Raw genomic sequence first — 72,089 nt, forward strand, 5'->3', positions numbered from 1 at the left:
GGGTTGAATTCCAAGCCCACCTATTTCATATCCTGTTAATTATTTCCAAATAATTTAGTGGCTTGTGTGAATATGATCATTATCTAAAAAAAATAACTACTGTACTCAAAAGTTGCCTAAATCACACTGTATTCATTCGTTTATAAATTATGCAATATGCTAAAATTTTCTGTTTCCATTTCAGGATCTGTATCAACAGCTTCAATCCCTTCATCATCGGCTCCACTTGAATTTTCTGCAAACCTGACTCCACCATTAAAAAGGTCACTATCAGACTCCTCCACAGGCGCCACTTCTGCTAAATCATTTTCATCTAAAAGAAAGTCATCAACATCTCTGGACAGATTTACTATAAAAACTTCAGCCTCTCAAAAGGAAAATCTCGATAAAGAAGTTGCAAGAATTATATTTGCTACAAATTCACCATTTCGTCTTGTTCGGCATCCTCAGTTTCTCAAGATGGTTCAGAACCTGAGGCCAGTTATATTCCTCCATCCAGGAAAGATATTGCTGATAACTACTTGGATCTTGTGTACGAAAAGGAATATAAAAAGTGTGCAGATGATCTGAATAATGAAACTGTGTCTTTCAATTGATGGGTGGTCTAACATCCATAATGAGCCCATAATATGTGTTACTCTAACAACATCCACTGGTCAGATTTATTTAGTTGACACAATAGACACACCAAGGAAACCTCACACTGCTGAATATCTTCTACAACTTGTACAAAATTCGATCAAGAAGGCTGAACAAGATTTTGGTTGTCACATTGGAAGTGTTGTGACAGACAATGCAGCAAATGTCACCAAGATGAGAAAAGTCTTGGAGGAATCGAGTGAACCTGAGCATACCGTCCTCATATACGGCTTATACTATTCCTTGTATACTTGTGACAAGTCTATATAACACTGCTCCTTATACTGATATGTTAAAAATGTCCTTTAGCAATCAGATCGCATATCAACTAGTCAAAGAATAAACTCTTGTTCTACTTGTGTGTTTCCCTCTACACCTCTTACAACCTGTCAGGATGTCTTTACATTCGTCCCCGTTGATATATATATATATATATATATATATATATATATATATATATAAATATGTATATATCAACGGGGACGAATGTTTATATATATATACATATATATATATATATACACACACACACACACACACATATATATATATATATATATATATATATATATATGTATATATATATTATTTATCTTCCTAATATTTTCAATTCTCCTCACTACAGTTCTGACTTTGGGAGGGTGATCGTAAACGAGCTGTCCAAAGTTATCCATTTTAATAACACAATTTGACGTTTCGACTTCAAGGATTCAAAAGTGTGTTATTAAAATGGATAACTTTGGACAGCTCGTTTACGATCACCCTACCAAAGTCAGAACTGTAGTGAGGAAATTTGAAAATATTAGGAAAAGGATAAATAATTGTGACAATGCTGTGGTGTTTATATATGTATATATATATATATATATATATATATATATACATATATATTAATATATATAGATATATATATTTTTATAGATATATATATATTTGTATATATATATTTATATATATGTATATATATATTTATATATATGTATATATATATATGTAAATATACATACATGTGTATATATATATGTATATATATACATTCGTATATATATATGTGTATATATGTATATATATATATATATATATATATATATATATATACTGTTAAAAACGACAGCAAAAGAATTATTAATTAACTTTTTCCGTGAGCTCTCAAGCTTGCGAAAAGTAGATTTCTGGTAGGGGGAAAGGGAGTAAATCAAATTTCCAAAACTCATAGGAAACAAAAGTTATAATGAACACAAAAAATACAGCACACAGTAAACTAAATACAAGAAAAGACAAAGAATACAGCAAAAATACAAATTTCAAAACGTTTCGCAGATCTTTCTGCATCCTCAGTTGATGTGAATAAGAATGGAAAAGGGAGCATGTTTTAAATGAAGAGAAAAGCACGGGGAGAAGACACCGTGTAGAAACTGGGGGAGGTCACCCGTATGAGCACGAACACTAGGAGAGATCACAGGTTAACGGAAACCGTACTCGGAGAGGTCACTCCCGGGTTCGGCGCCAATCTGCTTCTCAGTCTTTGTCAAAGTCAAAGTGAAGAACATCCTGCCATTCGTCGTTCCCAAAGAATGAGAAGCAGATTGGCGCCGAACCCGGGAGTTACCTCTCCGAGTACTGTTTCCGCAACCTGGGATCTCTCCTAGTGTTCGTGCTCATACGGGTGTCTTCTCCCCGTGCTTTTCTCTTCATTTAAAACATGCTCCCTTTTCCATTCTTATATATGGCACAGGTTTTCACGTAGACAATTTTGATTGAAGTCAACTGCGCTAATAGCTTTGGCTATCTTAAGATTCAAATTCTTCAGTTGGAAGAATAATTTTTTGTCGTCATAGCTCAAAGTATGAACATAATCAGTCATGATTTCAAAATCATGGAGAAGAGGGTGCAGTAAAAGGCGCTGCTGAATGCCAATGGTTATAATGACACAATGTAACAGTACACAAGCTGTTGACACTAACACCGAAAACTTAAGTCTTTTCGCCTCTCACGGAGGCTTCTTCAGGGTGAGAAGAACTATAAATTCCAAGGCTAACTAGGTCTGCTATCGACGAAGATGTAGCAAATTATAATGGTCACTGTCTAACTGTCAGTTCTTAAAAAGCAGGGTGGTAATGGTTGTGGGAGAGGTCATCGCAATTGTTTTGGGAGAGGTCACTTTAGGAAGCAGAGGAGGTTAAAAGAAGTTTCTGGGTGAGGTCACTAGTGGTAGGCGAGGACGACGGGAGTGTCTGGGGGAGGTCACTTGGAGAAGTGGGCGAAGTCGAAAGGGGGCCCTGGGTGAGGTCACTAGGAGGGGCAGGGAAGGTCATCAGTCTTATTCCGGGGCTTGTGGAGGAAAGTTTCGTTCGACTTTTGGTTTTGGGTCCTGTGGGCTGGGAATTTTGATCTTGCTGAGGGTTTTGGTATTAGTAATAATAATAATAATGATAATAATAATAATGATAATAATAATAATAATAATACATACATATACCAAGTCTTTTTCCCCCTTTCAAGGGAGGTAGCCAAAAAGGGAAAGGCATAAAAACACTCCCACCCATTACATCCCTAAATACACTCCACACCCCACCCACCCTCCCTCTCATCTGAGCACCTCCTGGATGACGGGTCATCCCTGCACCTTGCCCACCGCCCTGGGTCAGAAGCAGTGTCGCAAGACACAGCACATCCACAGCAAGGCCGCTTCATTTAATCGGCGACCCCCCCTCTCCGTCCCCCCTTGCTTATAAGGAGAGGACGGGGAGAAATCCCTTCGGGCTGCGTCAAAATTTACTCACACATACTACCCCACCCCCACCCCCCCCGCCCATTCCTCCTCATGCAATCACACATCATCCATATACAACCATTCTCCACTCACCTCTGTCTTCCGTCCTCTCCCTTCCTTCCTCAATAGACATTCCCCTCTTCCCCAAAGCCCCCTTCACTCCATCCATCCACCTTATCCTAGGACGTCCCCTCATGTTCACTCCCTCCACATCTGCCTTCCATACCTCTTTTACTAGTCTTTCTTCACTCATTCTTTCCATGTGTCCAAACCATCCTAATATTCTTTCATCAACCCTATCTCCCAGCTCCTTTTTCACCCCTGTTCTTCTCCTCACCTCCTCATTTCTCACTCTATCCAGCCTAGTAACCCCCACCATACTTCTCAGACACCTCATCTCAAACACATTCAAACTCCTTCTCTCTTCTTCTCTTATGTTCCACGTTTCTGCCCCATACAGTGCTGTTGGCACAATCACTCCTTCATACAGTCTCCTCTTCGCATCCATTCCTAAATGTCTATTCCTCATTACACTCTTTAATCCACCAAGGCATTTACTTGCTTCTCTCAATCTACATTCTACCTCCACCTTCACTCCACCTTTTCCTGCTACACTTGCACCCAAGTATCTAAAACTATCCACTTCCTCCAGTCGCTCTCCCTTAATGTTCACTTCCAGTCTACTGCCACTTTCACCCCTTGTACATCTCATCACCTTACTTTTACCCACATTTATCTTTAGCTTTCTTCTATCACATACTCTCCCAAACTCTGCCACCAGCTTCCTCAATCCCTCCTCCGACCCTGCCACAAGCGCAGTGTCGTCAGCAAACAACAGCTGGCTCACCTCCCACTTTTCTCCATTTTCTTTAACCATCTCCAATCCCTGACCAACTACCCTAGCATTCACCTCTCGCACCACCCCATCCATGTATAAGTTGAACAGCCAGGGCGACATAACGCATCCTTGACGAAGTCCCACCTTTACTTCAAACCACTCACTCTCTCCATTTCTAATCCTGACAGAAGCTCTACTACTCTCATAAAAACTCTTGACAGCTCCCAAAAGCTTTCCTCCTATCCCATAAATCTGCATAACCTCCCACAGTGCCTTTCTGTCTACCCTATCATAAGCCTTTTCCAGATCCATAAAAGCCCAAAAAACATCCTTCCCCTTTCCTATAGCTTTCTCACATATCTGTCTTACCACAAAGATCTGATCTCCACAACCTCTACCTGTCCTAAATCCACACTGTTCCTCACCAATTACTCCTTCTGTTCCTCTCCTAATCCTCTCAATCAAGATCCTCCCATAAGCCTTCCCTACTACACTTAACAGGCTAATCCCTCTGAAACTACTACATTCACACTTGTCCCCTTTTCCCTTGTAAAGAGGAACTATACAGGCACTTCTCCAGTCCTCCGGTACTCTACCCTCTCTCCAGCAAACATTAAATAACCTCACCAACCAGTCCACCATCACTGAACCTCCCTTTTTCAGACATTCTGCATGGCATCCATCCAGACCAGGTGCCTTACCTGCTTTCATCATCTTAGCAGCTGCCTTCACCTCATCCTTCCTTATTTCTCCTCCATTCTCCTCACTCATCACTCTCATTTTCTTCGCATTTCCCACTGCAGCTATCTTTCCTTCCCTATCCTCCTTCACATTCAGCAACTCCCTAAAATATTCTGCCCATCTTCCCCTTACTGCCTTCTCTTCCATTATCATCTCTCCATCTGCACCTTTTACCTTTTCTTCCCTACTTGATTCGCCTCCTCTTCCTCTCTTAATTTCTTTCCAAAACATATTTTTATTACTTTCAAAATTTTCTGTCATACTCTTACCCCATTTCACATCTGCTCTCCTCTTTGCCTCCTTTACCTTTTGCTTTACTTCTCTTTTCTTTTCTTTGTACGTCTCATATGACTCCCCCGTCCTCTTTTGTAACCAATCTGTGAATGCTCGCTTCTTCTCTTCTACAACCTTCTTTGTTTCCTCATCCCACCATTCACTACCCTTTCTCCTATTTCCCCCTGTCCTTCTTGTTCCACACACCATCCTTGCACACTTTATGACTCCCTCCTTGAACCATCCCCATTCCTCCTCCACACCCATCTCTGCTCCATCCTTTACTTCCTCCCACTCTTCCTTCAGCTTCTTTTCGTACTCCTTCTCCTTTTCCTTTTCATTCAAGGAGTTCACTCTAAGAACCTCCCTACCTTTTGTCCCTTTCCTCTTTCTCCATCTATCCTCCACTCTCAGCTTACCTTCCACCAAAAAATGATCTGATATTCCCCCACCCTCTCCCCTTAGCACATGTACATCCTTAACTCTTCCTATCATAATCCTATTTACCACTACATAATCCATTAGCGCTCTATCTACCACCCTTCCCTCCACCACCCTCTCCCATGTGTACTTATGCTTGACTTTCTTCCGAAACACTGTATTTGCTATCATCAACTCTCTTTCTAGACACATTTCCACCATCAACTCTCCACTACGAGATAATAATAATAATAATAATAATAATAACAATAATAATAATAATAATAATAATAATAATAATAATAATAATAATAATAATAATAATAATAATAATAATAATAATAATAATAATAATAATAATAATAATAATAATAATAATAATAATAATAATAATAAATATATATACATATATATATATATTATATATATATATATATATATATATATATATATATATATACACATACATACATATACCAAGGCTTTTTCCCCCTTTCAAGGGAGGTAGCCAAAAAGGGAAAGGCATAAAAACACTCCCACCCATTTCATCCCTAAATACACTCCACACCCCTCCCACCCTCCCTCTCATCTGAGCACCTCCTGGATGACGGGTCATCCCTGCACCTTGCCCACCGCCCTGGGTGGGCAAGGTTTAGGAGCAGGTTTTCTTGAAGACATTTTCTGTTGAATAACATAGCCTACTTGGCGGTAGTAATCTTTTTGATACTTTCAATCCTTCTCGCTATCTTTCTTTCTGTAGGAGGAAGGGAGAACAGTACATTACCAAATGAATCCATGGTCTACATGGAAATAAAAACAAATACATAACTCACAACGTTTCGCCTATACTTTAGGTATCTTCTGGTAATGGCCACACCACCCAAACTTGATCACAAAGACTCACATACGATAGGCAAAACGGGGCTATAAAATACCACACCACAAAAGTACATAAAACTAGCATTTCGCGGGAGGACCTGAATGAAAACACAATAATACTGGCAAAAGACAACAATAAAAGAAAACAAAAATATATGGAAGCAGTATTGATAAGATATATTCAACCAGAAATAAATAGACAACAAAATATGTGTGGAACCTTGGAGCAATGTGGAGCACCCCACGGCGCGCCAAGGAGAAACTAAGAGTACCTCTCCCTGTTCATGTAGTGTCATATATAATCACAGTTTGTAAATTCTGACAATAAATTACCAGAATATGCCTAAAGTATAGGCGAAACGTTGTAATTTTTTTCCATATATAATATACTATGGATTCATTTGGTAATGTAGTGTTCTCCCTTCCCCCTACAGAAAGAAAGATGGCGAGAAGGATTCAAATTATTATAAAGAAGATTAATAACGCCGAGTATGGTGTATTATTCAACAGAAATGAGACCGAGCGCTTTCGTCAATTCATACATTTTCAAGGTACAAGCAATATACATAAAGGGTAGATCTCTTCCAGTGACCTGTGGACTCAGATTCCCGCGAGTTTGGGCTGTAATTTTCTTAATAACAAAATTATCGAATTTGTACAATCCATGACTTTAATTTAAATTGTCATAGTTTGTACAACTTGGACAATTTTATTATAAGAAAATTGTAGCCTAAACCCTCGCGAATCTGAGTCCATAAGTCAATGGGAGAGATCTACCCTTTGGGTATTCTTGTTTCTCTGATATATATATATATATATATATATATATATATATATATATATATATACATATATATATATATATATATATATATATATATATATATATATATATATATGTATATATATATATTGCAGAAAAACCACTGGTAAATAAAAAACGTAGTCCAAACGTTTTCGTCTATTTAAGACATCATCAAGGGAATACAGCAAGGGAGATACAGACAGTATATACAGTATAATACAGTATAATAAATATTGTATTAAGGAACATGGAAAGATGAATCACACAAGCCTGGGTAATTTTCTCAGGCTTGTGTTTGAAACATGGCATCGTTGCAATTAATCTCGTTTTGTAGTATATATACTGTCTCTGTACCTCCCTTACTGCATTCCCTTGATGTCTTAAATAGACGAAGACGAGATAAGACGGGCTAAGTTTTTTTTATTTACCAGTGTTTTTTCTGCAAATTATATTCACGTGTCATTTGTGAAATACTTCAATAAATATATATATATATATATATATATATATATATATATATATATATATATATGCATATATATATATATATATATATATATATATATGTATATATATATATATATATATATATATATATATAGAGTGTGTGTGTGTGTATGTGCAACGTTTTCAGAGAAACACGAATCTTGTAGATAAGCGAATTATGGCCGCATGGCTGTATACTATGTCACATTTTGGTGTAATAGAATAATAAAATGTTCTCTTATTAATTTATCAATCGGTTAGTGTTGCGATTTTGTGAATGTGCTAGAATTATTCTTTGTCAAGTTTTGAAAAAAAAACTTCCTTTGATGTAATACAATCTACTCATCAATTTAACATTAAAAGATATCCTTGTTAATTAAGATGAGTGGGTAAGAGAAGCACTGAAAGTACGAATTTATGTAAAATCTATTAATGGTTTGTCGGGAATCATGAACATAAAAAATTCCTATCTAATTGATCCCTAGACTAAAACTACACATTCCTTTAGTAAAATAACAATGGAAGAATAATTTATTTACTTTATGTGTAATATGATAGATTGACAATTAAACTTATCTCATGCTATATTGTTTGAATTCTAGTTTACTAGTAAGCTAATGTATCCCTATTTATACTGTGTCATTGTGGAATCGTAGGAATAACAATATTTGTTCTTTTGTTAGTACACTTAATTATTATTTAATAACAATAATCAAATTATTATTTCAATTTGAGTAGATGTCACTGAAATATAACACCTACAAGTAATCACTTCACCATAATACCTTGTATTTGAAACATGGCAACGTTGCAATTAATCTCGTTCAAAGCTTTTGTAATATTCCATTGTTTTCGCAATAAATAAAATCACAAAATATATAATTTATCATGTATGAGTAAATATTCTGAATTAATACTAGTATTTACACCTAATATTTTCAAAAACTGTTGAATTGATAAAAACCGTTTTGCTCTCTCCTACAGTTGATCATTTTGATGTTCAGTGCGGGAAAATAAAACTGTCGAAGGGAGAAATGGAATTGTGGCGATTTAAGTTACGGATTTTAGGACTCTAGTGTGAGAATATAATGTATACGTCCGTTCAGAGTGTTTTCCTAATAGACGTGAATAGTTGCAGTGATGTTTGTTATACGAAGGAAGACTTAGAACGTCATGTGAGAAAGATAAAGTTATGTTGTCTAAGATTGTTGACAGAGTTTGGCGCGCAAACTGAGAAGGGAAGGGAGGCAGTGAGATGGGCCTGTAAATATTATGATTCACGTTGTTTTAAACCTGCAACAGCTAATAAAAATTTTGCCGATTTTAAGAGATGTGCCTTTGAGTCTTTCGAAAATGAGGTTACTGACAGATACGAAAGAGCATTTGAAACTCGAAACGAAGGCCCGGAAGATGAAAGTTCGAAGAATTTAAACTTTAAACCCCACTGTTACATCCTCAACAAAGCCTTACAAGAAGTCCTCCTTGACTATAACTGGGATAGACCTGACATTAGCTCACCGGTGAAACCGGTTCGAAGGAAGTCATTAGTGAGTAGGAAAACTGTAGTAGAAAATGAAGGGGCATACAATGCAGTGGTTGTATTTACCAGAGTGCCCTCAAGTCTTCAGCAAGTTTGGGAATTCTGTGGAGCCACTCCAGCTGATGGCTTGTCGGCAGAGGACTGGCTCCTGAACGTACTCGATCCTGCAAGCTTTAAAGGTTTCCAAGAAGATAAACAGCTCAGATTGTACTTTGTTGATGTATCTGATGAGAGTATTTGCTCTAAATATGCCACACCACTATTTACAACTTTACAAGGAGGCCTAAGGCAGCTTCAGGGAGGACTGTTTTCCATTGGTCAAATAATTCAGAGCTCGGTCCAGAAAGTTGGCAGGCCTGATCATGATGCGGATTTCGATGGGAGTGATGAACAACTCTTCCGAGCTCCGGATGAACTGGTGGGGCATCCAGTGTTCCCAATCAGTGTCACCTGGTGGCAGGGGCACAAGGCAAGAGGAAAAGGGCGGCGAAGTAGGAGGCCGCAGCCAGGCCCAAAGTTGGTCTGGGAAGACAACACTGGCTGTTCCTTTCTGCAGGTGCCACTCGAGGTTTTGGCAGTCCACGGAAGGTGAGCGCATTTGATTGTCAATGTTACAGTTTTATTTGCATCTTAATATTACAGGACATGTAAAATCTGAATTATACATTGCATCTGGGGATACTGACTATTAAGTTTTATCTTGTGTCTGTATCCCATTGGTAGTATCATTATACCCATATGGTTCTGAATTGCACAACATTCTTTGTTAGATTGGAGACGAGTCTGTATATATTAAAGACTATTTATTGTCTTAACCTCTACTCTTCCTTTCCACTGCCTTATTTTAACTTTTATTTTATTTTCTTATCCAACAGCTCTTTAGTTTCCATTAGTGCTTTATGACCTTTGAAATCTGGTGCTGGAATTTGATTATTTAATTATTCAATTCTTATCAGTATATAAATTTTAATCATAAATTTGTGATTTTGATCAAATCAGCCAGAGCCCTGGTTCTCTCATGCAGGAACCCCAAGAAAACTAGTCAAAGGCACATGTTAATAGGTTGTTCAGTGAAGAAATTTTGAGGAGCTCTCCGAATTGGTGCATCCAGCAGATGGCAGTGAATGAGACCCTGCCTGGGTGATTTCTGGTACCTAGTGGAGTCCCACAGGAATCCATCTCAGGACCCTTCATGTTCCTTGCTCATCAGTGACATAGAGATAGATGTCAAACACTCTATCACTGATGACACTGGAACACTTAAGAAAATTTAAGCAATAAAAGAATGCCTAACTGCTCTAAGAAGATCTCAAAAGAATATACGTGTGAGCTGCCAAGAACATGGTTTACAGTGGCACCAAGTTTGGGATTTCTACAATATGTGTGATACCATCAAAGAACATGCAAGTTACACCACCTCCCAAGGTGCTATATAACTATCAAAATCAGCCTCCATGATCAGGGGGTGACTGTCAGCATCAATGGCAGGTTTAATGTACGCATACACAATATTGGATCTGCAAGAAGGCTATTTGGCTGGATTCTAAGGACTGTACCAGGGTTGTGGAATGCATCACCACTGGAAGAGCTTGGTGTTGTTAAATTTTGAAAACTACCAGTTGTGGAACCCAGCAGTGCATCACCACTGGAAGAGCTTGGTGTTGTTAAACTTTGAAAACTACCAGTTTTGGAACCCAGCAACTGTTTTACGAAACGATTAGACAACTTTATGGATGGGGATGACAGGTGGTGATGGATACGGAGCTGCCTAGCGTAGGCCTTATGGTCTCTTGCAGCCTCCTTCATTCCTATGTTCTTATGTTAACTGTTGTTGAAATTGAAAAACTTGAATTAGTGCAGAGAAGTTACACCAGTAACATCACATCACTGTCTGAGACCAGTGATGGGTACCTGCAGGTAGTGGTCCTGCAAGATGGACAGCAAAGTTGTCCATTTTCAAAACTTGTCAACCCCCTCGCTTCCAACAGGAGATGTAGCTGCACAGGGCTGACACTGTCATGGATAAATTTCAACAGCGTTTCTTACACTTTTTCACACATAGCTGACAACTAGTGACTGTTTCCCTTCTCTTACCACTTTCAGCCAGTGATTAGAAATGATCCCATACTAATACAACATAGACAGCAGTCAGAAATTTCTTTCCAGAGAGATCTATGGGAAGGCATGAGGAATGTTGTTCACCATTATGGGACTACAGGTTTTCCCCTTAGTGAAACTCAAGGCAACACTTAGTTTATTAATTGCTGTCTGATAAAAGCAAGTGGGGAATACTTGAATCACTTAAGAAAAGAAAGACACCAACTCATATACTGTACACTTACAAACTCTCCTTATGCCTAATGTCATCATCAAGCAGAGTTCCAACAGGACTAAAGGAAGATGCTGTTACATTGAAGGCTGGAAAGCAAACTGCCAAACCTTAAAAACACCCAGAGCTTACAATTTCAGCATGACAATGCTAGAACTTGTCAAGAGCTTTCTTCAATGCATAAGGTATGACAATCTGTAATGTAGAAGATTTCAAATCCCATCTAGGTAACTCCGTACAGAAGATGAGCAGCGTACCTCCCATGCTGTCATAGCATAATTGGACCATATCCTTATGTATCTAAAGCAGAACAAAGGATATAAGAACATAAGAATGAAGGAGACTATATTAGGCAGTACCATGTTCCTTTACCACCTGTCATCCTGATCTATAAAGTTAATCTTCTTAAAACAACCATTTGTTTCGGTGCTCACTACTTGGTTGGCAAATCAGTTCTATTCATTAACCACTCAAAAACATGACTCCTCCACCCTGTTTTTCCTTTCTATTTTTAATCCAGAGGTTATATAAACATTATCCAACACTATTTGATGGTAGTGGACCTTTTGATTTTCTCCATTTAGTGGTGTGTGTATACTGGTGCTGTATGGTTATATTTTCATAAGTATCAGTGACCCCTCCTATGCCCTGAGCAAAATCTTAGTTCCTTACTATTTTCTACTTTTATAGGGATTGACAATGGGTACCTGCATGTGGTGGTTCTGTGAAAAGGACATCAGATAGGGTCATTTCCTTGCCGTTCATCTTCAAACTCCATCAACATTGTCCTTTCCTCTCAAAGTGGACACTTGATCTTTGGACTGGTCCCATGATCTTTTTTATCAGTTTTGTCTACATTACCTTCATCTTTAAACACAAGGAAAGCTGACTGACTAATCACCTACTTTTAGCTAAAGACATAGAAACTGCTCCATGCTAATACAACACATACCAGTCCAGGGTCTCTGTCTTGATATATTGTGGGAGGGCCCAAGGATCATTGTCAGCTGCTGTAGGGCTGATGGTTTCCAGACCGCAATGTTTTGGGCAACAATTTATTAACTATACGTTAACAGGAAACCTGAATAAGGATTGAAGGATTTTTTCATATTGTGTTTCCAATGGTTTTAGGAATCTAGGTATTGCATGTGGAATTTAAAGATCAGTAGGGATTCCGTGATCAGGTGGCAAGAATTGACAACCCTACACTGGTCCAGAGGTCTTCCCACAGATTTTGTTTAGGAAGAAATTTTGGACATTTCTGTGTTGTATCTGTATGGGGCTGTTTCAATGTCACTGGCTGAAAGGAGTAAGGTGAATGGAGTAGCAACTGGATGTCAACTTTCCATGTGTGAAAAAGGTGCTAGAAATACAGATGATATTAGGCTTTATTTGGAGACTGAGTGCCAGCCCCTCAGGGCTGCACCTCCTGATGGAGGTGAGGAGATAGATGGGCAGCTTCACTCACATCTTGCAAGACCACCATATACAGGTACTCATTATTTGTCCTGGTTGCATCCTTCTCCTATAGTAGTGAGATCAGCTGTAAAAAGAAAAAAAAAAAAAATCTGTATGAAGTAACCAAACCCAATTGAAGGTTTGAAGACTTGGTTAATGAGGCACTAGCTCTCATTGAGAATTGATCATCATGGCTGAATAGCAGTGGGACCCTTCACAGGGAACAGAAACCCCACACAGAAGCCCATTCATGAACTATTTGGGATTGCAGAGAAAGCATTCCCACCTTGAAAATAATTTACTCCACCTGAAATGCACTGAATTACTTGGTCTTCCAGTTAACCTCTTGAATATGATGATGCCTAAGTGTACGTCATGAGCGGCGAGTGGGGTATATGAGGATGCCGGCATCAGTTTCCTGATTATATTTATTTTGTAGTAGTTGAGCGACCTCCGTATTTTGTGAACAGGCTTGATCACATTTTCTGTGACATATATATTCAGGGTGAAAGAGAATGATTATAACAGCAGTAACTTTATATTTTGGGAAGTATGGAGTTCCCGGTAAAAATCGTAGTGGAGAAATGATGATGGTGATGTGTCTTGAAAGAGAGTTGATGATAGCTAATACAGTATTTAAGAAGAAAGTCAAGCATAAGTACACATGGGAGAGAGTGGTGGATGGAAGGGTGGCAGATAGAGTGTTAATGGACTATATAGTGGTGACCAGGAGTATGGTAGGAAGAGTTAAGGATGTACATGTTCTAAGGGGAGAGAGTGGGGGAATATCAGATCATTTTCTGGTGGAAGGTAAAATGAGAGTGGAGAATAGGTGGAGAAAGAGGAAAAGGGCAGAAGGTAAGCAGGTACTTAGAGTGAACTGCTTAATGAGGAAAAAAAGGAGAGTGAGTTTAAGAAGAAACTGAAAGAGGAGTGGGAGGGAGTAAAGGACACAGTAGAACTAGGAGTGGGAGGGAGTAAAGGATTCAGTAGAACTAGGAGTGGAGGAGGAATCGGGATGGTTCAAGGAGGGAGTCATAAGGTGTACAAAGATGGTGTGTGGAACAAGGAGGGCGTAAGGAAAAAGAAGGAAGGGTAGTGAGTGGTGGGATGAGGAAGCAAAGAAATGTGTAGAAGAAAAGAAGCAGGCATTCATAGATTGGCTGCAAATTAGGACAAGGGAATTGTATGAGAGGTACAAAGTAAAGAGAAAGGAAGCTAAGCATAAGATAAAGGAAGCAAAGAGGAGAGCAAATGTGAAATGGGGTAAGAGTATGACAGAAAATTTTGAAAGCAATAAAAAGATGTTTTGGAAGGAATTTAAAAAAGAAAAAGGAGGCGAATCAAGTAGAGAAGAAAAGGTAAAAGGTGCAGATGGAGAGATGATAATGGAAGAGAAGGCAGTGAGAGGAAGGTGGGCAGAGTATTTTAGGGAGTTGCTAAATGTGAAGGAGGATAGAGAGGGAAAGGTAGTTGCAGTGGGAAGCGCTAAGAAAATGAATGTGATGAGTGAGGAAAATGGAGGAGAAATAGGGAAGGATGAAGTGAAAGCAGCTGTTAAGATGAGAGCAGGTAAGGCACCTGGTCTGGATGGATGCCATGCAGAATGTCTGAAGAAAGGAGGTACAGTGATGGTGGACTGGCTGGTGAGGTTGTTTAATGTTTGTTTGAGAGAGGGTAGAGTGCCGGAGGACTGGAGGAGTGCTGGAGGACTGCCTGTATAGTTCCGCTTTACAAGGGAAAGGGGGACAAGTGTGAGTGTAGTAGTTTCAGAGGGATCAGCTTGTTGAGTGTAGTTGGGAAGGCGTATGGGAGGGTCTTGATTGAGAGGATTAGGAGAGGAATAGATGGAGTAATTGGTGAGGAACAGTGCGGGTTTAGGACAGGTAGTGGCTGTGTAGATCAGATCTTTGTGGTAAGACAGATGTGTGAGAAAGCTATAGGAAAAGGTAAGGATGTTTTTTTGGCTTTTATGGATCTGGATGGTGGATGGATGGGGTGAAGGGGGCTTTGGGGAAGAGGGGAATGTCTGTTGAGGAAGGATGGGAGAGGACAGAAGACAGGGGTGAATGGAAAATGGTTGTATATGGATGATGTTGTGATTGCATGAGGTGGAATGGGTGGGGGGATGGGGGGTGAGGTAGTATGTGTGAGGAAAATTTGACGCAGCCCGAAGGGATTTCTCCCCGTCCTCTCATTTTATGCAATGGGGAGATGGAGAGGGGGTGGTCGCCGATTTAATGAAGCGGCCTTGCTGTGGATGTGCTGTGTCTTGCGACACTGCTCCTGACCCAGGGCAGTGGACAAGGTGCAGGGATGACCCGTCATTCAGGAGGTGCTAAGATAAAAGGGAGGGTGGAGGGGTGTGGAGTGTATTCAGGGATGGAATGGGTGGAAATTATTTTATACCTTTTTCTTTTTGGCTACCCCCCTTGTAAGGGGGAAAAAGCCTTGGTATATGTATGTATGGATCTGGAAAAGGCTTATGACAGGGTAGATAGGAAGGCACTGTGGGAGGTACTGCAGATATATGGGATAGGAGGAAAGCTGTTAAGAGCAGTCAAGAGTTTTTACGAGAGTAGTAGAGCTTGTGTCAGGATTAGAAATGGAGAGAGTGAATGGTTTGAGGTAAAGGTGGGACTTCGTCAGGGATGTGTTATGTCACCCTGGCTGTTCAATCTTTACATGGATGGAGTGGTGCGAGAGGTGAATGCAAGGGTAGTGGGTCAGGGGTTGGAGATGATTAAAGAAAATGGAGAAAAGTGGGAGGTGAGCCAGTTGTTGTTTGCTGACGACACTGTGCTTGTGGCAGGATCAGAGGAGGGATTGAGGAAGTTAGTGACAGAGTTTGAGAAGGTGTGTGAAAGAAGGAAGCTGAAGATAAATGTAGGTAAAAGTAAGGTGATGAGATGTACAAGGGGAGAGAGTGACAGCAGGCTGGAGGTGAGCATTAAGGGTGAAAGACTGGAGGAAGTGGATAGTTTTAGTTATTTGTGTGTGAATGTGGCAGGAAAGGGAGGAGTGGGGGTGGAGGTAGAATGTAGATTGAGAGAAACGAGTAAATGCCTTGGTGGATTGAAAAGTGTAATGAGAAATAGACATATGGGAATGGATGCTAAGAGGAAGTTATATGAAGGAGTGATTGTACCAACAGCATTGTACGGGGCAGAAACATGGAACATGAGAGGAAGAGAGAAGGAGTTTGAATGTGTTTGAGATGAAATGTCTGAGAAGTATGATAGGGGTTACTAGGCTAGATAGAGTGAGAAATGAGGAGGAGAACAGGGGTGGAAAGGGAACTGGGAGATAGGGTTGATGAAAGGGTTTTAGGATGGTTTGGACACATGGAAAGAATGAGTGAAGAAAGATTAGTAAAAGAAGTATGGAAGGAGTGAATATGAGGGGGCGTCCTAGGATGAGATGGATGGATGGGGTGAAAGGCGCATTACAAAAGAGAGGAATGTCTGTGGAGGAAGGACAGGAGAGGACAGAAGATAGGGATGAATGGAGAGGGGTTGTGTATAGATGATGCTATGATTCATGAGGGGGAGTGGGTGAGGGGTGGGGAGGTATGTGTGAGAAGAAAATTGACTCAGCCCAAAGGGATTTCTCCCCGTCTTCTCCTTTTCTGCATGAGGGGACGGAGAGGGGGGTTCGCCAAATTTATGAAGTGGCCTTGCTGTGGATGCACTGTGTCTTGCGACACTGCTTCTGACCCAGGGCAGTGGACAGGATGCAGGGATGACCCGTCATCCAGGAGGTGCCAAGATAAGAGGGAGGGAGGAGGGTGGAGGGGAGTGGAATATATAGGAAATGGAATGGGTGGGAGTGGTTTCTATGCTTTTTTCTTTTTGGTTATCCCCCATGTAGGGGGAAAAAGCTTTTGGTGTATGCATGTATGTATTACACATATTGTGATGTCTCAGCATACATCATGCAACCTGATGTGCGTACAAATATTTGACTCGTATTGAAGAGGCTAACACTGATTAGATTATTCTCGGTGTATATGTTTGCATGATTATGGATGCAAATGAGTCAAGATGAATTGAATACTTCAATTAGTTGTTTGTGGGAAACTCCCTGGCTCTAGGGTTGGGGGACATAAAAGTGCCAAGTATTCCTGGTAAACTATGTGTGTCCTCTTCAGTAGCAAGCCTGAACAGTCATGCTCTTGTTTGTGTTGAGTGTTGGACAATAATAAATGTTGTCTCAAGTTTCACAGATTGTAAACCTGCAGCCGTACATTGGCTCCATAGTCTACAACTTCTCCCATAGATCTCCCTTAGAAGACACATTGGACTATTGTCTTGGTTGTATTAGTGTGGGACTGTTTCTGTGTTATGGTGTACAGTAGTAGAGAGTAGTTGCCAGTTTTCAGCTCACCTTATGTGGAAAGGATGAGGAAGTACAACAGAAGTTGGTAGAGATCTTAGGCCTAGTGCAGAGACAGTGTCCCTTGGGGCTGTACCTTCAAATGAAGGTGAAGGGGTTCATGGGTTTTGAAGATAAACTGTAAGTAGATGATTCAATCTGACTGGTGTCTGGTAGGTCTCCCTCTTGCCATCATTAGTCCCAGGTTTTGATGGACACTGGGTGATTTTGAGGCAGTGAGGAGTGCCAAATGAAATGATCTTTTAAGTACTTGAGAAACTAGGCGTCAGTGAAGTCAGGTTGGAGTATAACCGGCTTTTTTCATGTGCAGCCTAGAGTGAAGCAGTAATATATTCATGCTCCACTTCTGGGATGTGGTGGATGGAGTAGTATTGTGACTCCATATGGTTGCAAAGTGAGCATAAGGAGTGTTTGGATCATGGACCTAGATTATACTACTAATGCTTTGGCACTTCTTGCAGAACTTACAGATATATTTGGATCACTGGAGGAGGCAGAGGCAGAAGGCAGTAGGACTTTGGATTCCTGGAGACAGGATGATTGGCAGAATGTTAGTGGTGAGAGTGTGAGCCTGAAAGATACATGTATCTTCATAGTGAGATCCATGTATCCAACAAAGAATCAACCTGGTATCAAATGCCAAATGCCCCAGAAACAACCACCACACAAAACAGAACCATACACACTTGGATATCTTTTTTTTCTTTTCTTTTTTTCGTTTCTTTTCTTTTTCACTGAGTGACCCATGGGTAGTGGCAGGCTGAGTTCCTTAGTGCCACAGATCTCCAGTAAGGAAGATTTTGGAGAATGGATTGATATATCCAGGGGTTCAGTCTTGGAAATTGCTGAACTACTGCTATTTGTGGATGGCTTCAAGACACTTGTGATCCCACATCAAGGATTTGAAGTCACATCTGAATGTTATCAGGACAAAGTATCTACAAAAGATCATGGAACACCAATGAAGGAATTATGTTTCAAGATTGCGTTTTTCATGTCACCATTATCAATGTTGACATGATATGAATAACCTCCCATATCATGGAATGCAAATTACTTAGAACAGTTGTTTCACTTTATTTCTAGTTTCATGTGGTCTGGCTTTCAGGGCACAAATTGTTACTTAACTTTTTTATTTTATTTATTTATTTATTTTTTATTTATTTTTTTATTTATTTATTCATTTATTTATTTATTTATTTTTATTTTATTTTATTTTATTTTTTCAGTTCATCACGCCCCTGGGGTTCTGCATGGGTCGTGAGTGTGATTGCCAGCCATGCAATGAGTGTTGTGGCCATTGCTGGAAGTGCTGCACAGTTATATGTTTGTCGTGAGCCAAGTAACGAAACCTTTGCTACCATTATCAAAGTTTTGGCACAACAGCAGTTAACCATGGTAAGACTAAGAGTTCAGGTTAAATAATTTTAAACATGTAAAAGTCAAAAGTAGGTATCAAACCCCAAGTTAAGGGGGTAGATGTATTTCCTTAATTTTATATAGGAAAGGAGCTGTGCTCATAGGGGTCTTTGTCTTACTCTCCATTTATCATATCCAGTTTTAAATTTGATTATGGGTCTAGGTTGGGCTATATCCTTTAGGCTATCCCAGGAGTTTACACACATGATTAGAAAACTGTATTTCTTCTCATTTTTGAGACATAATATCTTTTTCTCATTGATCTCATGACCTTCTAACGTCTTTTCTCAAAGGACGTCGTTGTTGTCCACTCTCTTCAATGACTTGAACATCACAATCAAGTCACCTTGCAGGCTTCATTTTTTCAATGATGGCTGGTCCAGTGTTTTTTGTGTCTTCTTGTCTTGTTTGTCTGCAAAGGGACACTTAGAAGGGAATAAGAGAAATGATTGGGGGGGGGAAATGAAGCTGGGTAGAGAGGAGAAAGGGTGCAGGTAGCAAGGGGAAGATGGGTTGAATATTTTGGGGAGTTGTCTTGCGACACTGCTTCTGACCCAGAGCAGTGGACAAGATGCAGGAATGACCCATCATCCAGGAGGTGTCAAGTTAAGAGGGAAGGAAGAGGATGGAGGGGAGTGGAGTGTAATAGGGATGGAATGGGTGGGAGTGGTTTTTATGCCTTTGTTTTTTGGCTACCTCCCTTATAAGAGGGAAAAAAGCCTTTGGTATGTGTATGTTGAATGCAGAGGTGGATATGGAATGTTTTATTGTGGCAGTGGAGGATGCAAGGGGAATTACTATGATGGAAGAGGAAAATGTTCAGCCTACAGGAAAAGAGATGCAAAGAGTTGAAAGTAATGAAAGCCGATAAGGCACTTTGTTTAGATTGTTGTCATGGTGTGTGTAATGAAGGGAGGAGTAATTACAGCAGAATGGGTAGTAGCTACATTGTTTTATGTGTGCCAGAGGGAAAGAAGTGGATTGGAGGAGTGCATGTGTGGTTCTACTATACGGAAAAGGGGATAAATATAAAGGAAGTAATTTTTAGAGGGGTTAGTATGTTAAAGGTGGCCATTGAGGCATATGTGAGGGTGTTAATTGAAAGGAGTAGGAGGGAACAGAGGGACTAATTGGTGAAGAGTAGTGTGGGTTTAGGAGAAGAGGGTATGTAGTTCAATGTTTTGTAGTAAGGTATTTGAGAGGTTTTTGGCAAAAGGTAGGGGTGTCTTTTGGGTCAATATGGATTTGAAGACATTGATAGAGAATCATTATGGAGTTCGCTGTTTATGTACAGAATAGGGGAATTTTGTCAAAAGGTTTTACATGAGTAGTAGAATTATTGTTTCATATTACTTATACTTTGAATAAACATGGTATGTCATTTTTGCAACTTTTCTTAAACAGATACTTAAGTTGGAAGGAGGCGGATTGGCCTTGTTATCTCCATGGACAGGTGGAGTTGGATGTCTTGCTATAATGTCATCGTCACATCTTGCTACTCCACCTCTCAAAGTATCTCAAGAACAGCAGGAAGCATCAGCTGATAAACACTTGCTTGAGTTTGTCCAACAAACCGTAAAGAAGTGTCTTAGTGTAAGTATTTAACATGCAATTGGGAAGGTCTACAGTACAGGTACTCCTCGTTTAACGACCTACTCGGTTAACGACAACTCGGAGTAATGACGGGCTTTATGACGTCGTTTAACGTAAATCTCCTGAAGTTACGATATCGTGTACGATAATTAAGTTGGCTGAGGCAAATTTGTATGATGTTATAAATGAACTTGTACGGTGGATATTAGCTGTGAGGTAAAGTGTTCTGAAGCTTAGGTCTACATTACCATCCTGCAAGCTGCAAAAACTACCTGGGGTACAGTGTATACCGGTAGTGGTAAATTTTTAGTTTCGACCATGGGCGCAATATAGCAATAGAAAATTAATTATTAATTTTGTAAATTATAATGTATCAACGTAATATGCAATTTTGTGAGCGGAAAAAAAAAAATGCTAAAACAGATTTCGTAAGTAACGAAGTCATGTCGGACGAATGGTACACCATGTTTGTTATGATAGATGCTGATGTCGAAGAAATGAAAGGATGATAAATTAATTCGTCTAACCTAAACTAAACTAACCTAACCTGTGTTTAATAAATCATTACCTGCAAATTAAATGTCATCCGGCTCGTCCTCGTTGTCGTCATCGTGAGAGACGTTGGCAGACGACAAGATGGCGTCCCGAGCCTATGCTACCGACTTCGTTCATTAGCATATTTTCTCGTAGCAAGGTATTTTTTACTTTCATTTCCGCCCACAAAATTGCATATTACGTTGATACATTTTAATTTACAAAATTAATAATTAATTTTCTATTGCTATATTGCGCCCATGGTCGAAACTAAAAAAATACCCCGGTATTCAATATGGAATGTCAGCATACGCAGATTTGGTCATATACGGTAATTTTAGAAACCTAACCACCGTAAATAAAGCTTTAATGTACTGTATAAAAGAGGAAAAATACACGAAAATAAAGATACATGTATTGCTGGACATTGTACATACAGTACATGTACGTATATGTATACACTTTCGCTTAACGACCAATTCGGTTAACGACGGCGCGCTGGTCCCAATTGTTGTCGTTAAACGAGGAGTGGTTGTATATCATATGCATGATCTTTTGCCTAGACATTTCCACTTTGTAATGCATTCTTATTGACATCTGTTGATTGATCATTTATTTGTATTCTTTTGTTGCAACTAGATAGATTTTTTTTATTATTCTGTGGACAAATTCTTTCATGTCCTTTAACTTCTTTTCTGTGTGGTGTATGGTTATATCTATTATTTCAGTATCTGAAGTACATATGTATTTGTTATAGATGTAAGGGACAACAAAGATGGGTGAAGGGTTAGTATTTGATTTGATCCCCTATTTATAAGGGGAAAGGGACATTTATTGGATGTGTAATAGTTTTAGAAGGATCATATGAGACCATGGAATACCTACACAAGATGGTCTTGTGAGAAGGACATCAATAACAATCATCTCCCTGCTGCCCATTTTGGAACCCTAACAACCTCTTCACATTTGGAGATGCATTCATGAAGAGTTGACATGTGGACATGGTCCTTCAACTGGGTCCAGGATCTCTCATTACAAACTTTGTATTTCCTCCACATAGACAGTTGCTCTCCAGATTTCAGCAGGTGATGCAGAAACTGTCCCATACTAATACACTGGAGATGTCTGTCTAAGGTGGCTTCCCAGTTAGAGACCAAAGATTAATGTTGTGGGTTTACAGACTTGAGGCAACAATTGATTGATATTCATATTTTTGCATTTCAGAATGCTCCACGTCATGAGACAGGAGAGCCGTTACAAACCACGAAAGCCTTTTGCACCACACACATAGAAAAATGGTACAGGCCTCATCATGGACATTCACATATTATCAGCAGATTTAAGAAAACGTGAGTTTTACTTATTGCTGTGATGTGTGCTTGAAGATGCATAGATCAAGTGTTTTTTTTGTTAGGTATGTGATAAGCATGGGGGGATGGAGAGGGGGGGTCACCGACTAAATGAAGCGGCCTTGCTGTGTATGTGCTGTGTCTTGTGACACTGCCTCTGACCCAGGGCAGTGGACAAGGTTGGGGATGCTGGCGTTGTCGTCTTGATTATATTTATTTTGTAGTTGTAGTTGTGAGTGACCCCCATGTTCTGTGAACTGGCCTGGTCTTATTTTCTGTGGTTATTAATATTCAGAGTGAAAGAGAACAAATAATACAGCTCTAACTTTATATTTTGAAAATGTGAGTGTTGTACATCAGGTAGCTGATGCAATCTGCAAGAACCTGACTCATACTGAAGAGGTTAAATGGTGTTGTGGGAGATAAGAATAACTTAATCCATGAAGTGCTGAGATGGGAGTTGTGTTAATTGGGTAATGAGTATGTAGAGGTTGTTTGATGTTACTCAGCCATCCCCCATATAAGGTGGAAAAGGTCTTTTTTTAAATACAGTGAGTCCTCCTTATACGGTAATTCTTTATCCGGTAAATTCTCAGTTACAGTATTTGGTAATTACTATCCTTGATTCTATTTACGGTAAGATTAATTCACAGATACGGTATCTGCTAGATATTTTGAAGAGGAAAAAGCAGGGAGAAGGTATGTCTGCCATATCCTATTATTACATGTTATAATGGGTTTGGTATACGGTAATTTCAATTTGCAGTAAGGTGATCAGGAATGTATGTGTACCATATAACGAGGACTTACTGTACATGTTACTGTGATGGAATGAATTGCTGTTGACCACATTATTTTTATTTGCAGAGTAAACAAAAGACCAGAAAGGAAAGCAATGCTTGAAAGAGTACAGAAGAAATATAAACCCAACATCCCAACCCCTCTAGCTGCAGGGGAAGTGGGTGTATGTGACCTTGTTGATATAACACAGTTGGAGACAGGAACTCCAGCAATTGCAGCACCTCAAGCTAAAAAAGCACAAACGTCTGTCTCAAGAGCTCAACAGCTGTTGAAAAAGAGCCGGATAGTTACAGCTCAGCAAAAGGTCAAGGTAGGAAATGCAGGTTGTCTTTGGCATGGCATAATTTATATGTACATCATACGTATACCAAAAAACTCTTTACCCTTTATTAGGGGAGGGTGGCTGAATCAAAGCACCCCCATCCCATACTTATACAATGACTCATCAATGCCCCTCATATCTTAATTCCTTGTGGGTGAACTGGCAGATAGGGTCCATCAGAGAATGCTGAGATGATTTGGATATAAAGAAAGAATGAGTGAAAAAAACTAATAAAAAGGGTGGTAAACAGAAGTGGGTGGAGGGAACTGAAGGGGAAAATCAAGAATGGGGTGGATAGACTGAAGGGGGCATTAGATATAAGAGGAATGACTGTCAAGCAGGGAAGGGAGAGTGCAAGAAATTGGAGTGAATGGAGATTGGTTGTATGTGGATAAGGAAATGATGCATCCCAAAGGGATGTTGTTATCATACATAAGAATGAAGGAGACTGCAAGAGACCATAAAGCCTACACTAGGCAGTTCCATACCCATTACCACCTGTCATCCCTATCCATAAAGTTGTCCAACCTTTTCATAAAATAACCAATTGTTTCATCGCTCACTACATGGTTACTAAGTCTATTATAATTGTTGACCACTCTATTGCTAAACCAGTTCTTGCCTGTTTCCTTTTTAAACCCCGTCCACATGGAGCATTTTGATGCGCAATGTATTGAAGCGACGAGTTGTTGTTGTTCCCTAGACTGTCTGTCCGAGCAGTCCCATCTCCCCAAGGAATGCCACAGTTGAAACTGGGTTTTCCCACAAATCCTTTATAGAGTGTATGTTGTGTTGTTTGTGTGCATGATTGTGTATAATGCAGTCTTCCATTATGTGTTGTATGGTATGGGGTGAAGTATTACATCCTGGGCAGCTGTTGTTGTTGTTGTCGTTCCCTAGACTGTCTGTCCGAGCAGTCCTGTCTCCACAAGGAAGGCCACAGCCGAAACTGGGTTTTCCCACAAATCCTTTATAGAGTGTATGTTGTGTTGTTTGCGTGCATGATTGTGTATAATGCAGTCTTCCATTATGTGTTGTATGGTATGGGGTGAAGTGTTACATCCTGGGCAGCTGTTCACAACACGGTCATCCAGCCTCTTCTGGTAGCTTAGAAGTGCTGGGTGGTGACTGCATCGCAGTCTGGCCAAGTGGACTCTGTCCTTTCGTGGGAGAGAGGATTCAGAAGGGTGGATATCAGGGGGTCTGGCATGCAGCAGTGTGTTAATGGAGCGGTGAGTGATATGATTATGAATATGTTTCCGGAGGCTGGTATTTGGTGGTTGTGGAGGAAGAGAAGAAAGTATCTGTGTGTGATACAGGTCTTTGGGTGTTGTTTTAATGTTTCTTGGTGTGTGTGGGTGTTCTGCTATGTAGTGTAGGGGGTGTGATGTGTTTGTGGTGGCTGCAGCAAGTGTTTGTGTGCCTCTCATGTCGAGGTGGTCCTTGACTTTGAGGACTTGTTTCATGGTGTAAATGGTCTGTAGGTGTTGTATTTGTGCAACCTATAATTGTTTTTAGGGCTTTGTTTTGTATGATTTGAAGGGTGTTGTGGTGTGTCTCACTGAGATTAGGAGCCCATGCAGGACTCGCATAATTCATCACTGAGTGTATGCATTTTTTGTATATTGTTGTATTAGTTTCTTTGTTTTGTCCAAATGTCGTTCCAGTGATTGACTTAAGTGTGTTAAGTCTAGGTGTGCATTTATTTTTTATGTTTGTGATGTGTTGTTTGAAAGACATGGATGTATTACACCAAGAATTTTCGGTGTGTTTGTGTGTGGTATTAGAGTGTTGTTGATGTAGAGATGAGGTATGTATTTGTGTTCTTTTGTCCAGTTTGTGAGAAGTGTTGCTGTAGATTTGGTTGGAGCTATTTTGAGTCTGTGATGAACCAAGTGTTGAGTGTATCAAGGCATGTCTGGATTATTTATGCAGCTTTGTCTGTGTTACGATGTGTGCATGTGATTGTTATGTCGTCTGCTTAGGAAGAGATTTGTATTTCTGAGGTGTCTGGTGTGGGTGACTCTCAACTTGTCGCTGCATCATGAAAGCAGTCATGGCGCGAAGCCATTTCAAATCGCTCTTCTATTTTCATACAAGGGCACAAGCAACTTTCGCAAAGCCGTTTGAGTGGACGAAGACTATTTCATTACATTTCATTGAGCTACTAAAGGAGCATCCAGCCATTTGGAATATCAAGTGCTAAGAATATAAAATGAGAAATATCAAGAGTATAAGCATCGAAACTTAAAGCTGACTTATCTTCTTTTGCAAAATGTAATGTGCAGAATGAAGACTTTACCAAAAAACTTCATACACTGAAAACACAGTTTCACAAGGAAATGACTGCCATCAGTGCATCAAAGAAGTCTGGCAAGAACGATTTTCTCAATCTTTTGAGGGGACAAATTTATTGCGCTTAGGAGAACAAGAAATTTATTTGCCATAATGCCAAATGCATTTTCAACAACTCGGCGAGCTCTTGAAAGCCTGTAGGAAAAAATTCTTTGTTCATTATTTTGATGCTGAAAAGGATATGGTTCTGTAAAGTGCCTCTTGAGTGGGAAGGCATCATCACCAACGAAGACGTATGGCAGTATTCTGTGGCTGTCACTCAGCTGTTCATCTGCAGGAAGCCCAATTGTTCCTTCTTGCAGGCGCGCACACAGGCAGTTTGCCCACACACCATCATCTGAAACTCCCATTTATTCCAACATCTTCATAGAGGAACTCGTAATTTGCGTTCACTACAGCCATAAGAACTATACTGTGCGAACCCTTGTAGTTGAAGAAGTAGGAACCACTCTCTTCTGGAGGCTGTATTGTGATGTTTCCCATCTACCACTCCAACACAGTGCGAGAAATTCCACATTTCGAAGCATTTCGCCACTGCCTTCCACTCGTCAGGAGCTGTTGGCATCTGTAAAGAAAATAAGAAAATAAACCATAGGTAAATTTTTAATAACCTTGAAAGAATAAATAAAATAAAATCTCCACAGATAGGTGAATTGGCAACTCTGCCAAGGAATGAGGAGACCAAGGATGACTCATCATTGGACACCCCATCACCTGCACTCAGCTTGACATCTGCATCTTCAGTTAACCCCTCCCATCGTCTTCCCAGTTCTCTGCATGTAGTTCAAATGGGACTTCAAAGAAGAGGAAGGCAGTTGACCAAACTGATAAAATTTTGGAAATTGCTCTAAGTAAACTCTCATCCCTTCCCAGTCATGTGGATGTAGATCCATATCTAGACAGTGTAGCAAAGTTAGTATATGATGGACTTAAGAATATGAGTGAAGACCAGCGGAAATTAGCCATAAAGCTAATATATGATGCTATAAGCATGGGTGACATGGGAAATCTTACTAGGAAACATCAGATATTGTGAGTAGAAGGTTCGGACAAATTCATGGCATGAAAAGGTATATATTTAGGTTACAGCATATTGCCATACAAAGCACAATTTTACATAGCTATTATGAATTTTTTTTTTTTATTCATGTGATATGTAAAAATAATAAAGAAATGAAAACTATCACTGTACTTGTCTCCATCCTATGAAACTCCCCTTAAGATAATCCTCCCATAGGACATTATAGATGGCTGCACAGGTTTCAGGGATGATCAGACTGAGGCTCTGTTTTGAGATTCTAGTGGAATACTGGAGACTTGTGTAGGATCCTCCAGCGGCAAGGAAGCGAAGTGTTGCTTCAAGATGAGCACTAGGTGGTATGCTGTCTCGGATGCCGGTGTCCTACTTGTTAATATATGGATGTATCTTTTTCAGCAATTCATGAAATGCATGGAATGGCATTCGCATATAATTTTCAAAGTCTGTCTGATTTTCTGCCTCTAGCTCTAAAAAGATTTTATTAAAGCTCCCTCACAGAGGCCGCCGAGAAAGCCACTGTTTGCACCACAAAGTCTGACATTTCTTTAAAAAAAAAATTTTTTTTTAGCTGCACACACAACAACTATACTCCAGTACAGTTTCTTGGCAGAGTAGAGTGTCGGCAGACATCCTCCTCCCGTGAAAGCCAAATGATGACCGAGATCTGGTTACTCGTGCAAGGGTGAGATTTGCAGTGATGCAGCCCGTCTGGAGGCTAGTGTCACTTTTCAACACCACTACTGCATCAAGTCACTGATGCGTGATGCTCTGTGTGGACGGGGCTTTAGTGTGCCCTTTTACCCAAGGAACCCCTCCATCCCAACCTTCCACCCTGTTATCTGTCTTTCCTTCAAGTTCACTTTATCCACTTACTTTCTATACTCTTTTCATTAGTGTCCTATTTTAGTGTCATCTGCAAATGTCCTAACATCACTATTAATCCCATTGTCCAAGTCATTTATATACACAATGAACAATAAGAAACCTAAAACCAAGCCCTGGGGAACCAGTAGTAACATTACAACAAATAGATTCTACAACGTTAATGGTGAACAGCTGTTTTCTGTTACTAATTCATGCTCTAATCCATTCAAACACTGTCCTTCTATTACCATTTCAACCATCCTTAGATACCTTTTTCACATGCCTCGGCCAATGTTCATTTACTGATGTCATCATAGTATCAGCTGCCAAACTTTAGAGATAATTTTGATATTTTGCATTGCAGGACCAGAGAGCAGAAGAAGAAGAACGGGTCCAAGCGTCTGAACGCCGAGCTGCGCAAGCATCTGAACGGACAAGGAAGTCTCAAGCCTTGGCATCTCAGGCCCTCAATACTGTGTCTGATCCAATGGTATGGATTTGATTATCTTGTATATCTATTTATATACCAAGAGCTTTTTTCTGCCTTGTAAGGGAGGTAGCCAAGTCAAAGGGATGTAATTACTCATCCATTTGACTCCCCTCCACTGCCCCCTTCTTCCTCTCAAGGAGGATAATCACACAAGAAGATAATTTTATTCATAAAAGAAAAAAATATATCTTGCAATGGGTGAGATGCAGGGATGACCCGTGATTGAGGAAGAGCCAAGAAAGGAGGGGTGGTGAAAGGGAGTGGAATGGGTGGGAGAGGGCCTTTTGACTTTGGCTCCCTCCCTTTTAAGAGGGAAAAAGCCTGTGGTATATATATGTACATACATACACATATAAAAGGCTTTTTCCCCCTTACAAGGGAGGTAGCCAAAATACAGGCATAAAATCCACTCCTACTCATTCCATCCTCACATAGCAAAGGCATGTATATATGTACTTAACAAAAATCCATCACAAGCATTGGCTTCAGTCAACAGAAGAAACAAATTACTGTCTACAAACTCCACAAAATAAAGCATATAGAGTAACTATAGCATGCACCAAAACCACCCTAATATGATACTCACAGAAACTAAAATCCTCCCATAGAATATAGAATGAAAATGATAAGTACACAGTTCCATGTTGGAGCCCTCAACACTACTCACCGATCTCATTATATCACACAAGCATTACCAATGTACTTCTGGAACATATACAACAGTCTACTTCAGATACTACATGCACACAAAACCACATTCACACCCAGATCACAAAACGAGCTTTTCTAGACAGGCCATCAAACACAGTGCTTCACCAGCACCCCACCACACTTTAGTTGCACAGAAAAATCCAACCAAATAAAGTAGGAACCACACTGGCCCATCTGTGTTCAGGACACCATCTAACATTAACACAATATTTTATTTATTTTATTTTATTCATAATGGATGAGGATGACCCATCGTCTCGGAGGAGTTGAGAAAAGAGTGGGGGAGGGGTGGTGAATAGGAGTGGAGTATGTGGGGATGAGATGGATGGGAGTGGATTTATGCCTTCGACTTTGGCTACCTCCTTTATAAGGGGGAAAGAAGCCCTTGGTATGTGTATGTATATACATACATATACCAAAGTTTTTTTCTTACAAAGGAGGTAGCAAAAAAACAAAGGCATAAAAACCACTCTAGGATGATGGGCCTTCCCTGCATCTTGCTCAGTGCACTGGGTCAGAAGCAGTGTTGCAAGACACAGTATATCCACAGTAAGGCTGCTTCATTAAATCTAAAAAAAAAAAAAAAAAAAAAAAAAAAAAAAAACACTACTTCCACCATCCCCACATGCAAAAAATGGAGAAGACTGGGAGAAAAAAAAAAAAAAAAAAAAAAAAAAAAAAAAAAAAAAAAACACTACTTCCACCATCCCCACATGCAAAAAATGGAGAAGACTGGGAGAAATCCTTTTGGGCTGCGTCAAATAATTTTTCACACGTACTCCCTCACTCCCCATCCCCCTCCCACTCCCCCTTGTGCATCACAACATCATCCATACACAACTATTATCCATTCACCATTATTAACTGTCCTCTCCCATACTTCCTCAACAGACATTCCCCTCTCTCTCTATGTCCCTTTTACCTGATCCATCCATCTTATGGGAGAGAGTGGGGGAATATCAGATCATTTTTTTTTTGGAGGAAGGTAAGTTGAGAGTGGAGGATAGATGGAGAAAGGAAAAGGACAAAAGGTAGGGAGGTGCTTAGAGTGAACTCTTTAAATGAGAAGGAAAAAGAGAAGTAGTACAAGAAGAAACTGAGAAAGGAGTGGGAGGGAGTGAAGGATAGAGTAGAACTAGGAGTGGAGGAGGAATGGGGATGGTTCAAGGAGGGAGTCACAAAGTATGCAAAGATGGTGTGTGGAACAAGAAGGACAGGAGGAAATAGAAGGAAGGGTAGTGAGTGGTGGGATGAGGAAACAAAGAAGGTTGTAGAAGAGAAGAACGAGCTTTCACAGATTGGTTACAAAATAGGATGAGGGAGTCGTATGAGAGGCATGAAGAAAAGAGAAGAGAAGGCACAAGATAAAGGAGGTAAAAAGGAGAGCAGATGTGAAGTGGAGTAAGAGTATGACTGACAATTTTGAAAGTAATAAAAAGATGTTTTGGAAAGAAATTAAGAGAGGAAGAGGAGGCGAATCAAGTAGAGAAGAAAAGGTAAAAGGTGCAGATGGAGAGATGATAATGGAAGAGAAGGCAGTGAGAGGAAGGTGGGCAGAGTATTTTAGGGAGTTGCTAAATGTGAAGGAGGATAGGGAGGGAAGGATAGTTGCAGTTGGATGGGCTAAGAAAATGACCGTGATGAGTGAGGAAAATGGAGGAGAAAAAGGGAAGGATGAAGTGAAGGCAGTTGTCAAGATGATGAGAGCAGGTAAGGCACCTGGTCTGGATAGATGCCATGCAGAATGTCTAAAGAAAGGAGGTACAGTGATGTTGGACTGGCTGGTGAAGTTATTTAATGTTTGTTGGAGAGAGGGCAGATTGCTGGAGGACTGGAGTAGTGCTTGTATAGTCCCACTCTACAAGGGAAAGGGGGACAAGTGTGAATGTAGTAGATTCAGAGGGATTAGCATGTTAAGTGTAGTTGGGAAGGCTTATGGGAGGATATTGATTGAGAGGATTAGGAGAGGAAGAGAGGGAGTAATTGGCGAGGAACAGTGTGGATTTAGGACAGGTAGAGGTTGTGTAGATCAGATCTTTGTGGTAAGACAGATATGTGAGAAATCTATAGGAAAATTTAAGGATGTATTTTGGGCTTTTATGGATCTAGAAAAGGCTTATGACAGGGTAGACAGGAAGGCACTGTGGGAGGTTTTGCAGATATATGGGATAGGAGGAAAGCTGTTAAGAGCAGTCAAGAGTTTTTATGAGAGTAGTAGAGCATGTGTCAGGATTAGAAATGGAGAGAGTGGTTCGAGGTAAAGGTGGGACTTTGTCTGGGTTGTGTTATGTCACCCTCGCTGTTCAACAAATACATGGATGGGGTGGTGCAAGAGGTAAATGCAAGGGTGGTGGGTCAGGGATTGGAGATGTTTAAAGAAAATGGAGAAAAGTGGGAGGCGAGCCAGCTGTTGTTTGTGGATGACGCTGCACTTGTAGCAGGATCAGAGTAGGGATTGAGGAAGTTGGTGACAGAGTTTGGGAGAGTATGTGAAAGAAGAAAGTTGAAGATAAATGTGGGTAAAAGTAAGGTGATGAGATGTACAAGGGGTGAAAGTGGCAGCATACTGGAAGTGAGCATTAAGGAAGAGTGACTGGAGGAAGTGGATAGTTTTAGATACTTGGGTGCGAATGTGGCAGGAAAGGGTGGAGTGGATGTGGACGTAAAATGTAGATTGAGAGAAGCGAGTAAATGCCTATGTGGAATAAAAGTGTAATGAGGAATAGACATTTGGGAATGGATGCTAAGAGGAGATTGTATGAATGAGTGATTGTGGCAACAGCACTGTATGGGGCAGAAACATGGAACATAAGAGAGAAGGAGTTTGAATGTGTTTGAGATGACGTGTCTTAGAAGTGTGATGGGGGTTACTAGCCTAGATAGAGTGAGAAATGAGGAGGTGAGGAGGAGAACAGGGGTGATAAGGGAGTTGGGAGATTGGGTTGATGAAAGAGTATTGGGATGGTTTGGACACATGGAAGGCAGATGTGGAAGGAGTGAACATGAAGGGGCGACCTAGGATGAGATGGATGGATGGGGTGAAAGTTGCTTTGGGGAAGAGGGGAATGTCTGTTGAGGAAGGACGGGAGAGGACAAAAGACAGTTGAATGGAGAATGGTTGTATGTGGATGATGATGTGATGCATGAGGTGGAATGGGTGGGGGGATGGGGGTTGAGGTAGTAATTGTGAGCAAAATTTGATGCAGCCCAAAGGGCATAAGAGGACAGAGAAGGGGGGTCACTGATTTAATGAAGTGGCCTTGCTGTGGATGTGCTGTGTCTTGGGACACTGCCTCTGACCCAGGGCAGTGGACAAGATGGACCTGTCATCCAGGAGGTGCCAAGATAAGAGGGAGGGTGGAGGGGAGTGGAGTGTATTAGGGATGGAATGGGTGGGAATGGTTTTTATTCCTTTTTCTTTTTGGCTACCTCCCTTGTAAGGGGGAAAAAGCCTTTGCTATATGTATGTATGTAATACATATACCAATGTCTTTTTCCCCTTACAAGTAGAGAAGAAAAGATGCAGATGGAGAGATTATAATGGAAGAGATGGCAGCAAGAGGAAGATGGGCTGAATATTTTAGGGAGTTGCTAAATGTGAAAGAGGATAGGGAGGGAAAAGTAGTTGCAGTGGGAAGCGCTAAGAAAATGAGTGAATAATGAGGAAAATGGAGGAGAAATAAGAAAAAATGAGGTGAAAGCCGTTATAAATTGATGATAGCAGGTAAGGTACCTGGGATAGATGAGTCATGCAGAGTGTCTAAAAAAGGAGGTACAGTGATGGTGGACTGGCTGGTGAGGTTATTTAATGTTTGTATAAAAAGGGTAGAGTGCTGGAGTGCCTGTATAGTCTCTCTTTACAAGGGAAAGGGGATAAGTGTGAGTGTAGTAGTTTCAGAGGGATTAGTTTGTTAAATGTAGTAGGAAAGCCTTATGGGAGGGTTTTGATTGAGAGGATTAGGAGAGGAGCAGAGAGTAATTGGTGAGGAACAGTGTGGGTTTAGGACTGGTAGAGGTTGCATGGATCATATTTTTGTGACAAGGCAGATATATGAGGAAGCTTTAGGATTTTTTTTTGTCCTCTCTCTCTCTCTCCTCTTTGGATTTCTCCCCGTCTTCTCTTTTTCTGTGTAGGGGGATGGGGTGGGGGTTGCCAATTGAATGAAGCAGCTTTGCTGTGGATGTGCTGAGTCTTGCAAGGGAGGTAGCTAAAGTCAAAGGCATAATCCACTCACACCCATATCATCCCCACATACTCCACTACCATTCACCACCCCTCCCTCCCTCCCTCTGTTCATGGCTCCTGGATAATGGGTCATCCCTGCATCTTGCCCACTGCCCAGCGTCAGAAGCAATGTGGCAAGAGACAGCATATCCACAGCAAGGCTGCTTCATTTAATTGGTGACCCCCCCCCCCCCCACCTCTCCCCATCCCCTCATGCAGAAAAGAAGACAGGGAGAAATCCCTTTGGGTTTAGTCAAAATATCATTCACACATACTCCTTCTCCCCCCTTTCCCCATCCCCCACCCACACCCTTCCATGCATCACAGCATCATCCATACACAACTATTCTCCACTCACCCCTAACTTCTGTCTTCTCCCTTCCTTCCCCAACAGACATTCCCCTCTTTCCCAATGCTCCTTTTACTCCATCCATCCATATCATCCTTGATGGATGGGGTGAAAGGGGCATTGAGAGGGAGGGGATGTCTGTTGAGGAAGGGAGAAGAAAGATGAGTGAGTGGAGAATGGTTGTGTATGGATGATGCTTTGATGGATGGAAGGTAGTGGGTGGGGGGTTAAGGAGTGGTTATGTGTGAATGATATTTTGATGCAGCCTGAAGGGATATCTCCCCAGCTTTTCTTTCTCAGCTTGAGGGGAGAGGGGGTTGCAGATTAAATGAAGTGGCCTTGCTGTGGATATGCTGTCTTGCTGCATTGCTTCTGACCCAGGGCAGTGGGCGAGATGCAGGGATGACCTATCATTCAGGAGGAGCCAAGAAAAGAGGGAGTGGAGTGGGTGGGGATGAAATAGGTGGGAGTGGAATTATGCCTTTTGACTTTGGATACCTCCTTTGTAAGGGGGAAAGCCCTTGGTATATGTATGCATTTATTATTTATTCATTTATTTTTTTACAGGCACATACCAAAGGCTTTTTTCCCCATACAAGGGAGGTATCCAAAAAACAATGGCATAAAAACTACTCCCACCCATTCCATCCCCATATACTCCACTCCCATCCACTCCCTCCCTTCCTCTTGTCTTGGCTCCTCTTGGGTCCTCTTGGATGATGGGTCTTCCCTGCATCTTGCTCAGTGCCCTTGGTCAGAAGCAATGTTGCAAGACACAGCACATTCACAGCAAGGCTGCTTCATTAAGTCTACGACCACCCCTCTCCGTCCCCTCACGCACACTCCCTCACCCCCCATCCCCAACCCACTCCCCCCATGCATCACAGCATTTTCCATACACAACCATTCTCCATTCACCCCCATACACAACCATTCTCCATTCACCCCTATCTTCTGTCCTCTTCCATCCTTCCTCAACAAACATTTCTCTCTTTCCCAATGGTCCTTTTACCCCATCCATCCATCTCATCCTTGGTCGCCCCCTCATGTTCACTCCACCCACCTCTGCCTTCCACACCTCTTTTATTAATCTTTCTTCACTCATTCTTTCCATGTGTCCAAACCATCCCAATACTCTTTCATCAATCCTATCTCCCAACTCCCTTTCCACCCCCGTTCTCCTCTTCACCTTCTCATTTCTCACTCTATCCAGCCTAGTAACCCCTGTCATACTTCTCAGACACCTCATCTCAAACACATTCAAACTACTCCTCTCTTCCTCTCTTATGTTCCATGTTTCTGCCCCATACAGTGCTGTTGGCACAAGCACTCCTTCATACAATCTCCTCTTAGCCTCCATTCCCAAATGTCTATTTCTCATTACACTTTTTAATCCCCCAAGGCATTTACTTGCTTCTCTCGATCCACATTTACTTGTTTATTTATTTTTTTGTGGTACAGGCAGAAGATTGTTGTATATGTTTGAGAATTATTTTATTGTTTTTTTTCAGGGGTGAACCTCTTGTTGATTTATGCTAACATTTGTTTTTATTTTCAGGATTCCCAGCAGCTTGTGAAATCAATTATAGCAATTAGAGATGGGAAATCTGTTGGAGGATACAATGAAATGGAATGTGATCTTTTTACCACAGCCCAAACCGTCATCAATGTTACTCTCACACATATAAGGAAAAGTAGTAGTAAGGACATTGAGGTTAGTGTTTTATGATATTTGTGTAGTAAGTCGTAATTATTATTATATTTTCTGTTTCATCTCGTAGAATTTAGTTGGAAGGAGTGGAAGGGATTAGTGTAATGGGAGAGAAAGTGATGTGATGGTTCTTCTCCCAAGTCTAGTCATATGCAGAATGTTTTGAGTTTTCATGAGGATGGGAAATCATGGATGGGAATGGGAAGAAGAGTATAACAGGCCAGTCTGAGTTAATTTGGTTATGTTATGAATGCGTGTTAGATTACTTATTCTTAAAGGATAGATGGATCGGTAATGCCAAGAGTAATAGTAATGGGTAGATCTGGGAAAATGTGGATGTATGGAGTGAATAGATTGCACAGACTTGTGGTTAGGATGTCACAGATATGTGGTTGTAGGTGACTTGAATTGAAGATGAGCTTGAAGGCAATAACCCCCATTCATGAAGAGTGAGGGGATTGACCCATGGATAAACTGACTACTGACGAAAAGGTATTATGTTTTCTTGTGGTTTGAGAAAATGTGTGTATCATTAGCGTGAAAAGGGTGTGGGTTTTTCTTTCTTGTGTCTAGCTATCCCCACTCTATGGGGAATGAGTTAGGAAAAATATATATATACTTTCATTTTTCATTTCTAATGATTTCTATCATAAGCTGGAGTATTACCCATTTTGATATAAGGTCTTTTAACTTCACCAGGGAGGATTGGATAGTATCCTAGGTGAAGGTGTCTTCCAAAGTACAACAGAAATAAGCAAGAATACAAATGGGGAGGAACAGTTACGTCATTTTAAGCTGCAGGCTCTCCTTCATCTTGAAGTTCTCTGGATACTTGGTGAGTTTTTGTTCTCTGTAATTATTTGTTAATCTCCTACAGATGTGAAGCAAATGAAATTCTTTTGGACCAGTCCTCATGCATACATGTACTACAAAAGGCCCTTTGTCCAATATAGAAGTATATTGTAGTGTGCAATATGCCAAGCAAGAGGTTTGTCAATCATATGTAATTATTGTGTATAAAGGGCCTTTTGGTATATATATGTTCCAAGGAATGGGCAGGGGCAGGGATGGCCTTTAGTCTAAAAAAAGCTAACGCAAGGAAAAGAAATGGTTATTTGATGGGTGAAGGTTGGGTGGATGCCTTCATTGACCACTATTTTTATAATGGATAAAAGACCTTTTTATGTATGTTTGTATGTGGTCTTTTTTGATAGGATGTATCTGGGTGCTATCAAGCCTTGTTTATCCCAATTAGCTTGCAAGTTTAAGATTCATTTGTGTGCCAAGTCACAGGGTCATACATGTGTTTGATATATAATATTATTTTTCCTTAGGGTTTTCCACAAATGAGTGCGAGGACAAAGAGAACGAGGACAACCCTGTACGTGATTATCACATAGATGAAACGGTTAAAATGCTACGATCAATTTCTTTAAAACACAATCCAGTCACCATGACAACGTTTTTACAGGAAGTTATACTAGAAAAGTGAGTGTGATACACGCATTTTGATTTTTTTTTCTTAATTGATTGTGAGTCTTCATGTAATATTGTTCAGGATTTTTGAAGAAATGAATCAGTGTTTTTATTTAGTGTTCAGAAAGGAATTGAATTTGGAGATTAGCTCTTTGACACCAATGGGTTTTGTACAGGTCATTAAAAAAAAAAAAAAAAAAAAAAATATATATATATATATATTTATATCTATCTATATATATATATATATATATATATATATATATTTATATATATATATTTATATATATATATATATATATATATATTGGTGAAGAAAGATTAGTAAAACAAGTGTGGAAGGCAGAGGTGGATGGAGTGAACAGGAGGGGCAACTGAGGATGAGGTTGATGGATATGAACATAAGAATAAAGGAGACTACAACAGACCATAAGACCTACACTAGGCATTTCCATATCCATTACCACCTGTCATCCCATCCATAAAACTGTCTAACTATTTCTTTAAACCACTGATAGTTTCAGCACTCACAACATGGTTACTAAGTCTATTCCATTTATTGACCACCAATTGGTAAACCATTTCTTGCCTATTTCCTTCTTAAATCTAAATTTGTCTAATTTAAATCCATTACTGTGAGCCCTGCCCTATTGTCTTAATATGATGACCTTGTTTGTGTCACCTTTGTTAAAGCCTTTGATCCACTCAAACACCTCTATTAGATCACCAAGCACTCTGCATCTTTGCAAAGAGTGTAAATTAAGGTGCTTAAGTCTCCCCTCATAAGGTAAATTTCTGAGCCCTTTTATCATTTCTGTCATTCTCTTCTATACTGATTCTTGCAAATTTATATCCATTCTATAGGACAAAGACCAAAACTGTACCACATAGTCAAGGATGAGTCAAACACTAGATAGAGTTTGTTAATTACCTCAGAAGTTCTTTTCGTAACCATCTTAGCAATGAAACCTAATGTTGTGTTAGTTTTATTCCTGGCACTTTTAATACACTGTTTCTCAGAGTTGAGGTCAGGACTCACTAGAACTCCCAAGTCTCTCTTGCACTCAGTTTTCTCAAAATGTGTTATCTAAGCTGTATCTGCTTTTGGGGTTGTGTAACCCTACGTGTAACATGAACTTTGAGATATTGAAGTCCATTTGCCATTTCACTGACCATGTGAACAATTTGTTAAGATCTTCCTGCAGAATCTCAGCGTCTTCTTCTGACCTAATTAGGCATCCTATTTTAGTGTCATCCACAGACTTACTAACATCACTATTAATTCCATTGTCCAAGTCGTTTATATACATAATGAAAAAAAAAGGACCCAAAATCGAGCCCTGGGTAACTCTACTAGAAGCACTCCTCCATTTGGAATTTACACTGTTTAAGGTGACCAGCTGTTTTCTGTCACTGATCCAAGCTCTAATTCATTCAAACACTTTTCCTTGTATGCCATGTGCTTTGACTTTATTTAGTAGTCTCTGGTGGGGCACCTTATCGAATGCTTTACTAAAGTCAGTGTAGCAGTAGAAGTAGAGAAGAAACAAGTAGAGAAGAAAATATAAAAGGTGCAGATGGAGAGATGATAATGGAAGAGAAGGCAGTAAGAGGAAGATGGGCAGAGTATTTTAGGGAGTTACTAAATGTGAAGGAGGATAGGGAGGGAAAGATAGTTGCAGTGGGAAGTGTTAAGAAAATGAGAGTGATGAGTGAGGAAAATGGAGGAGAAATAAGGAAGGATGAAGTGAAGGCAGTTGTTAAGATGATGAGAGCAGGTAAGGCACCTGGTCTGGATGGATGCCATGCAGAATGTCTAAAAAAAGGAGGTACAGTGATGGTGGACTGGCTGGAGAGAGGGTAGAGTGCCGGAGGACTGGAGGAGTGCCTGTATAGTTCCACTTTACAAGGGAAAAGGGGACAAGTGTGAGTGTAGTAGATTCAGAGGGATTAGCTTGTTAAGTGTAGTTGGGAAGGCTTATGGGAGGATCTTGATTGAGAGGATTAGGAGAGGAAGAGAGGGAGTAATTGGCGAGGAACAGTGTGGATTTAGGACAGGTAGAGGTTGTGTAGATCAGATTTTTGTGGAAAGACAGATATGTGAAAAAGCTATAGGAAAAGGTAAGGATGTTTTTTTGGCTTTTCTGGATCAGGAAAAGGCTTATGACAGGGTAGACAGGAAGGCACTGTGGGAGGTTTTGTGGATATACAGGATAGGAGGAAAGCTTCTAGGAGCTGTCAAGAGTTTTTACAAGAGTAGTAGAGCATGTGTCAGGATTAGAAATGGAGAGAGTGAGTGGTTTGAGGTAAAGGTGGGACTTTGTCAGGAATGTGTTATGTCGCCCTGGCTGTTCAATTTATACATGGATGGGGTGGTGCGAGAGGTAAATGCAAGGGTGGTAGGTCAGGGATTGGAGATGGTTAAAGAAAATGGAGAAAAGTGGGAGGTGAGCCAGCTGTTGTTTGTGGACATCAGTGTGTTTGTACCAGGATCAGAGGAGGGATTGAGGAGGCTGGTGACAGTGTATGGGAGAGTGTGTGAAAAAAGAATTTTGGAGCTAAATGTAGGTAAAAGTAAGGTGATGAGATGTACAAGGGGTGAAAGTGGCAGCAGACTGGAAGTGAGCATTAAGGGAGAGCGACTGGAGGAAGTGGATAGTTTTAGATACTTGGGTGTGAATGTGGCAGGAAAGGGAGGAGTGGATGTGGATGTAGAATGTAGATTGAGAGAAGCGAGTAAATGCCTTGGTGGATTAAAAAGTGTAATGAGGAATAGACATTTGGGAATGGAGGCTAAGAGGAGATTGTATGAAGGAGTGATTGTGTCAACAGCACTGTATAGGGCAGAAACATGGAATATAAGAGAGGAAGAGAGAAGGAGTTTGAATGTGTTTGAGATGAGGTGTCTGAGAAGTATGATGGGGGTTACTAGGCTGGATAGAGTGAGAAATGAGGAGGGGAGGAGGAGAACAGGGGTGATAAGGGAGTTGGGAGATAGGGTGGATGAAAGAGTATTGGGATGGTTTGGACACAAGAAAAGAATGAGTGAAGAAAGACTAGTAAAAGAGGTATGGAAGGCAGATGTGGAGGGAGTAAACATCAGGGGTGACCTAGGATGAGATGGATGGATGGGGTGAAAGGGGCTTTGGGGAAGAGGGGAATGTCTGTTGAGGAAGGATGGGAGAGGACAGAAGATAGGGTTGAATGGAGAATGGTTGTATATGGATGATGTGATGCATGAGGTGGAATGGGCGGGGGGATGGGGGTTGAGGTAGTAATTGTGAGAAAAATTTTGACGCAGCCCGAAGGGATATCTCCCCGTCTTCTCCTTTTCTGCATGAGGGGACGGAGAGGGAGGGGTCGCCGATTTAATGAAGTGGCCTTGGTGTGGATGTGCTGTGTCTTGCGACACTGCTTCTGACCTAGGGCAGTGGACAAGATGTAGGGATGACCCTTCATCCAGGAGGTGCCAAGATAAGAGGGAGGGTAGAGGGTGGAGGGGAGTGGAGTGTATTAGGGATGGAATGGGTGGGAATGGTTTTTATGCCTTTGTTTTTTGGCTACCTCCCTTGTAAGGGGGAAAAGCCTTTGGTATACTTAATGTAAATAACATTTTAACTATCATTGTTATCTGATGCCTTGTATACATTAGTATAACAAGATGCTGTGAGTCATGAATCTAATTATGTCTATGGACTGATTAATTATTTCCATTAACTGGTCACAGATTTAAAGTCTACACTCTTTAAGCACCCTCAGATGGGATAAAAGGGGCATTGAGAAAGAGGGGGATGTCTGTTTAGGAAGGGAGAAGACAGAAGATAGGGGTGAGTGGAGAATGGTTGTGTATGGATGATGCTGTGATGCATGGAAGGGAGTGGTTATGTGTGAATGATATTTTGACACAGCCTGAAGGGATTTCTCCCTGTCTTCTCTTTTTCTGCATGAGGGGATGGAGAGGGGGCATCGCCAATTAAATAAATTGGCCTTGCAGTGTCTAACAGCATTGTTTCTGACCCAGGGCAATGGGCATGATGTAGGAGTCATCAAGGAAGAGCCAAGAAAAGAGGGATGGATGGAGAGGGGTGGTGAATGGGAGTGGAGTGGGTGGGAGTGAAATGTGTTGGAGTGGAATCATGCCTTTTGAATGGCTACCCCCCCTCGTAAGGGGGGGAGAAATCCATGGTATATATATTGATTAAAAACCAAAGAATTAATTAAGATATATTTTGTTCATTAATATCTGTGTGTATTTTTCCTAGTTGATTAAAGGGACGTTGTGATAGAAAAGTCGTATTAAGATGACAAAGGGTTAATGAGTTTATGTACATGGACAGTAACTCTGTGTTTCTAAGTGTAATTATACCTTGTTGTTACAGTTATGCGGATACCTTAGGAGAAGTTTTGGTTGAAATCTATGAAGAGTTGAATCAGCCGTTACCTCCCCAATTGACGGCCCTAACGGATGACCCAGCTTCAGTCAAATCACATGTAAGAATGCAGAATGATTTTTAAGTAAAAAAATGCAATAAAGTCTTGTAGTTGAAAGATGCTTGCAGTGTACACTAGAAGAAACAAGTTCCTAATACTTTCTGTTTAGTGGTCTTGGTATCCGGTGACAAAGTCTTGGGAAAATTTTGTTGTAATTCATTCTGAATAACCAGTCTTTTGTTTATGTTCCTGTGACACCTCATATTTGGTTTTTGACTAAGGTACTTTTGTGGTACTCCTGTAAATCAGAGTAATGCATTATTCTCCTATATATGGAGATAAATCTCCATTCACAGTCATATCATCATTGTTAAAGTGCAAAGGGGATAAAAGGTGGTACACAGATTTAACCCTTAGAATACGATGATGCCTGCATAGGCATCATGAGCCGCAAGTACATATATGAGGATGCCAACAACGGCATCCTGGTTATTTTTATTTTGTAGTTGTAGCTGAGTGACCCCTGTATTCTGTGAATAGGCTTGATCACGTTTTCTGTGGTTATATTTGTTCACGGTGAAAGAGAACAGGTATGACAGCAGTAACTTTATATTTTATAATGTGTGTATTTGATGTATCATAGTATATCAGGCAACCTTATGTGCGTGCAAATACTTGACTTGTATTGAAAAAGATGAGGGAAATGGGAGGAAATGAGTAGAATTCTGTACCTTGCGTGAAGCTGAAGATATGGAAGAAGAGCTTTGTCTACAATAGCAGTTATAAAACAGGAATAAAATCAAGTGAGATAAATAATGTTTAAGAGACTACAATCTGGCAGGACACTTTCTTCCCTTAGACGCACATTGAACAATCACACCAATTGTACCAGTGTTACTACTCTGACTTTTGTTTGATATTCTACTTGACATCTGTCCATTCCAAGTGCCGTTCTAGCTTGTTTCTTTCAAAGCTGCTTGTACCTCCTCATTTGCAAGTATTTTTATTTTTTGTACTCAACCATCACAGTCATTCTCTTATATTCTTCTGTTGCCACAGTCCAAGTCTCCTTTACCTCTTCTATATTCAGCAGCTCCTTGAGATGTTCTGTCCATCATCCTCACACAGTTTTCTCCTTGGTTATCATCTGTCCATCTTCCCCGTTAACCCTTTCCTTTATACCTGACTGGCCTCTTTACACTCTTCACTTCCATCCAGAACATAATTTTATTCCTGTTAAAAATTCTCAGACAAACACCTTCCCCACTTCACATCTTCTCTTCTCTTGACCTCCATTGCCTTGCATTTTGATTTCACCCTTTCTACACCACTCTTGTGCTTACTCGTTTCTCCACAACTGCTCCATATCATAAACAAAGAAAACCTGTACTAATGAACATATGCATACCAAAAGGCCTTATCCTCCTTTTAAGTGGTGGCTGAGTCAAATCATACATCCATCCCTCACCAATCTTACACCCATCTCACATCCATCCCACACCCATCATCACTTTGTGGATGGAGGGTCATCCTTGCCCCCAACCACACCACTTTGGTCAAACGGAATACAGTGAGACACTGCTTTCACTGCAGAACCTGACATATGAAAATCCATGTGAACAAGTTGCATAAACACGGCAAAGAAAACATGGACTGGAAGTGAAGTTTCGTCAATAGATGAAACATCAGGAATAAACGCTTCACTTCCAGTCCATGTTTCCGTTGCCGTGTTTATGCGGAACCTGACATCTAGGTATGGTTTACCCCCGCTGCTTCATTATATGGTGACTGCTGCCCCATACAAAAAAAAAAAAAAAAAAAAAAAAATTATTGGTATGGGAACGGACAAGAAGATATCTGCTGCCTATGTCATCCATTTACAACTTGGCTCCATGCACTTTTGTAGTCTTTCCTTCGGACAGATATTTCTCCTACATATAGTGTCTCCTTGATTTTGTTTATTCGCCGCATCGACTTCTGCTTTCTACGCTCTTTAATAGTTTTTTTTTTTTTCGTACACATCCCATCTGTGTCTAAATCATCTTGGTACTTTTTTTATCAACCCTATCGTACTCCCCATCCCCCACCTACTCCCTTCCATGCATCACAGCATCATCCATGCACCACAGCATCATCCATGCACAGCCATTCTCCACTCACCCCTATCATCTGTCTTTTCCCCTCCTTCCTCAACAGACATTCCCCTCTTTCCTAATGCTCCTTTTACCCCATCTCATCCTTGGTCACCTCCTCATGTCCCTCCACCTCTGCCTTCCACACCTCTTCCTAATCTTTCTTCACCCATTCTTTCCATGTGTCCAAACCTTCACTCGTTCTTTCCATGTGTCCAAACCATATATACATATAGCAAGAGGCCTCTTACCCCCTTGAAAGGGAGGTAGCCAATATAGTGATATGATTTGTATTACTTTCAGGACAGTTCAGTGATGAGCTGTGTCGTTGGTTCACTCGAAAATGCAGAATCCAACCGTTCTCGTGAGGGACGAAATAAGGTTGCAAGACAGCTTAGTATCCTAGAAGCTCCCAAAAGGCAGATTGTGGTGCCAGTAATGAATAGAACCTTAAGAAGAACAGTGAGTGAGAACATAAAGCCACAGCCTCAAAATTCAGGAGAACCGTCACAGACTGCAGGTTTGTGTATAAATCAGTTCCATCTGAATTGCTTTTACTTGTTTGTTATCTCTCTTTTCCTTTATCTTTTTCTTTTATCTTTTTCTTTTTCTCGCTCTTTCTTTCCCTTTCTTTATCTCTTTCTATATCTACTTTTTTTCCTTGTCTTCTTTCATTTCTCCCTTTCCCCTTCATTTACCCCCCTTTCTCCCCCATTTTCTCCCCCTTTTCTCCCCCTCTCTCTCCCCCTCTCATCCCTCTCTCCCCTCATCTCCCTCTCTCCCCTCATCTCCCTCTCTCCCCTCATCTCCCTCTCTCCCCTCATCTCCCTCTCTCCCCTCATCTCCCTCTCTCCCCTCATCTACCTCTCTCCCCTCATCTCCCTTTCTCCCTCTCCCCTCATCTCCCTTTCTCCCTCTCCCCTCCCTCTCCCTCACTCCCCCCTCTCCCTCCCCTCCCTCTCCCTCCCCTCTCTCTCCTCTCTCCCCTCTCTCTCCTCTCTCCCCTCTCTCTCCTCTCTCTCTCTCTTTCTCTTTCTCTCTCTCTCTCAGGATGAGACAACAGGGATTATTTATATTTAACCCCTTTGATATGAGAGTGGGCGTATGAGGATGCTGGCATCGACATTTGATTGTGTTTATTTTGTAGTTGTAGCTGAGTGAACCCCACATACTGTGAACTGGCCTAATCATATTTTCTGTGGTTATCAACATTCAGAGTTAAAGAGAATGATTAATATAGCTTTAACTTCATATATTATAATGCGAGTATTGTGGTGCATCATCGTATGTCAGGCAGCACATACTGTGAGACTTTGACTCGTATTGAAGAGGATGAGGAAAAAACATTTCAATGGAATGGGATTTATTTGATATACGAAAATTTTATAAAAGAGAATTTATTTGTCTATGTTGTGTCTTTTCTGCTATCGATTGAATGATTTGTTTGTGTCTTTAAGAATCAGGAGAACTGCGCAATGTTAGAAGAAGCTTGTTTGAGCTAGAGGAGCCTGGTACTAGTAAGAGGAAGTTGAAAAGATCTCAAACTGTCAGCAACATGCCCACCACACAGCTTCGTCAGAGTCCGAGGAAGGCCGTCAAGAAGAATCTTCAGATCACCCCAAAGAAGTCTAAGTCTCAAGTAAACAGAAAGAGAGAAAAGGCTCATTCAGCACCAGATGGTTTACCCAAAGGAGAGAAGACACCTACGAGTAAAAGAAGTAAGAGTAATCACATCATTTTGTCTGTGATAGAGGAAGACTCTGTTCATAGAGAAATGATGACACTTTTATTATACTACGACTGTTTGGGGTATTGGCTGCATGTTATTGTGGCAAAGTAGCATGCAGTTGATACTTTAGGGTCTATATGGGGTGCCCCTATAGACCAGAGCCACACATCATTTTATCTGTGATAGAGGACAACTATGTTCATAGAGAAATGATGACACTTTTACAAAGGATTACAAAGGCGGAGCATGCCGACAGGAGACCTTTTGGTCCATATCTAGGTCGGATGCAAAAAAAAAAAAAAAAAAAAAAAAAAAAAAAAAATCATAATAGTAAAATAATAAATAAAAACTATGATAATGTAAATAACAAAATACATAAATAAATGCATAGGTATAGTTAAATAATAAACAAACAGGTAAATAGTAAATAATGATAAATTGACATATAACTAATAATAGATGAAAATCAGACAGACAAATGATAAAACAAAAAACAAATAATATAAAATAAATTATCATTACAGCTTCGAACTGAACTACATTGCACTACCTGTGCAGGAAGTTTATTCCATTCATTAACTACACGGTTGGCAAAGTTGTTTCTACCTACTTCCAAATTGAATCTATTTCCGGACAGTTTGAGACCATTGTTTCTTGTCTGATTCTCATTCAATGTGAAAATTTTGTCACTTTTGATGTTGTCAATTCCCTTTAAAATCTTAAAGACCTGTATCAAGTCACCTCTTGAGTCTACGCTTTTTTAGGGAAAACAGATTCCTATGTTTTAGTTGATTTTCGTATGATTTATTTTTGATATTTGGAATCAGTTTTGTGGCTCGCCGTTGTAGTTTTTCCAATCTGTCAATGTCTTTAATGAGATTCGGTGACCATACGGAAACAGCATATTCCAAATGTGGACGAACTAACGATTTATATAGCTTGTTAATGAGTGATGGACTTTTTAAATCAAAAGATTGTGCAATCAGTCCTAGAATCTTATTTGCTTTCTCAGAGGCTGAAATACACTGCTTGTATGATTTGAGGTCGTTACTGATAATTACGCCGAGATTTTTTTCACTATCCACTTTTGTTAACGAATTTCCAAATAACTTGTAATCATACTTACTGTTATTTTTACCTATGTGCATTACCTTGCATTTACTTGTGTTAAATTTCATTAGCCACTTTTCAGACCATTGCTGTAATTTATCTAAATCTTCTTGAATATCCAATTGGTTTGAGTGATCATTTGCCACTCCACACAGTTTTGTATCATCAGCAAATTTGGAAACAGTAGATTTTAGTCCATGGTCAATATCATTTATATATACTATGAATAGAAGTGGTCCGAGAACGGAACCCTGAGGAACTCCACTTGTAACATTTTTCCATCTAGAAGTTTTTCCATTTAAAACAACTCTCTGTTTTCGATCATTCAACCAATTACTAGTCCAACCTAATAGGCTACCACTTATTCCGTTTAAAGCTAATTTAGTAAGTAGTCTTTCGTGTGGGACTTTTGCAAAGTCTAGATATATTAAATCTATATTGTTTCTTTTGTCATAATTCGAGATAACTGTGTTGTAGAATTCGAGTAAGTCACGCAAGAACGTTTCCGTCTGAAACCATGCTGGCTATCATTTATCAAATGGTTACTTTCTAAATGATGTTCGATAGCATCTCTGATGATAGTTTCCATTATTTTTCCTACGATTGAAGTCAAACTTATAGGCCTATAGTTATTTGGCTTCTTTTTGTCACCTTTTTTGAATATGGGAGTAATGTTAGCTAGCTTCCATTCTCTTGGGACATCTCCGGATATGATGGATTTCTTGAAAATGATTTCTAATGGAACAACAATCTCATTTTTCATTTCCTTTAAGATTCTTGGATGCCAACCGTCAGGCCCTGGTGTTTTATTAACTTTGAGTTTATCTATACGCCTTTTAATTTTTTCTTTTGTTATATTTACCGTAGTGAGTAAGTTTACCCTAGACTTTTCACAGGTTTCAGTTTGGAATTCACTTTGAGGTGTTTCGTTTGAGGTGTTTTATTATACTATGACTCTGTTATGCTGTCCCCCAACCCCTTGTTTCTGTCCTGTATCATTTCTCTGAATATTCATTTCCTTTTTTTGCCTACCCTGTGGTGGGGGAAAAGAATGCTACCACCAAGTCTTCCCACTTGAGTCGTAAGAGGCAACAAAAAACAGGACAGGATTAGGAGTCCTTTTACCTTTAGCCCCACAGGGGACATTCCTAAAAAAAAGGAAAGACATAAGAGGGTGTGGGATTTTCCAACCAGTACCCTAAGGTTTGGGTCTTTTAATGTGCGTGGATATGGTACAGATGAGAGTAAAAGGAAGAGATAGGCAGTATGTTTGTGAGAAGAAAGATGGATGTGCTGGCTTTGAGTGAAACCAAATTGAAGGGAGAGGCGAGTGTGAGTTTAGAAGTGTAGCTGGGAGGTTCTCAGGAGTGAAGAGGGGACGAGGGAGAGAAGGGGTGGCTATACTGGTAAGTGAAGAGATAGGTAAGCGTGTAGGAGTGGAAGGTTTCTTCAAGGTTGATGTGGATGAAGGTGAAGCTGAGAAGGGAGATGTGGGTTTTTGTAAGTGTATATGGGCCTGGTAATGAGAAGAGCATAGAGGAAAGGGAGGCTTTTTGGATAGATTTAAATGAGTGCATAGAGGGATTAGGGATGTCACTGTAGTTGTATTGGGAGACCTTAATGCTAGGGTAGGAAACGAACCAATAGATGGAGTGATTGGGAAGTATGGAGTTCCAGGTAAAAATCGTAGTGGAGAATTGATGGTGGAGATGTGTCTTGAGAGTTGATGATAGCAAATACAGTGTTTAGGAAGAAAGTCAAGCATAAGTACACATGGGAGAGGGTGGTGGATGGAAGGGTGTCAGATAGAGCATTAGTGGACTATATAGTGGTGACCAGGAGTATGGTAGGAAGAGTTAAGGATGTACATGTTCTAAGGGGAGAGAGTGGGGGAATATCAGATCATTTTCTGGTGGAAGGTAAATTGAGAGTGGAGAATAGGTGGAGAAAGAGGAAAAGGGCAGAAGGTAAGCAGGTACTTAGAGTGAACTGCTTAAATGAGAAAGAAAAGGAGGAGTATAAGAAGAAGCTGAGAGAGGAGTGGGAGGGAGTGAAGGATAGAGTAGAACTAGGAGTGAAGGAGGAATGGGGATGGTTCAAGGAGGGAGTCATAAGGTGGTCAGAGATGATGTGTGGAACAAGGAGGGCAGGAGGAAATAGAAGGAAGGGTAGTGAGTGGTGGGATGAGGAAACAAAGAAGGGTGTAGAAAAGAAGCAGGCTTTCATAGATTGGCTACAAATTAGGATGAGGGAATCGTATGAGAGGTACGAAGTAAAGAGAAGGGAAGTTAAGCATAAGATAAAGGAAACAAAGAGGAGAGCAGATGTGAAATGGGGTAAGAGTATGAAAAAATATTGAAAGTAATAAAAAGGTGTTTTGGAAGGAAATGAAAAGAGGAAGAGGAGGCGAATCAAGTAGAGAAGAAAAGGTAAAAGGTGCAGATGGAGAGATGATTATGGAAGAGAATGCAGTGAGAGGAAGGTGGGCAGAGTATTTTAGGGAGTTGCTAAATATGAAGGATAGGGAGGGAAAGGTAGTTGCAGTGGGAAGTGCTAAGAAAATGAGTGATGAGTGAGGGAAATGGAGGAGAAATAGGGAAAGATGAAGTGAAAGCAGCTGTTAAGATGATGAGAGCAGATAAGGCACCTGGTTTGAATGGATACCATGCAGAATGTCTCAAGAAAGGAGGTACATTTATGGTGGACTGGTTGGTGAGGTTATTTAATGTTTGTTTGAGAGAGGGTAGAGTGCCGTAGGACTGGAGGAGTGCCTGTATAGTTCCGCTTTACAAGGGAAAAGGGGACAAGTGTGAGTGTAGTAGTTTCAGAGGGATCAGCTTGTTGAGTGTAGTAGGGAAGGCTTATGGGAGGATATTGATTGAGAGGATTAGGAGAGGAACAGAGGGAGTAATTGGTGAGGAACAGAGTGGTTTTAGGACAGGTAGGGGTTGTGTAGATCAGATTTTTGAAAGGAGAAGGGTTGTGTATGTATGATGCTGTGATGCATGAGTGGGTGGGGGTGGGGGGTGAGGAAGTATATATGAGAAATAATTTGACGCAGCCCGAAGGGATTTCTCCCTGTCTTCTCCTTTTCTTCATGAGGTGATGGAGAGGGGGTGCCACCAAATTAATGAAGCAGCCTTGCTGTGGATGTGCTGTGTCTTGCGACACTGCTTCTGACCCAGGGCAGTGGACAGGATGCAGGGATGACCCGTCATCCAGGAGGTGCCAAGATGAGAGGGAGGGAGGAGGGTGGAGGGGAGTGGAGTGTGTAGGGGATGGAATGGGTGGGAGTGGTTTCTATGCCTTTTTTTTTTTTTGACTAACCCCCGTGTAAGGGGGGAAAAAAGCCTTTGGTATATGTATGTATTATTATTATTATTATTATTATTATTATTATTATTATTACTACTAAAAAAAAGGGGGATAAAAACCCTGCCACTATGTTTTAATATATGCTGTAGAAGGTGATTAATTGGAATGAAGGGAGGGGTCTAGGGATCCTCTGATCTGTATTTTTCTTCTAAAGGTTCTGTCTGTATACCAAGGGCTTTTTCCCCTTTACCCATTTCACCCCACCCATTCCACTCCCATCCACCACCTTTTCCTCCAACATTTAGTACAGACATATACCAATAACTTGTTCACCCCTCCCTCTTTTCTTGGCTTCTTCTGGATGATGGGTTATCCCTGCATCTTGCCCATTGCCCTGGGTCAGAAGCAATGTAGCAAGACATAGCACATCCACAGCAAGGCCACTTCATTAAATCGGCGACCGCTCCTTCTCTGTCCCCTCATGCAGAGAAAGAGATGGGATAGAAATCCCCTCGGGCTACGTCAAAATATCATTCATACATACTTCCTCACCCCCCCATCCTGCACCCACTTTCTTCCACGCATCACAGCATCATCCATACACAACCTTTCTCCACTTACCCCTATATTCTGTCTTCTTCCTTCCTCAATAGACATGCCCTTTTCCCAGTGCCCCTTTTACCCCATCCATTCATCTCATACTTGGTCACCTCCTCATGTTCACTATCTCCACCTCTGCCTTCCATACCTCTTGTCTAATCTTTCTTCACTCGTTCTTTTCATGTGTCCAAACCATCCCAATATTCTTTCATCAGCCCTATCTCCCAACTCTTTTTTCACCTCTGCTCTCCTCTTCACCTCATTTCTCACTCTATCGAGCCTAGTAACCTCTACAATACTTCTCAGGCATATAATCTCAAACACATTTAAACTTTTCCTCTCTTATGTTCCATGTTTCTGCCCCATATAGTTCTGTTGGTACAATGACTCCTTCATACAATGTCCTCTTAGCATCCATTCCCAAATGTCTATTTCTCATTACACTTTTTAAACCCCCTGAGGCATTTACTTGCTTCTCTCAGTCTACATTTGACCATTCCTTTTTGCACAATTCGCACCCAGGTAACTAAAGCTATCCACTTCCTCCAGTTTCTTGACTCTGTTTCCCATGTAAAGTGGAACTATACAGGTACTCCTCCAGTCCTCCAGCACCCTACTCTCTTCTAGATAAACATTAAACAACCTCACCAGCCAGTCCATCATCACTGTACCTGCCTTTTTTAGACACTCTTCATGGCACCCATCCAACCCTGGTGCCTTACCTGCCCTCATCATTTTAATAACTGCTTTCACCTCATCTTTCCTTATTTCTCCATTTTCCTCATTCATTGCTGTCATTTTTTTAGTGCTTCCCACTGCAACTAGCATTTCCTCCCTATTCTCCACAATATTTAGTTGCAAATTATGAAGAAACTAAGTGCTGGACTTGTCCAAATAAGTTTAATCCTAAGTTTTGAGCCCCGTCTGGGGTTCATCTTCAGGAATAAACTTATTTCAATGAGTCCAGTGTTTACTTTCTTCATCTATACAATGGTTCTTGGATGCCAGCTCTTCATAAATATTAGATTGAGATGTTTGTATACTGCTATGATTCAAATTACATCTGGATATATTAGATGTTAAAGTGAAATAAAGAGGTTTGATAGAAGAGTCATAAACTTTAGCGTATTTGGTTTCTTAAGATCTTATAGAACCTGGGATACCAATTAGTAGGTTAAGATAGATTATTGAAAAAATTGTACTAATAATTGGGTTCCATAGGTCTTCTGGTTCCTGAGACACCATATAACAAGGCAGGGCAAAACGTTTACTTCAAACATCGTTTGAGGAAGAGCACAGGATCAACAGTTGTCAATGAAAGTCCTGATCTTAAGAGTAAGTATAGAATTTATTTTGTCTTTTATGTATATTCTGAAAGTTTGCCAGTTATTTGCTTATTTTTTATTTCTAGATGAAAATATTCTGATTAGTAAAAAAATTTTTGTCTTTGATTTATGCCTCTAGGGTGTGATTTGTATATTATTTTTACTAATGTTTTCTAGGGCTCCCATGCAAGACAACACCACGACGACTTAGAGCAAGTCTCACTCTTAACAGACGGAGCTCTTTCTACTCGGGTGCACGGTCAAGGAATTGGGAGAGGGCAAAAAATCAACTACTGGCAGACCGAATTCGGGGATCCTATGACCGAAGGAGTCTCGATCTGGGACAGTTGAAAAACACTTCAGATGCCAGTTTCCTCTTTTCTGAAATTTTGTCTTCAAGTCAGGACGATGTATTACATAATGCTGATGATGATGATGAGACCCCAGTGAAAGAGAAGGATAACATTCCACAACGTGTATTGTCATTTGGTCTAGACGATTGTCAAAAGGAGGGAAATAGTTCTCCTCAGAAATCCATTCTGGAGAGACCTAATAGCCTCGTTCTGTTGGAGGATTCTCCGTCAAGAAATACCAGAGCCGCTGCAAATGCTAAGTCCCCATCTCGAACCCTCCCTAAGGAAAATATTTCCACGCCTCTGAAGAATGTAAGAAGATCACTTTCCTTAGGCACCCCTCGTAAAGACGTCAAAAGTGAAAACGGAAATAATATGCTCCACTGTCCAGTGACTCCAAGAAGAGGAAAATCTTTACTCGATGTTCTCACTCCTAGCAAACGTGTACAGTTCGATTTCAACAACACTCCAAGTAAGTCTTCATCTCCCATTAACCTGAATCAGACACCACGAAGTATACTGAAGACACCTCAGAGAACTCCAAACAAGACTCCCAATAAAACACCATGCAAGACTCCAAGCAGGACTCCCAATAAACTTTTGTTTAGAAGTCCAGATTTTGCTGGCTTCTCAAATAAAAAGTCTCCTAGAACCCCAGTAAGGACACCAACAAGAACCCCCCCTCGATTTGAGCGCACACCTTTGCGAATTGCAGTAAAAGATATTAAACCATTTTCTGTCACAGAGACTGAATCAGACGTAAATTGTGACAGTGCAGTTCCGGAAACGCCTTTAAAAGGCATGAGATCGTGTTCAGATGACTCTGGAGGCTTGGTACCCGAAACACCAGTGAAAGAAGTGGATATGTACTCCAGGTTGGTGTCAGGTGTTGAAGGGAACAGGTTGGAAATAGAGCCTTTAGAGAAGGAAGATGCAGAGGTACTCACCGGTGTGGAAGAATGCGGAGATCACATGGAGGAAATGCCTTTGCTGCAGGACATTAGAATCGATCTAGATTCTGATGCTTTTGGAGGTTTGGAAAATAATGAAGATATTGGAATGCCTACATTGCCAAACATGGCACCAGAGGACATTGAATTAGTTTCGACCTTGATGTTCAGTACCGATCCAGATCCAGATTCAGGCCATGGAACTGTGGAATTTTTAGAAGGGGAGGAGGATGTTGACTCTGATATTAAGAATATAATCAATACCCTCTCAACGCCAATTAGGGGTGGAATCAGTCCAAACAAGGAAATGAGTAGTTCAACAAGTGTGGATGGCTCAGGCTTAAAGTTAAATCTTCAAAATGTTTTTGACATTTTAAAGAGTCCAATAAGGAAAGGCAAAACTCCTGACAAACTTACCGAGGCTGTTGAGAGCTTCAGAACACAGTGCTCTCAGGAACTGACACCAGAACAGGAGAAAGTTAAGTTAAATGATGGAGTGAGTCCAGAAATTGCTTTGAGCAAAAGTTTTAAGCTTTACATGGAAAGAATGGCCAAAGAATTAAGTAGATTAAGTGACGGAGGAACTCCAGAGAAGACACCAAGAACCTTGGCATATGGAACAGTAAGTCCATTGAAGGCACAGGCACTCCCAGCAGATGTGGATAAAACCCCACAGAAAAGATTAACAACCTCAGTTGATAGTGAAGAAAGTGCAAAGGAGGGAACAACTCGAGGTTATGACAAAGCAAGCCTGGAGGGAACTACAAAAGCCCCTGTAGAAGATGAAGCAAGCATTGAGAAGAGGAAGGGAACCTTATCAGATAGTAAAACAAGGCCTGAGAAGAAAAGTATAACCCCAGTAAATGATAAAACAAGTCCAGAGAAGTTGACAGTATCCTCTGAAGATGAATCAAACTCCAAAACAAGCTCAGAGAAGATGACAACATCCTCTGACGATGAATCAAGCTCCAGAACAAGTCCAGAGAAAGTGACATCTTCTGAAGATGAATTAAGCCCTAAAGCAAGTTCAGAGAAGATGACATCTTCTGAAGATGAATTGAGCCTCAAAGCAAGTCCAGAAAAGATGACATCATCATCATCTGAAGATGAATTAAGCACCACAGATAAGAGGAAAACAAAGAAAGATGAAGCAAGCCCAGAGGAAAGGAAAAACCCAACAAATAATAATGTGTCCTCTGAAGAAAGGATAATTTTCAAGGAGACAGTGCCAGAAGATGATAAAACAAGTTCGAAAAAGAGTAAAGATGTAGCCTATGGTATGACTACCCAAAGGAAGAAAGGCACAACCATGGCAGAGGGTAATGGAAGCCCAGTGAAGAGAACTTCGTTGGATAGAGTAAAACGAGAGAAAAGCATAACGCCAGAATTTAATGAAGTAAAGCCAGAGAACAGAAGGACAGTCCTAGTGGATGATAAAGGAACCCCAGAGAAGAGAGGCACAACCCGAGCAGATTATAAAACGAGTCCAAGGAAAAGAGAGGTAATCACGACCAACTGTAAAGTAAATGCAGAGAGGAGAAGGGAAGAGAGGAGAAGGGCATCACCATCAGATGATGAGGAAAGGGTGGCTCCATCTAGTGATAGAATAAGCCCAAAGAAAAGGATATCTTTAGGGATTGGTAAAAGAAACCCAGAGAGGAGGACTTCTTTAAGACGTCAAACAAGCCCAGAGGATAGTAGTGGTACCACATCAGATGATAAAATAAGCCAAAGGAATATAACAACCTTAGCAAATAATAGAGTAAGGCCAGAGAAGAGAAAATCAACTCAGCCACTTAACAAAAGAAATCCGAAAAAGAGGAGGACAGATTTAGTAGACGATAGTGCAAGCCTAGATAATGGGTCGGTTTCAGCAGGTCTAGAGGAAACAACCTTCGAGGAAGATCAAACAGCAGATTTTGAGGCCAGGAATGTAGTTAGCCAAGTGGCTGATGGGCTAAAGGAAGATATGACAGCAGATTCTGAGGCCAGCAATGTTGGTACCTTAGTTGTTGATGGGCCAAGGGTTGATAAGGAAAATTTGGAAGAAGAGGACCAACTAAAAAAGAGTAGGTCATCTAGAAGGAAACTTATAATGACTGATTGTAAAACATCTTTGTCATTTGATGAAGAGACAGAAGTCCTTTCCAAACCAAGTAGGAAGACTGTCCATAGAAAACGTCGCTCTGATTGTGATTTGTTGATGATAGACAAAGGAAAGTCTAGTTCAGGAAGTGAAGAAGATTCACTTAATTTACTTGGAAGATTGAGAAAGAGGAAAAAGAAGTGTCTAGACGGAAGGTTGAGGAAGAGGACAAGGCTGTTTGAAGAGGACTCAGACTTTTCATCTCCACAATCAAAGCATTCACAGTGGGAGTTGAAGGTAAAACCCCTTCGAAATTTAGAAAACCTGCCAAGTAGGAGAGAGAGTGAGCAAAGTGAGGCTTACCAAGATCAGGAATATGACAGAAGAAAAGAACCAGCTTTATCAACATCATTCAGTCATGTAAAGGCAAGTAAGAGTCCAGATAATCGACATAAACAACAGAAAATAGACATGTATCTGTCACCAGTTCCAAAGCAGTGTTGTAATGTGGAAACTGCAGTAGCACGGGTGTCATCTGGAAGTTCAAGTACCCCCACACGGAAACGACCAGAGACACCCAATGACTGGAAAAGAGTCAAACCAAGACATGAAAAGCAAAGGATTAAGAACGCCAAAGCTGAGCATGAGACTTCTGTTGAGAAAGTTAGCATTTCTTCGGGGTATTCTTTAACAGGACCTACTAATCTGAATGACCTTTCGAAAGAGAACACGACAACAAGTAAAGTGAAGGGGAAAGGAAAGTCCCGCCGCCATAGAGGTGTGAAGTTGAAGTTGACCAAGAGTGGAGAACATTACCAAGTATCTTCTAACAATGTACATGACTCTTCAAATGATCAGGACAAAAGTCTGAACTCTTCCCAAGAGAAGTTTGAAGAAAGTTTTCAGTCATCAACACAAGAGGTTTCATCAGTAAAGAAACACAAAAAGAAGAAGAAAAAGGAAAAGAATACCTGTGTCATTACACCATTACGATTTACAAGACATATGTCTAAAGATCTTAGTGTCTCTCCAGAGTTGTTCCAGCGACTGATCACTCTTTCGCCAGACCGTTCTGCAAGTCAGGATGAGGAAAATCTTACCTTTGGGGATGAAGAGCTGGGTACTAAAGTTGAGGAAGAACTTGAACAACAGTTTGAGAGATTAGACAGTGAATTTGAAAGTCCTGAGGATCCCGTAGTAAGTGATAGTGATTCAGATTATGCACCACCTGGGGTGTCTTTTGGTAACAGGCCCCCCAGAAATAATCCTCGACCCTCAAGGAACACCAAACAGACAGTTGAAGCTATTTGGTCAGTTCATACACTCCCAGGTTCTCCCATCACCACTAAAACATTTGTACGTAAACAAAAGAAAACGCATGTTTCTCATACCCCCAAAGTGAGGATGACACCAATAACCTCTAAAGAACCAAGTCCTCAGAGTCTGATGCAACTCACTAACTCGCCAATTATCCAGCTTGCTCGTGCATCAAGCTCTCACATACCCACAACCCAACTAAGGTCCAGGAAAAGATTATACAGAGGGAGAAGGGATTCTTAAAGCATTAATTGTGTGTGTGTGTGTGCTAGAGTGTGTTTTGTATATGTATGTGTGTAAAGGTTTATACAAATGTAAAAGGTTTATTGTACATAACTTGTTTAGTTTACGTGTCTTAACAAGTTGAAGGTTCTCGGTTTTAGTGGCTGATGTACTGTTTTATTTAATGAATTATAATGTTTTCTTTCTCTTACCTTGCAGAATTATTATAACTGCATGAGTCACACCAACCTTCACATTTCTAGAAAGTTTGATTATTATTTCTTTTACCCGATATATTTTCCTTTTTTGTACAGTGGTGAGGGAAGATGTTATATACCATATATATATATATTTCTAATAAATGTTTGATAATGCAAGTTGTTAGAAGATAGTCCCATCAAAACTTGCAGTGTAAAAATGTACGTTTTAGTTCAATTTGTCATTGTATGATTTCATCTGTGCTGTTCATCTGTAATTTGTAAAAATTTTGTACAAATTTAGTGCCTATACAGTCACTGTATGTACGAAGTTATACCTAAATAAAGTGGTTCATATATCTTTTAGTTTAGTTTCTTCAGTAGAATAAAACATATGAATCTGTTTCCCCTAAAAAAATGTAGACTCGGAGGTGACTTGATACAGGTCTTTAAGATTCTAAAGGGGATGACAACATCAAAAGTGACAAAAATTTTACACTGAATGAGAATCCGACAAAAAATGATGGTCTCAAGCTGTCAGGAAATAGATTTAATTTGGAAGTGGGTAGAAACAACTTCGCCAACCATGTAGTTAATGAATGGAATAGACTTCCTGCAGAGGCAGTGCAATGTAGTTCAGTTCGAAGCTTTAAGATTTGTTTAGATAAACATCTAAGCAAGATGCTGTAATGACTGCCATTTATTTTATATTTATTTGTAATTATTTGTCTTTGTTTATTATTGGCTTGATTTTCATACATATACCAAAGGCTTTTTCCTCCTTACAAGGGAGGTAGCCAAAAAACAAAGGCATAAAAACCATTCCCACCCATTCCATCCTGTATACACTCCACTCCCCTCCACCCTCTACCCTCCCTCTTATCTTGGCACCTCCTGGATGACGGGTCATCCCCGCATCTTGTCTACTGCCCTGAGTCAGAGGCAGTGTCGCAAGACACAGCACATCCACAGCAAGGCCACTTCATTAAATCAGCGACCCCCACTCTCCGTCCCCTTATGCAGAAAAGGAGAAGACGGAGAAATCCCTTTGGACTGCGTCAAATTTCTCTCACATACTACATCCCCCCATCCCCCTGCCCATTCACCCTCATGCATCACATCATCATCCATATACAACCATTCTCCATTCACCCCTGTCTTCTGTCCTCTCCTGTTCTTCCTCAACAGACATTCCCCTCTTCCCCAAAGCCCTTTTCACCCCATCCATTCATCTCATCCTATGTTGCCCCCTCATGGTTACTCCCTCCACATCTGCCCTCCATACCTCTTTTACTAGTTTTTCTTCACTCATTCTTTCCATGTATCCAAGCCATCCCAATACTCTTTCATCAACCCTATCTCCCAACTCCCTTTCCACCCCTGTTCTCCTCCTCACCTCCTCATTTCTCACTCTATCCAGCCTAGTATCCCCCATCATACTTCTCAGACACCTCATCTCAAACACATTCAAACTCCTTCTCTCTTCCTCTCTTATGTTCTATGTTTCTGACCCATACAGTGCTGTTGGCACAATCACTCCTTCATACAATCTTCTCTTTGCATCCATTCCCAAATGTCTATACCTCATTACACTTTTTAATTCAAGGCATTTACTTGCTTCTCTCAATCTACATTCTACTTCCACCTCCACTCCACCCTTTCCTGCCACATTTGTACCCAAGTATCTAGAACTATCCACATTCTCTAGTCTATCTTCCTTAATGCTCACTTCCATTCTGCTGCCACTTTCACCCCTTGTACATCTCATCACCTTACTTTTACCCACATTTATCTTCAACTTTCACATACTCTCCCAAACTCTGTCACCAACTTCCTCAATCCCACCACTGATCCTGCTACAAGTGGAGTGTTGTCTGCAAACAGCAGCAGGCTCACCTCTCACTTTTCTCTATTTCCTCTAACCATCTCTAGTCCCTGACCCACCACCCTTGCATTTACCTCTCGCACCACCTCATCCATGTACAAGTTGTTGTTGTCGTTCCCTAGACTGTCTGTCCGAGCAGTCCCGTCTCCCCAAGGAAGGCCACAGCCGAAACTGGGTTTTCCCACAAATCCTTTATAGAGTGTATGTTGTCTTGTTTGCGTGCATGATTGTGTATAATGCAGACTTCCATTATGTGTTGTATGGTATGGGGTGAAGTGTTACATCCTGGGCAGCTGTTCACAACACGGTCGTCCAGCCTCTTCTGGTAGCTTAGAAGTGCTGGGTGGTGACCGCATCGCAGTCTGGCCAAGTGGACTCTGTCCTTTCGTGGGAGAGAGGATTCAGAAGGGTGGATATCAGGGGGTCTGGCATGCAGCAGTGTGTTGTCTTTCAGTGTGTTAATGGAGCGGTGAGTGATATGATTATGAATATGTTTCCGGAGGCTGGTATTTGGTGGTTGTGGAGGAAGAGAAGAGAGTATCTGTGCGTAATAAAGGTCTTTGGGTGTAGTTTTAATGTTTCTTGGTGTGTGTGGGTGTTCTGCTATGTAGTGTAGCGGGTGTGATGTGTTTGTGGTGGCTGCAGCAAGTGTTTGTGTGCCTCTCATGTCGAGGTGGTCCTTGACTTTGAGGACTTTTGTTTCATGGTGTAAATGGTCTGTAGGTGATGTATTTGTGCAGCCTGTAATTGTTTTTAGGGCTTTGTTTTGTATGATTTGAAGGGTGTTGTGGTGTGTCTCACTGAGATTAGGAGCCCATGCAGGACTCGCATAATTCATCACTGAGCGTATGCATTGTTTGTATATTGTTATATTAGTTTCTTTGTTTTGTCCAAATGTTGTTCCTGTGATTGACTTAAGTGCGTTAAGTCTAGGTGTGCATTTGTTTTTTATATTTGTGAGGTGTTGTTTGAAAGACATGGATGTATCGTATGTTACACCAAGAATTTTCGGTGTGTTTGTGTGTGGTATTAGAGTGTTGTCGATGTAGAGATGAGGTATGTATTTGTGTTCTTTTGTCCAGTTGGTGAGAAGTGTTGCTGTAGATTTGGTTGGAGCTATTTTGAGTCTGTTTGTGATGAACCATGTGTTGAGTGTGTCAAGGTAAGGCTGGATTATTTCTGCAGCTTTGTCTGTGTTACGATGTGTGCATGTGATTGTTATGTCGTCTGCGTAGGAAGAGATTTGTATATCTGAGGTGTCTGGCGTGGGTAAGTCATGCATGTATAGATTAAATAATGTGGGGGATAGAACTGAGCCCTGTGGTACTCCGTTCTTAATGTTTCTGATGTGCGATGATTGGCCATTATATGACACATGAGCATTCCTGCCTGCCAGATAATTGGCCAGCCATCTTTTGGTGTTATTGTGCATGTCTGTGTTATATATTTTATTTGTTAGGTTGTGGCGGGGGATAGCATCAAAAGCTTTACTAATGTCCAATGTTATAAGAAGTGTTCTGTGGTGGGGCCTATCTGAATTGATGCCATCAAAAATTCTTTGTGTGAGGTTTGTCAGAAGAGTGGACATGGAGCACTACACTCCATGTACAAGTTGAACAGCTAGGTGACATAACACATCCCTGACAAAGTCCCACCTTTACCTCGAACCACTCTCACCATTTATAATCTTGACACATGCTCTACTACTCTCATGAAAACTCTTGACAGCTAGAAACTTTCCTCCTATCCCGTATATCTGCAAAACCTCCCACATTGCCTTCCTGTCTACCCTGTCATAAGCCTTTTCCAGATCCATAAAAGCAAAAAAAGCACACTTACCTTTTCCTATAGCTTTTTCACATATCTGTCTTACCACAAAAATCTGATCTATGCAACCTCTACCTGTCCCAAATCCACACTGTTCCTCACCAAATAATCCCTCAGTTCCTCTTCTAATCCTCTCAAGTTCCTCCTATAAGCCTTCCCAACTACACTTAAGCTAATCCCTCTGAAACTACTACACACACTTGTCCCCTTTTCCCTTGTAAAGTGGGACTATACAGGTCACTCCTCCAGTTGTCCGGCACTCTACACTCTCTCCAACAAACATTAAATAACCTCACCACCCAGTCCACCACCACTGTACCTCCTTTTTTTAGACATTCTGCTTGGTATCCATCCAGACCAGCCTTACCTGCTCTCATCATCTTAACAACTGCCTTCACTTCATCTTCCTTATTTCTCCTCCATTTTCCTCACTCATCATGGTCATTTTCTTAGCACTTCCCACTGCAACTACCTTTCCTTCCCTATCCTCCTTCACATTTAGCAACTCCCTAAAATGCTCTGCCCATCTTCCTCTTACTGCCTTCTCTTCCATTATCATCTCGCCATCTGCACCTTTTACCTTTTCTTCTGTACTTGATTCGCCTTCTCTCCCTCTTAATTTCTTTCCAAAATATCTTTTTATTACTTTAAAAAATTTCTGTCATACACTTACCCCATTTCACATCTCTTTGCCTCCTTTACTTTGTGCTTTATTTCTCTTTTCTTTGTACCTCTCATATGACTCCCTCATCCTATTTTGTAACCAATCTGTGAAAGCTTGCTTCTCTTCTACAACCTTCTTTGTTTCCTCATCCCACCATTCACTACCCTTCTATTTCCACCCATCCTTGTTCCACACACCATCTTTGCACACTTTGTGACTCCCTCCTTAAACCATACCCATTCCTCCACTCCTAGCTCTACTCTATCCTTCACTCCCTCCAGCTCCTCTCTCAGCTTCTTATACTTCTCCTTTTCCTTTTCATTTGAAGAGTTCACTCTAAGCACCTCCCTACCTTTTGTCCTTTTCCTCTTTCTCAATCTATCCTCCACTCTCAGCTTACCTTCTACTAGAAAATTATCTAATATTCCCTCACTCTCTCCCCTTAGAACATGTACATCCTTAACTCTTCCTATTATACTCCTATCTACCACTACATAGTCCATTAATGCTCTATCTACCACCCTTCCATCCACCACCCTCTCCCATGTGTACTTATGCTTGACTTTCTTCCTAAACACTGTATTTGCTATCATGAACTCTCTTTCTAGACACATCTCCACCATCAACTCTCCAATATGATTCTTTCCTGGAACTCCACATTTCCCAACCACTTCGTCAATTGGTTAATTTCCTACCCTAGCATTAAGGTTTCCCAATACTACTACATTGACATTCCTCCCTAATCCCTCTATGCACTCATTTAAATCTATCCAAAAAGCCTCCCTTTCTTCTGCACTCTTCTCACTACCAGGCCCATATGAACTTGCAAAAACCCACATCTCCTTTCCCAGTTTCACCTTCATCCACATTAGCCTTGAAGAAACCTCTTTCCACTCCACTACACGTATACCTATCTCTTCACTTACTAGTATAGCCACCCCTTCTCTCCCTTGTCCTCTCTTCACTCCTGAGAACCTCCCAACTACACTCCCAAACTCACACTCACCCTTCACCTCTCAACTTATTTCTTTCAAAGACAACACATTCATCATTCTTTTCACAAACATACTACCTATCTCTTCCCTTTTACTCTCATCTGTACCACATCCACGCACATTAAAAGACCCAAACCTAGCACTGGTGAGCCAGAGCTATTTCTTACTTTGCATGCCATAAATATTTGATCACAAGTGTTTATAAACTTAATATGTACCCACACACCCTAGGCTCCCAAATAAGTGTTATTGTTATATTGATGAAACACCAGCAACAACAAACATAAGTCCCACAGAAAACAAAACAAAACACACCTGACAAGAACCATTTCCAAATAATGGAGATAACAACCATCAGGAATCAATTAAAAAGAATAGGGTATCCTGATTGGTTTCTAAACAGAGCCCTAAGTAAAGCCAAAACTAGTTACTTTGGATCCACTTCCCATTCCAGTAAGAACTTCAGTTGGGACAAAAACTGTATTAAATTGCCTTATAATAGGTCCTTAAATGACATTTCTCAATTTCTTCCACAGGAAGATATTAAAATTGTTTTTAGTTATCCCAATAATTTGTTTAAGAAAATAGTCAATGTACATCAAAGACCTAGAGAAGAAATACATCAAGGTGTGTATAAACTCCCTTGCTCTGATTGTAACAATGTATATTGGGGACAAACAGGTAGAGATTTATATACTAGGATGCAAGAACATAAAAATTCAATTAAATACGCACAACATAATTCCGCTGTCTTCCAACATGTAGACAAGGAAGGCCATCATATGGATTGGAATGAGGCAAAGATTATCTTTAATTCAAAATGCAGTTTTAAAAGAAAAATAATAGAATCATCCTTGATTAACAAATTTCCAAATTTTAATATATCATATGGGCAGTGGTCACCTGACTGCATTACCACCTGGGCAGTCAACAAATTGTTACCATCGTTGGTGAAGGCGGGTGACCTGCCCCGCAAAGCACTAGACGCTACCTGAGTCCTACCCTTGTCCCTTATTTTTATTGTATATAAGACATGCCTTTTGCTCTACCTTTCTGTATTCCACTGAAGAGGATCACAGTCCGTGATTGAAATATATGGAATTCATTTATTTCATTTCTTCTTATCCAACACAGTGGGTTTTTGTTGAATGTGTATATATGTATATATATACATATATATATATATATATATATATATATATATATATATACACCAAGGGTTTTTCCCCCCTATCACTTTGGCTACCTCCCTTGAAAAGGGGAAAAAGCCTATGGTATATGCATGTATACCCCCAATTTATTTATTCATATTTTTTTATTATTATTAATATGATTTTATTTTTTGTACAAAGTCTACAAAGTCCTCTGTGAGGGGTACTATCCTAGCCTTGCGATAGGGGGGGGAGTTTGATGTTAAGCCATATCATAATTTTTTGGCTACCTCCCTTGTAAGGGGGAAAAAGCCTTGGTATATATATGTATAATTTTTTGTACATTCAAATGTGTGTGGAGGGCAAAAGTGGATGGAGTGATCTTGAGGGGACAACCAAGGATGGGAAGGATGGGTGGGGTGAAAGGGGCATTGAGTAAGAGTGTGTCTATTAAGCAAGGCAGGGGATAGGGGTGAGTGAAGAATGTCTGTGTATAGATGATACTGTGGTGCAGGGAATGGAGAGGGGTTAGGGAGTTGTTATGTGTGAATGATATTTTGATGCAGCCCTAAGGGACTTCTCCCTGTCTTCTCTTTGTGCATAAAGGGACAGAGAAGGAGGGTCACTGATTAAGTAAAGTGGCCTCGCTGTGGATGTACTCTGTCTTGCTGTATTGCTTCTGACCCAGGGCAGTGGGCAGGAGACAGGGATGACCCATCATTTAAGAGGAGAGGGAAGAAAGGGTAGTGGATGGGAGTGGGTGTATGCCTTTTGATTTGGCTACTACCCTGGTAAGAGGAAAAGACTTTGGTTACTGGTATATAGATCTACAAATGCATGCCAAAAGTCCCTTTCCCCTTTATATATATATATATATATATATATATATATATATATATATATATATATATATATATATATATATATATATATATATATATATATATATATATATATATATATAAGCGAATAAGTCACAAAAACACGTGATTCACAAAATGTGTGATAAAACCAATTGGAAAATAAAATGAAAGGTGACCGAATGTATTCGTCTATTTAAGACATTTGGAAAATTTCTTAAATAGACGAAAACGTTCGGTCACCTTTCATTTTATTTTCCAAGTGGTTTTATTACATTATATATATATATATATATATATATATATATATATATTATATATATATATATATATATATATATATATATATATAAAACATGGTTTTACAAAATTTGGCACTGTGACAGTTGATAATGAAACGTGTAGACATGATAGGTATGGGCAACCACTGGCATGTGAAAATCAGACTCAAATGAAATAGATAAACTGACAATTTTGCTGAGTTTTGTACTTTATCTCAATTGAATATGATTTGATAAATTCTGAATATATGTGTCCATAATGGTTGAAATTTGAATCTAAATAGAATACAAATGTCACCACCAAAGGATCTAGTTATCCATAGTAATTACCTCATTTTCAGTAACCAATATGGCAATATTTTATCAAAAGTTGAAGCCTGCATTCAACATTTCCCATAAACTTATGTTTCTGTTAAAAATTATGTTAAATTTAAGACTTGTTTATTCATTGGTTATTTATTTTTTTGCCGATTTTAAAATTGAGTCTTTGGAATGTGTGGCTTTATATGACAGCTAGTATTTCACATAAAAACAAAAACGACCTTTGGATAAAAACTACTTCACTAAATTTTACATTTATTCAATCTGATATGACTTTAGAATTACAATATTCTTTGGTTTTACCTCTGTGGAGAATATTATGACTTCCGACAAATTTCCTATACCTTCTCGTACGAAATGCTGATAGTGTAAGTTTAATCTAGGTGACCAGACCCCGCCGAGTTAATTCTGGGATACTCGTGTGAAAACCACGTTCATGTTGGAAGCATAAAGTACATAACTATGATCGGCAGGGACTCATCGAAGAGATGTTCAAAACGTTTTCATAATTTTAGAAAGATTAAATTCTTTGTGGGTAGTCTCTTACTTTTAATTTTCATATTTTACACTTGATGCAACTGCTATTAAGAGTTGAGGTTTGGTTTGAGCATATGTGATGAACTCTGCCAGATCGGTTCGGTGCTCATATATACAAAATTCCACTCAGATATTGTTGCTTTCGAATTAATATACCTGTAAATTGTAAGATTTTCTCAATTTTTCATGGGAAGTGTTTAAAATCTTGAAAATACGAGACAAAACGCGTCCCGGGGAGGGTCGATACGGGAAGTAAGACAAATGCCTGGACGATCCCGTATAATACGGGACGTTTGGTTACCCCAAGTCTTTCATGTTCATAAATATATTTTAAGAAGGTGACTTGGAAAGTAAACAAAACATCAGAAAATAAGTTTATATACAGAATAAACAAAGTAAGCTATATTACATAACAAGATCAGTTTATTGATACCTAATTGTACACGAAACAGTTTCAATTACATAACATAGTCGAGAGACAGCGGAACAACCAAAATGTACATAAAACGCAAGAAAATTCGTTAAATAAGAATCTAAATTTGCATACATATATTTTTCAACATATCAGTCAATTCATATATTTATGTATATATACTGTACATTATGCATGTATTCAGAACTTTCACATCACAATGAAAAAAATGTATGTATCATTACCATAGGAAAAATAAACTTGAAGACAGTATTTCATTTTGAGAGCAAGATTTTTTTCTGCACAAGAAAGATGCTCGAACAAAACTGAGACATGGCCATAGAAGAAAAGAGATGGTGCACATTCTTTTCCTATGGACACATTCTATTTGTCTGTGTATTTTTCTTTTGTGGGTATGTATAAACATGGTACTTATATCTTCATGCACTAAACGAAAATACTTCTTTTCTTCAAGTTGATTTTTGGTTTGGTGATCGTGCACGCATGCACACACACACACATTAAAAAAATATGTGCATTTAGACACGTGCCAGTACTTGTTTCAACAGAGCTGGGCGTGATCCTCGGTGTCCTGACAGGACACCGAGGAACGCGCCCAGCTCTGTACTTCAAACTACAAAAATCATACACTTGTAGATACATGCAGTACTTGTGTATAAGTACGGTCACTTGAAAAATATATATTCAAATCTTAATGTAAAGTAGAATACTGATCATTTTAAAATTACTTCTTGAATTCTTTACCACAAACGCACACACACACACACACACACACACTTCAACGAACGGACGGCTTAGAAGACGTTCTGAAGAAAATTGAAGTTTCGTGGATCCCAACGCAAAGAGAAGTGCCTATTGTATTTACAGGGTGGGGGGAAATTGCTCGTGGGGTAGTGGGAAAGTAGGGAAAGAGGAGAAGGGGAGGGATTGCTGAGGGAAATGGAAGGAAATGAGGAAGGAGAGGACTTGGCCCAGGCAGACAGGCGAAAGGTAAACAAACGGCCCCCCGACCAGCTGAGCGACGATGAAATGTCTAATAAAAATGTAAAGATTAGAAGTATAGATAAGAGCAATACAGTAGAAAGTGATGAGAATATTTTCCAGGGATTTAAAGAGGGTGGGGGGGACACAAACCCCCCCCCCGACTGACAAGACTAGAAGAGAAGGTCGATAAGATGATCGAGGACTTGGAGCGTAGGTTCGGTCATGTTAACAACATTGTACGGAGGGTTGAAAAATTGGAAGAACTAGAGAAGGCGAACAAAAACTTAACTAAGGAAATTGAAGAATTAAAAAAACAGTTAAAAGAAGTAAAAGAAGAGAATAAAGTCTTAAAGGAGAATAAGGAGAACAAGGAGGGTTGGAAAAAAAATCCAAGAAAATAGCAAAGTTGCATTCACTGACATAATCAGACAGCAAATGAATGAACAAACTGAAAACTCAGTTATTAAAGTGATGAGACAGAAGGAGAATATAGTAAGAGACTTAGCAGACAGAAAGAAATGTATAATTATATTAGGAATGGAAGAGAAACATAACCCAGATAGAACCACAAGAATCAAAGAGGAAAATGAAAAAGTAAGAAATTTACTAGAATTAGTTCAGGAAGATGAACCAGAAATAATGAAACAAATCGAAGAGAAATTCAGGCTAGGGAAATATAGTACAGACAAGACCAGACCAATTAAGGTTAAATTCAGGTCACAAACTACGGCTGAGAATATCTTATCCAAAACAGGGAAACTAGCAACAAGTGAACAATATAAAAAGGTATGGATAAAAAGGGAAATGAATAAAGAGGAAAGAGAGGAAAAACAGAAAAGACTTGAAGCTAAGGAAAAAAACGAGATAAGAACGGAGTCAGAAAAAGAGAGATTCTATTGGAGAGTAGTGAATATGAAACTAAAGAAAGTCGACATACAAGAGAAAAACAAAAGGGAAACAGAGAACACAATGGAAGTGGCAGAAAACTAAGAGTGTCTTACACAAATATAGATGGATTAATAACAGGATTGAATGAGCTGAATGATTATTTGAAAGAAAAAGAACCAGACATAATGGGAATTGTAGAAACAAAATTAAAAGGTCCACTACCACCCAACAGTGTAGGACATGATGCATATAATTATTGGATTAGAAACAGAGTGAAAAAGGAAGGGGGTGGAGTTATGTTCCTGACTAAGAAGGATATAAACGTGAAGTGTGTCACATATGGAAAGAATACAGTAGAGATGATAATGATGGAAGTAGAAGACAGAGATAAGAAGAGCAGAAAGTTTGTGATAAATTATGTGCCCCCGAAAACAGCCTCATGAGAAGAGAGTGAACATAAAAGTATGTTAGAGGACACAAAGATAACATTAAACAAGATAATGGAAGAGGGAGGAAAAATAGTTATGATGGGCGACTTTAATTGTAAAGAAATCTGCTGGGAAGAAATGACAGTAAAGGGTGGAGACGGCTCATGGGGAAACGCTCTACTTGAGATGGTTACTGACCATACAATGACACAATGGATACAGGAGAACACTAGGTATAGAAATGAAGAAGAGCCATCGAGACTAGACCTAATAATTACATCCGAACCTAGAATAGTGGACAAAATTGAATATAAAACACCAATAAGTAAAAGTGACCACATATTGATTGAACTGGAACTTAATGAAGAAAAATATATGAAAAGAAATGAACAATATAGAAAAGGAAGAATGATGTATGAAAAAACAAACTTTGATAAAATAAGAGAATTCTTTCAAAAGGAAAACTGGGAAGAAATATACAAAGAAGAAACAACAGTAGAAGAGAAATGGAATATTTTGACAAAAATTTACAAAAAAGGAGTGGAAAAGTATGTCCCAAGACAAAAACAAGAAAAAGAATATGTAAAATGCTGGTACAACAAAAGTTATAGGGAGTTAAAAGACAAAAGAGACAAAGCCTGGACCAGATGGAAAAAAGACAGAAGACCTGAAAAATGGAAAATATATACCTGTTATAGAAATGAATATGTACAAACGTGCAGAGAGGAAAAGAGAAAATATGAAAAAGATATCATAGAAAAGTGCAAAGATGAACCAAAACTATTCTACAGATTTGTAAACAATGAACTGAAAAACAAACAAGACTTGGAGAAATTAAGACAGGAGGGAGTTGAATACACTGAGGAAATGGAAATGGCGGAAATTATGAACAAACATTTTAAATCAGTGTTTACAAAGGAGAACATACAACCTGAAGAGAACGAATGGAAAGAGAAAGTCCCCCCTATGGAAGAAATAGAAGTAACAAAGAATGAAATATTAACACACTTGAGTAATCTTGATGTCAGAAAATCGCATGGACCAGATGAAATAGCAAACTGGATACTGAAAGAATGCAGGAATGAACTGGCAGACAAAATACATAGCATACTAAATAGTTCCTTGAAAGAAGGAAAAGTTCCAGAAGATTGGAAAAAAGCAAATATAGTACCTATATATAAAGGAGGAAATAAAGAAGATCCTACCAACTATAGACCAGTCTCTCTAACAAGTACAATAGCAAAAATTTGTGAAAGAATTATCAAAAGTAGATGGGTAAAATATTTAGAAAAAAACAAAGTGTTAAATCCAAGGCAATTTGGATTCAGACAAGGACGATCATGCGTCACCAATTTAATATGTTTCTATTCAAGGCTAATAGATATAATACAAGAAAGAGATGGATGGGCGGACTGTGCATTTTTAGACCCAAAGAAAGCTTTTGACAAAGTACCACATAAGAAGTTGCTTAAGAAATTAGAAACTGAAGGAGGAATACAGGGAAAACTACTAAATTGGATGGAAGACTTTTTGCAAGAAAGAAAAATGAGAGTAGTGATAAGAAACCAGCACTCAAAATGGGATGAAGTAATAAGCGGTGTTCCGCAGGGAACAGTTCTGGCCCCAATAATGTTTGCTATATATATTAATGATATGGATAAAGGAATTGAAAGCTATATGAGCTTCTTTGCAGATGATGCAAAACTACTGAAAAGAGTGAAAACTGAAGAAGATTGTGAATCACTACAGAGAGATCTAAATAAAGTACAGGAATGGAGTAGGAAGTGGGAGATGGAGTTCAATACAAAAAAGTGTAGTATAATGGAATTTGGAAAAAGCAAAAACAGAATAACAGGAGCATATAAATTGGGAGAAGAAGGAATAAAAAAAGTAGAAAATGAGAAGGACCTGGGAGTCATTGTTATGAATAATATGTCACCTGAGAAACATATAAATAAGATTTTTGGAGAAACTTATAATTTAATAAGAACAATCAAAGTTGCATTTACATACCTGGATGAAGAAATGGTGAAGAAAATCCTAATCACCCTGATAAGACCAAGATTGGAATATGCAGCAACGATATGGTCACCAAGTACAAAAAAAAATGTATAAAAAAACTTGAAAGAATACAAAGAGCAATTACAAAATTGGCACCAACACTCTCAAAACTATCATATGAAGAGAGACTAGAAAAACTTGAACTACAGACACTAGAGCAAAGAAGAGAGAGAGGAGATTTGATAGCTATTTACAGAATCATGAAAGGCATAGAAATTACTGATAGAGAGAATCTGATAAAATGGGATGACAGAAATACAAGAGGACACGGAAAGAAAATAAAAAAAGACAGCTATAGAAGAGATGTGAAAAAGAACAGCTTTCCTCACAGAGTAATAGACAGTTGGAACAAGTTAGATGAGAAAGTGGTGTGTGCAAAAACAATACATGAATTTAAAAATAGTTTAGATAAAATGAGATATGAAGACGGGACACGAGCATAGCTCCCCTTCCCGTAAAATACAACTAGGTAAATACACCGATGGAGACTTAGAGATTGTACATCACGAATGTAGTTCTATCCCTGTACATTACAATTAGGTAGATGCAAATGGGTGAATATAATTAATTAGACACACATGCACACATGTTTATATATCCTAACCAAATAATCATGTAGGCATGTGTAAAAGTATGTATCTAAATGTGTATGTATGCAACAAACAAACGTGTGTGTGCATGTGTGTGTATGTGTGTGTGTGTGTGTGTGTGCATGTGTGCATGTGTGTGTATGTGTGTGTGTGTGTGCATGTGTGTGCATTCAATGATTATATCACAGCTTCGTTATACTGGAACAAAACAGACCCAAAGATAATCCACGTCTTTTGTCGAAGTACAAGAAGATTTCACAGGCTAGACAGAACACCAATTCATGGAAGCTTCCCAACCCTGGAGAGGTCCTTCAATCCATCTTTCTTGTCGCCTAGGACCCAGATGACCTTGTTCTATCTGGGGTCCTTCCTCGGTACGGAAGGTCCTTGACACTTGGGTTCCTTCTATGAGAGTCCTTAGGTTTGTGGGTCCTGTGGTTAGGGGCCCTGTTTTAATTATAAGACTTCTTCAGACTCGACAACCCTTCACTGTCAACATTTCTTCTCATTCTAGTAGTTTTTCTCATCATTTTGGACCCCTCTTTCCTCACCTTGTATGGAGTAGACTGTATAGGTTCTACACGCTTAACACTAGGGACTTTACTAACACCCCTACGGACCAGTCACGTAGCTTTCTTTTATGGTTGAAGACTAATTTTTACTACTAAAAAAAGAAAGAAAAAAAAAAAGTTCCTCCATTCTGCTTCCCTCCTTAGATCTATCTAATACCATCTCTATGATATTATCCCCATGGATAGTAATGTTAGTTTCCAGTGACGGAATACATTCCAATTGGTTTCTTCCTCAACCTAGTCTGACCTTTGTTCAACCCGTAGATAGAAAACTTCGCTTAAATCCATTCTATTCCATTTTTATTCAATTAAGGGAACACACTCCCACACCTTAACCGTGACACTGTCTCAACTACGAACGGGGATCATAACTTAAGGTCAACTGGAAATCATATTAATGTTCCAGCGTGGATTCTTTGACGGGTCCTCTTCCGGTACCTGGAGTGACCTCCTCCCGGAGGATTCTCCTTTCCTCAGGGGAGAGCCTCTCTTCACCCCGGTCGCGAGCACTCGGCGGCGACGCTGAGCCCCGCCGCCAGAAGGGGAGTGATGGCACAGAACCCGAGGACCGGGTCATAGGACCCGGTCGTGTCGACCAAGACTCCTGCCAGGGGAGGACCCGTCAACGCCCCGATTCCTGTCACCAGCAGGAGGTACCCGAGAACCTGAGCCAGGGCCGACGGCGGCGCCAGGTAGGAAGGGATGAGGGCGTAGAGGACGCTCTGGAGTCCGCAGCCGACGCCGATGGCCGCCATAGCCGTCACCAGGAGCTCGGGGCCGTTGGAGAGCGACGCGGCAAAGACGGAAGCTCCGAGGAAGACCTGGACGGCCCCGAAGAGGTAGAGGGGCGAGGTGCCACGCTTGGTGGCGTGCGAGGTGACCAAACCCGCCAGCATCCGCCCCAGAAGGTCCCCGAGGCCCGTGGCCGAGAGGGACATGGAGAACGCGTCCTCCAGACCCGAGTAGCAGGTCCAGTCCTTCAGGATCGCAGACATGGTGATGGTCCCCATGAAGCTGAAGAAACACGACGC

At 40.2% G+C, this 72,089-nt stretch overlaps 2 protein-coding genes across 4 annotated transcripts in view; one reads left to right on the plus strand and one right to left on the minus strand.

The window, feature by feature from the left end:
* The first annotated feature begins 8,867 nt into the window (after nucleotides 1–8,867).
* On the plus strand, nucleotides 8,868–56,940 carry LOC143040976 (uncharacterized). The gene is made up of 14 exons (XM_076212432.1): nucleotides 8,868–9,982; nucleotides 18,806–18,974; nucleotides 20,400–20,588; nucleotides 22,347–22,471; nucleotides 23,339–23,582; nucleotides 28,217–28,342; nucleotides 35,186–35,341; nucleotides 36,038–36,173; nucleotides 36,673–36,826; nucleotides 41,194–41,305; nucleotides 43,681–43,897; nucleotides 44,835–45,095; nucleotides 51,353–51,466; nucleotides 51,634–56,940. The coding sequence occupies exons 1-14, from the start codon at nucleotides 8,943–8,945 to the stop codon at nucleotides 56,403–56,405; spliced, it is 7,815 nt and encodes a 2,604-aa protein (XP_076068547.1). The 5' UTR covers nucleotides 8,868–8,942; the 3' UTR covers nucleotides 56,406–56,940.
* A 13,098-nt stretch (nucleotides 56,941–70,038) lies between these two features.
* Nucleotides 70,039–72,089, minus strand: part of LOC143040977 (monocarboxylate transporter 14-like) — an 86,992-nt gene continuing 84,941 nt past the window's right edge. For 2 of the 3 annotated variants that reach the window (XM_076212435.1, XM_076212434.1), the window contains exon 6: nucleotides 70,039–72,089. This exon is cut by the window's right edge and continues 653 nt beyond it. In XM_076212435.1, coding sequence (XP_076068550.1) covers nucleotides 71,550–72,089 — 540 coding nt within the window. In that variant the 3' untranslated portion in view covers nucleotides 70,039–71,549. The other variant, XM_076212433.1, reaches the window with a different exon arrangement.

Source organism: Oratosquilla oratoria, chromosome 30 (assembly GCF_046742065.1).
Source record: "Oratosquilla oratoria isolate Oo_2021 chromosome 30, ASM4674206v1, whole genome shotgun sequence".
Taxonomy (NCBI): domain Eukaryota; kingdom Metazoa; phylum Arthropoda; class Malacostraca; order Stomatopoda; family Squillidae; genus Oratosquilla; species Oratosquilla oratoria.

Excerpts from the sequence above, each read along its gene's own strand:
- LOC143040976 (XM_076212432.1), top strand. The coding sequence starts at position 8,943 with ATGTATACGTCCGTTCAGAGTGTTTTCCTAATAGACGTGAATAGTTGC. Across the intron at positions 23,583-28,216 it reads CAGCTCAGCAAAAGGTCAAG|GACCAGAGAGCAGAAGAAGA; the intron begins GTAGGAAATGCA and ends TTTGCATTGCAG. Across the intron at positions 36,174-36,672 it reads TGAAGTTCTCTGGATACTTG|GGTTTTCCACAAATGAGTGC; the intron begins GTGAGTTTTTGT and ends ATTTTTCCTTAG.